General features: G+C 44.5%; 4 protein-coding genes and 1 long non-coding RNA gene across 8 annotated transcripts; 2 read left to right on the forward strand and 3 right to left on the reverse strand.

Annotated features, from left to right (window-relative positions):
- Positions 1 to 12,741: 12,741 nt before the first annotated feature.
- On the reverse strand, positions 12,742 to 20,094 carry LOC123399900 (argininosuccinate lyase, chloroplastic-like). The gene is made up of 10 exons (XM_045094285.1): positions 19,946 to 20,094; positions 19,660 to 19,845; positions 19,021 to 19,152; positions 17,944 to 18,117; positions 17,189 to 17,449; positions 15,065 to 15,175; positions 14,243 to 14,343; positions 13,648 to 13,885; positions 13,400 to 13,564; positions 12,742 to 13,086 (listed from the first exon to the last, which is right to left on the reverse strand). The coding sequence occupies exons 2-10, from the start codon at positions 19,843 to 19,845 to the stop codon at positions 12,967 to 12,969; spliced, it is 1,488 nt and encodes a 495-aa protein (XP_044950220.1). The 5' UTR covers positions 19,946 to 20,094; the 3' UTR covers positions 12,742 to 12,966.
- Positions 20,095 to 21,434: 1,340 nt separating this feature from the next.
- On the forward strand, positions 21,435 to 24,741 carry LOC123399903. The gene is made up of 2 exons (XR_006610448.1): positions 21,435 to 22,163; positions 23,069 to 24,741. It is a non-coding gene; the product is annotated as an uncharacterized LOC123399903 (long non-coding RNA).
- A 2,123-nt stretch (positions 24,742 to 26,864) lies between these two features.
- On the reverse strand, positions 26,865 to 29,125 carry LOC123399901 (proteasome subunit beta type-4-like). The gene is made up of 6 exons (XM_045094286.1): positions 28,901 to 29,125; positions 28,014 to 28,090; positions 27,806 to 27,935; positions 27,544 to 27,715; positions 27,267 to 27,452; positions 26,865 to 27,147 (listed from the first exon to the last, which is right to left on the reverse strand). The coding sequence occupies exons 1-6, from the start codon at positions 28,954 to 28,956 to the stop codon at positions 27,034 to 27,036; spliced, it is 735 nt and encodes a 244-aa protein (XP_044950221.1). The 5' UTR covers positions 28,957 to 29,125; the 3' UTR covers positions 26,865 to 27,033.
- A 23,105-nt stretch (positions 29,126 to 52,230) lies between these two features.
- Positions 52,231 to 54,621, reverse strand: LOC123399904. 2 transcript variants are annotated; one of them, XM_045094287.1, is made up of 7 exons: positions 54,427 to 54,621; positions 53,885 to 53,994; positions 53,427 to 53,576; positions 53,103 to 53,347; positions 52,736 to 52,846; positions 52,604 to 52,648; positions 52,231 to 52,530 (listed from the first exon to the last, which is right to left on the reverse strand). In XM_045094287.1, exons 1-7 carry the CDS (start codon positions 54,539 to 54,541, stop codon positions 52,365 to 52,367), a joined length of 942 nt encoding a protein of 313 aa, XP_044950222.1. In that variant the 5' UTR covers positions 54,542 to 54,621; the 3' UTR covers positions 52,231 to 52,364. The 2 variants fall into 2 exon arrangements, with proteins under 2 accessions (XP_044950222.1, XP_044950223.1); XM_045094288.1 differs by lacking the exon at positions 54,427 to 54,621 and adding an exon at positions 54,076 to 54,145.
- Positions 54,622 to 54,644: 23 nt separating this feature from the next.
- LOC123399905 (trigger factor-like) lies at positions 54,645 to 57,150 on the forward strand. Of its 3 annotated transcripts, none has more exons than XM_045094290.1 (8): positions 54,645 to 54,796; positions 55,411 to 55,517; positions 55,671 to 55,720; positions 55,805 to 55,887; positions 55,995 to 56,109; positions 56,497 to 56,510; positions 56,607 to 56,708; positions 56,795 to 57,150. In XM_045094290.1, the coding sequence occupies exons 1-8, from the start codon at positions 54,737 to 54,739 to the stop codon at positions 56,912 to 56,914; spliced, it is 651 nt and encodes a 216-aa protein (XP_044950225.1). In that variant the 5' UTR covers positions 54,645 to 54,736; the 3' UTR covers positions 56,915 to 57,150. The 3 variants fall into 3 exon arrangements, with proteins under 3 accessions (XP_044950225.1, XP_044950226.1, XP_044950227.1); XM_045094291.1 differs by having other exon boundaries at positions 56,001 to 56,109; XM_045094292.1 differs by having other exon boundaries at positions 55,677 to 55,720.
- The last annotated feature ends 14,054 nt before the right edge of the window (positions 57,151 to 71,204 follow it).

The following is a 71,204-nucleotide window of genomic DNA, read 5'->3' on the forward strand; positions in this document are numbered from 1 at the left end:
CATTGTGCGAGGGCGTGATGAGAATACGGTGGCCCTAGTGGCTTATTGGGGAGCATTGTGCCTCCACACCGCTCCAACGGAGACGTACTTCCTGTCAAAGGGAAGGAACTTCGGTAACACATCCTCGTCTTCATCGGTTCCACTTGTGTTTATCTCTTACCTTTACTTTGTATTTGTTTGTGTTGTAGAGTATCTCCTACGTGCTTCTTTACTCGTTGCTAAGTAGCATCATATAGGTTGTCCTCCTAGTGCCATGTTAGTGAACCTTTATGATTGCTACTTCATATTTATTTAGAAAAGCTAAAAATTGGTAGTTGCCTATTCACCCCCCCCCCCTCTAGTCAACTATATCGATCCTTTCAGCCCCAAACTTTAAGAAACGACAACTTAGGTTTCTTGCCAAACCATAGTTCATACAGTGTCGTCTCAACGGATTTAGACGGTGTCCTATTTAAAGTGAATGTTGCAGTTTCTAATGTGTATCCCCAAAATGATAGCGGTAAGTCGATAAGAGACATTATAGATCGTACCATATCTAATAAAGTGTACGACGTTCAGACACTCCGTTGCGTTGCGGCAGGCCAGGCGGCGTCAGTTGTGAAACGATTCCACACTTCCTTAGGTGTGTGCCAAACTCGTGACTCAAATATTCTCCTCCACTATCATATCGTAGACACTTAATTTTTCTGTCACGTTGATTCTCGACCTCACTCTGAAATTCCTTGAACTTTTCAAACGTCTCAGATTTGTGATTCATTAAGTAGATATACCCATACCTACTCAAATCATCGGTGAGAGTGAGAACATAACGATAGCCACCGCGAGCTTCAACGTTCATCGGACCACACACATCAGTATGTATTATTTCCAATAAGTCGGTCACTCTCTCCATTATTCCTGAGAATGGAGTCTTAGTCATCTTGCCCATGAGGCACGGTTCACATGTGTCAAATGATTCAAAGTCAAGAGACTCTAATAGTCCATCAGTATGGAGCTTCTTCATGCGCTTAACACCGATATGACCAAGGCGGCAGTGGCACAAGTATGTGGGACTATCATTGTCAACTTTACATCTTTTGGTATTCACACTATGAATATGTGTAACATCACGATCGAGATTCATCAAGAATAAACCATTCACCAGCGGAGCATGACCATAAAACATATCACTCATATAAATAGAACAACCATTATTCTCTGACTTAAATGAGTAGCCGTCTCGCATTAAGCAAGATACAATATTCATGCTCAAAGCTAGTACTAAATAAAAATTATTAAGGTTTAAAACTAACCCTGACAGTAGATGTAGAGGTAGCGTGCCGACGACGATCACATCGACCTTGGAGCCATTCCCGACACGCATCGTCACCTCGTCCTTGGCCAGTCTCCGCTTATTCCGCAGTTCCTGCTTTGAGTTGCAAATGTGAGCAACAACACCAGTATCAAATACCCAGGAGCTACTACAAGCGCTGGTATGGTACACATCAATAACATGTATATCACATATACCTTTAACGTTGTCGACCTTCTTGTCTGCTAAGTATTTGGGGCAGTTCCGCTTCGAGTGACCTTTTTCCTTGCAATAGAAGCACTCAGTCTCAGGCTTGGGTCCATTCTTTTTCTTCTTCCCGGCATCTAGCTTACCGGGCGCGGCAACGGCTTTGCCATCTTTCTTTAAGTTCTTCTTACCCTTGCCCTTCTTGAAACTAGTGGACTTGTTGACCATCAACACTTGATGCTCTTTCTTGATTTCTACTTCTGCAGACTTGAGCATCGAGTACAACTCGGGAATGGTCTTCTCCATCCCTTGCATGTTGTAGTTCAACACAAAACCTTTGTAGCTTGGTGGGAGAGACTGGAGGATTCTGTCAATTATAGCATCATCCGGAAGTTCGACTCCAAGTGAAGTCAGACGATCGTGTAACCCAAACATTTTGACTATGTGCTCACTGACAGAACTGTTCTCCTCCATATTACAGCTAAAGAACTTGTCGGAGACTTCATATCTCTCAACACGGGCATGAGATTGAAAAACTAGTTTCACCTCTTGGAACATCTCATATGCACCGTGTTGCTCAAAACGCCTTTGGAGCCCCGTTTCCAAACTGTATAACATGCCACACCTAACCAGAGAGTAGTCATCACTCCACGTTTGCTAGACGTTCAGAATGTCCTGGGCTTCTGTAGGAGCGGGAGGGTCACCTAGCGATGCATCAAGGACATAATCCTTTTTAGATGCTTCAAGGATGAGCTTCAAGTTGCGAACCCAGTCCGCATAGTTGCTACCATCATCTTTCAGCTTGTTTTTCTCTAGGAATGCGTTGAAATTGAGGTTGACGTTGGCCATCTACAATATTATAAAGACAACTTTTAGACTAAGTTCATGACAATTAAGTTCATTTAATCAAATTAAGTATGAACTCCCACTTAAATCGACATCCCTCTAGTCATCCAAGTGATACATGATCCATGTTGACTAACCCGTGTCCGATCATCACGTGAGACGGACTAGTCACCATGGTGAGCAACTTCATGCTGATCGTATTCAACCATACGACTCATGTTCGACCTTTCGGTCTCTTGTATTCGAGGTCATGTCTGTACAAGCTAAGCTCGTCGAGTCAACCTAGGTGTTTCGCGTGTGTAAATCTGGCTTACACCCGTTGTATGCGAACGTTAGAATCTATCACACCCGATCATCACGTGGTGCTTCGAGAAAACGATCCTTTGCAACGGTGAACACTTAGGGGAATATGTTCTCGAAATTTTAAGAGGGATCATCTTATTATGCTACCGTCGTTCTAAGCAATAAGATGAAAAACATGATAAACATCACAATGCAATCATATAGTGACATCATATGGCCATTATCATCTTTGCTCTTTCGATCTCCATCTTCAGGCATCACATGTTCATCATTGTCACCGGCGTGACACCATGATCTCCGTCATCATGATCTCCATCATCGTGTCTCCGTGAAGTCGTCACACCAACTACTACTATCACTACTACTATAGCTAACCGTTAGCAATGAAGTAAAAGTAGTAAGCATATGGTGTTGCATCTCATACAATAAATTAAGACAACTCCTATGGCTCCTGCCAGTTGTCATACTCATCGACATGCAAGTCGTGAAACCTATTAAAATAACATGATCATCTTATACATCATACATGCAACATCACAACTTTGGCCATATCACATCACATGTCAAACCCTACAAAAACAAGTTAGACGTCCTCTAATTGTTGTTGCAAGTTTTACGTGGCTGATTTGGGTTTCTAGCAAGAACGCTTTCTTACCTACGTGACAGCCACAACGATGATATGCCAAAGCTATTTACCCTTCATAAGGATCCTTTTCATCAAATCCAATCCGACTAGAGTAGGAGAGACAGACACCCGCTAGCCACCTTTATGCACGGTGTGCATGTCTGTCGGTGGAACCAGTCTCACGTAAGCGTACGTGTAATGTCGGTCCGGGTCGCTTCATCCCACAATACCGCCGCAAAAGAATAAGACTAGTAGCGGCAAGCAATTGACAAATCATCGCCCACAACCTTTTGTGTTCTACTCGTGCATATAATCTACGCATAGAAAACCTGGCTCGGATGCCACTGTTGGGTAACGTAGCATAAATTCAAAATTTTCCTACGCCATATTCAGATCTTCCTATGGAGAGACCAGCAATGAGAGAGGGGTGAGTGCATCTTCATACCTTTGAAGATCGCTAAGCGGAAGCGTTGCTAGAACACGGTTGATGGAGTCGTACTCGCGGCGATTCAGATTGCGGTGTGATTCCGATCTAGTGCCGAACCACGACACCTCCGCGTTCAACACACGTGCAGCCCGGTGACGTCTCCCGCACCTTGATCCAGCAAGAAGGAGGGAGAGGTTGGGGAAGATCTCTGGCAGCACCACGACGTGGTGTCGATGGAGAGACGAGGTCTCCCGGCAGGGCTTCGCCAAGCACCGTGGGAGAGGAGGAAGAAGGGGGGCAGGGCTGCGCCGAGGGAGATGGAAAACTGTGTCAAACAGCCCCAAAACCCCCACTATATATAGGAGGAGAGGAGAGGGGTGCCACCCCTATGTTTCCCACCTTAGGTGGTGCAGCATCCCCCCCCCCCCCAGATGAGAGGTGCGGCGGCCAGGGCAGGGGGAGGGGGTGGCGCACCCCTAGGTGGGCCTTAGGCCCACCAGCGCCTAGGGTTTCCCCCCTCTCCACCTCCTGCGCCTTGGGCCTCCTTGTGGGAGGCGCACCAGCCCACTTTGGGAAGGTTGCCCTCCCTCTTTTGGCCCATGCTACGTCTTGGGGCTGGTGGCCCCTCCCGGTGGAGCCCCGGGACCATTTCCGGTGGTCCCGGTGGTCCCGATACATTACCGATGACGCCCGAAATATTTCCGGTGTCCAAAACCATCCATCCTATATATCAATTTTTACCTTCGGACCATTCCGGAGCTCCTTGTGACGTTCGAGATCTCATCCGGGACTCCGAACAACTTTCGGTAACCTCGTATTACAATTCCCTATAACCCTAGCGTCATCGAACCTTAAGTGTGTAGACCCTACGGGTTCGGGAGACAAGCAGACATGACCGAGACACCTCTCCGGCCAATAACCATCAGCGGGGTATGGATACCCATGGTGGCTCCCACTTGCTCCACGATGATCTCATCGGATGAACCACGATGTCAAGGATTCAATCAATCCCGTATAAAATTCCCTTTGTGTGTCGGTATAGAACTTGCCCGAGATTCGATCGTCGGTATACCTATACCTTGTTCAATCTCGTTACTGGTAAGTCTCTTTACTCATTCCGTAGCACATCATCGTGTGACTAACTCCTTAGTCACATTGAGCTCATGATGATGTTCTACCGAGTGGGCCCAGAGATACCTCTCCGTCACGCGGAGTGACAAATCCCGATCTCGATTTGTACCAACCCAACAGACACTTTCGGAGGTACCTGTTGTGCACCTTTATAGTCACCCAGTTATGTTATGACGTTTGATACACCCAAAGCACTCCTACGGTATCTGGGAGTTGCACAATCTCACGGTCGAAGGAAAAGACACTTGACATTAGAAAAGCTTTAACATACGAACAATACGATCTAGTGCCATGCTTAGGATTGGGTCTTGTCCATCACATCATTCTCCCAATGATGTGATCCCGTTATCAATGACATCTAATGCCTATGACCAGGAAACCATGATCATCTATTGACTAACGAGCTAGCCAACTAGAGGCTTGCTAGGGACACATTGTGATCTATTTATTCACACATGTATTACTGTTTCGTGTTAATACAATTATAGCATGAACAATAGACGATTATCATGAACAAGGAAATATGATAATAACCATTTTATTATTGCCTCTAGGGCATATTTCCAACACACGGTGGGGTTATGATTGACGTAGGTAGGTGTTCAGGATCACTTAGTGATCATCTATTCATCGATCGCTAGTATAGACCACCTTCAACTCATGTTCTACGTAAGCTAGCCACCATATAAAGCTTAGGATGCTGCAACCTAAATACTCCACCTTTTCCAACCTAATAACTTGACTAGTTCTGGCACCGAGGTCATAGATTGCTGAGTCCCCGTGGCTCACAGATTCTGTCACAACACCTACAGGTTCAGGTACCCCCGAGACAGGTGATCCCGACGGCACGCAGGTGGCGTGGCAGTACGATGAGGAGAGAGACCGCCTGTACGTGAACTATCCACAAGATTGAGGCGTGGTCGTGATCATGGGCCAACAGGCAGGGTAGCATACTCATTTCTCCTGTTTTGTAGTCCGTAGCGGAACTACCTTGTTTGTATGCGTGATGTACTCTGATATATTAATGAGATGACAGTTGAATCCCTTATTTTCATTCCTCTATTATTTATGTATGTGCTATGTTACCATGTTTGCGAAACGCTTAGATGCGCTTCTTTCCAATTCGGGGCCTCGATCCCCAGATCGGAAAGGACTGCATCTTAGTCGTTACAATCTACGACCATTTGAGACCAATTGGTCATAAGATGTTCAGAGGGGTCCTAACCCTAAAAACTAACGACCATTTTCATCAGAAAGGTCGTAACTTCCTTACTAGAAATGGTCGTAAAGCGGATAGCCCTGGTCCGCTGCCTAATTTGTAGCTAATTACGACCAACATAGATTGTCATAGCTATGACTAGGTGCCACATCATCAGTTTTGTCTACGTGTCATGTCCATGTGTCATTTTTTGCCCTAGTTTGTGAAGCAACCTACTATTCCGTCATTCCAAAAATTCTACCAAAATTCTCATAAATACTTTGGATCATATATTCCTCAAATATGTAAAAACCCTTCCTTCCATAGTTCGAAAATAGTTCAACAATATTCATTTTCCTATTCTGTTCCGAATAGCACTTTGTGAAGAAAGTGCTATTTCTATTTTTTTGATTGCCCTCAAATTTTTTGGGCACTCTTGCCTATCCGAATTATTTCCTCGTGAAAACTTTCGTATCCATTTGCCTAGTAAATCTTTCTCAAAAAATTTCCAAAGTTTGTGTTCAGCTAACATCTTTGTGAAGGAAGTACTAGCTGGAAATATTCTAATGAGTTGAATTTTTGCCACATCTTCTATATGCCCAAACCATAGCTCTCCACATAAATTGAGTCCCATCTAACAATTGATGTGAGCTCGTCATCCAATCTTTGTTTCTGGTAATATTTTCAGTTTATAAAGCAACTACATTTTATATTGCTTTATAGTTGATGAAAATTTACCATGGCATGAAACTGACCATAGAACCTCCCTCCACCAAACTTTAGCTCATTTAGTTTAGCCAGTTTCCCTCAATATTTTTCGCAATGTTCTGTTCAGTACAGAGCATTGTGAAGGAAGTACAATTTTTATTTATCCAAACTTTATGAAATTTTTACAGTGACTTAATGTGCCCAAATTATCATCATCCTCCAAGTTGCAGCTCAACCCAATCATCTATGCGAGCCCAGTTTCAATTACCATTTTCTATCCAGATTGGCACATTGTGAAGGAAGTGTCACTTTGGCATGTCCAAATGGTATAAATGTTTTACAGTGCCTTCATATGTACAAACTAACATCATCCACTAAATTTCAGCTCAATCCATTTGTTCATTTGATCCCAACTTCAACATCCATATTTCTGCACGGTGTGGTACTTTGCAAAGCAAGTTCCACCTAGGTTCATCCATTTGAGCTAAAGAACATCCAAGAGAGTCTCCTTAGTAGATGATCATCCTCAGCCAAAATTGAGGCCCATTGTTTATGTGCATTTCCTGCACCGCTAATCAAACACTTGGCTGGTAATTCATGTTTGAACTTAGTTCAGTCTCCTCGTGAGATTCTTCTATTGTATTCTTCTTCCTAACACCAACAGAGGGAGTGTCCAACACACCAGACACGCCTAGTCCACCCAGAACGTGTGGCAACACCACGGTCAGGCAGTGACCACGCAGCTCGCATGCCAGTTTACATGCTCTGGAGTTGGGGTCCTCGACCACCATCGAAACCTCGATGTCTCGCCACCACACCATGTATTTATGATTAAATATATACTTATGTACCTATAAATGATTTTTGGGAAAATAAAGAGCAAACTATAATGCATCTGCAGTTCAAATTTAACCCGCTTCCAATTGAATCGACATAAATTTGTCTTTTTTACGAGAGCTGGATAAAAGCTTTTAACACCCAATCATTTTGTCAATTATACATTAAATATGGCCTAGTATTTTATAAAAATTATTTGGTCCAATTTTGCAACAAATATATGGTAGGTCCTTCACAAAAAAAACTCATTTTGGGTACTCGAAAAATGGAAAATGAATTTCCCGTCCAAAGAAAATGAAAACTTCCTTAGTCAACATTGTTTGCCATTCCAATACGCACCCTTTTGCACAATATGAGATTATTTTAACAAACTATGTCATGAATGTGGACATAAGATTGATCATTTGGTTTGAAAGTCATGGATCTTCACACATGATAGCTCATTTCTAAGAACATTTTTTAAAAATAATTGTCATATTACAAGTTTATTATTTTACCTGGTAACTTTGTCACATATAATGACACAATGTGAAGGTTTTCCATTTTTTTTCATGCCCATTTCAAAATACAGTCAAAAAGGTGGGTATGACCGTTCCTAGCTAGTGGTTGATTCTTGAATTTTTTTTTGTGTTTCTCTAATAAAATAGATACTTGTGTACCTATAAATGATTTTTGAGAAAAATAAAGAGCAAACTATAATGCAGCTGCAGTTCAAATTTAACTCGCTTCCAACTGAATCGACATAAATTTGTCTTTTCCACGAGAGGTGAATAAAAGATTCTAGGACCAACCATTTTGTCAATTGTACATTAAATATGTCCTAGTATTTTATAAAAAATATTTGGTCCAACTTTGCAACAAATATATGGTAGGTCATTCACAAAAAAAAACTCATTTTGGGTACACGAAAAATGGAAAATGAATTTTCCGTCCAAAGAAAATGAAAACTTCCTTAGTAAGCATTCTTTGCCATTCCAATACGCACCCTTTTGCACAATATGAGATCATTTGAACAAACTATGCCATGAATGTTGACATAAGATTGATCATTTGGCTTGAAAGCCATCAATCTTCACACATGATAGTTCATTTCTAAAAACATTTTTTAAAAATAATTACCATATTACAAGTTTATTATTTTACCTGGTAACTTTGTCATATATAATGACACAATGGGAAGGTTTTCCATTCTTTTGATTTTTTTGAATTTTTCATGTCCATTTCAAAACGCGGTCAAAACGGCGGGCATGACCGTTCGTAGCTAGTGATTGGATATTGGAAAAAAAAATTGTGTTTCTCTGATTAAATAGACACTTGTGTACCTATAAATGATTTTTGGCAAAAATAAAGAGCAAACTATAAGGCAGTTGCAGTTCAAATTTGACCCGCTTTGAGCTGAATGAGTGAAAATTTGTCTTTTTCACTAGAGGTGGATAAAAACTTTTAACACCCAACCATTTAATCAATTGTACATGAAATACATCCTAGTATTTTAGAAAATTATTTTGGTCCAATTTTGCAACAAATATTTGGTAGGCCCTTCACAAAAAACTTATCTTGGACACTCGATAAATGGAAAATGAATTTTTTTGTCCAAAGAAAATGAAAACTTTCTTAGGAAACATTGTTTGTCATTTAAATATGCACCCTTGTGTATAATATTATATCATTTAAACAAACTATGTCATGAATGTGGCCACAAGATTGATCATTTGACTTAAAAGTCATGAACCTTCACAGATGATAGCTCATTTTTGAGAAGAGTTTTTAAAAATAATTGTCGTGTTACAAGTTTTTTATTTTTCCTCGTAAATTGGTCACATATAATGACATAATGCGAAGGTTTACCAATGTTTTGATGTTTTTTGAATTTTTCATGCATGTTTCAAAACGCGGTCAAAACACTCGGCATGACCGCTCGTAGCTAGGGGTGGAATCTTGCAAAGTTTTTCATGTTTCTATGATTAAATAGATACTTATATACCTAAAAATATTTTTGGAAAAAATAAAGAGCAAGCTATGATGCAGGTGTAGTTCAAATTTGACCCACTTCCAACTGAATCGACGAAATTTTGTCTAAATGGCCAAAAATACCTAGAAAGATCGGAAATGCATACAACTCGGTGATCATCCATAAAATGTGGTCTAAGTTGAGTGAAAAATTTAGTGATGCCATTTTGCACAATATTTTTAATAGCTGGTTAACAAAATCTCCTTATTTTTAACACTTGGAAACTAGTATTTTAAATTGCAGATGTTCCGAATCAATGAGAACTCTTCCTACGGATCACCCCACTATATCCAATCTGAGCCATCCATACTCGATGGATCCAACGTCTCTCACTCCACTCCGAGGAAGCCAACCCAAACCCTAGCAGCCCGTGGCTCACTCTCCTGTCCCGACCCTCTTTCTCCACAAAACACACGTCGTCGCCTCTCTCTCTCTCTCCCTCTCCCATATCATCGCCAGATCCAACCTAGCAGCAGCCAACCATCTCCGGCCACGCATCGGCAGCCTACCATCAGCCTTGCCATAAGTATGGCCGGAAGGTTTCAAAGTGATCTAGGAGTGGAACACTAGACATGAGTCAAGAACATCCTTAAGTACCTCAAGAGGACTAAGGATATGTTTCTCGCTTATCCAGGTGATCAAGAGCTCATCGTAAAGGGTTACGTTGATGCTAGCTTTGACACAGATCTCAATGACTCTAAATCTCAATCCGGATATGTATTTATTCATCAATGCTTGAGTAGTCAGCTGGTGTAGTTCCAAGCAAAGCGTGGTAGCACATTCTACATCTGAAGCAGAGTATATAGCTTCTTAGGAAGCAGCAAAGGAAGGTGTCTGGATGAAGTAGTTCATGATGGATCTTGGAGTTATGCCCAGTGCACTGGATCCAATGACCCTCTTTTCTGACAACACTGGTGCCATTTCTCTAGCCATGTTACCCAGGTTTCACAAGAGGACGAGACACATAAAGCATCGCTTCAATTCCATCCGCGATTATATCAAGGAGGAGGGCATACACATTTGCAAAGTACATGCGGATCTGAATGTTGCACAACTGTTGACTAAACCTCTCTCACGAGCAAAACATGGTCAACACCAGAACTCTATGGGTGTTAGATTCATTACCTTGTGATACTAGATTATTGACTCTAGAGCAAGTGAGAGAGTGTTGGAAATATGCCTTAGAGGCAATAATAAAGTGGTTATTATCATATTTCCTTGTTCATGATAATCATTTATTATCCATGATATAATTGTATTGATTGGAAACTCAGATACATGTGTGGATACATATGCAACACTGTGCTCCTAGTAAGCCTCTACTAGACTAGCTCGTTGATCGAAGATGGTTAAGATTTCCTAGCCATAGACATGAGTTGTCATTTGATAACGGGATCGCATCCTTAGGAGAATGGTGTGATGGACAAGACCCAACATAAGCATAGCATGTCATCGTTAACTTTATTGGTATTGCTTTTTGCATGTCAAGTATCTATTCCTAAGACCATGACATCATGCAACTCCCTGACACCGAGGATTACCTTGTGTGTATCAAACGTCACAACATAACTGGGTGATTATAAATATGCTCTACAGGTATCTCCGAGGGTGTCTGTTGGGTTGGCATGGATCGAGACTGGGATTTCTCACTCCGTATGATGGAGAGGTATCTCTGGGCTCACTCAGTAATACGGTATCACAAGAAGCTTGCAAGCAATGTGACTAAGGAGTTAGTCATGGGATCTCGTATTACGAAATGAGTAAAGAGACTTTCCGATAACGAGATTGAACTAGGTATGGGGATACCGACGATGAAATCTCGGGCAAGTAACATACCGCTGGACAAAGGGAACTGCATGCGGGATTGATTGAATCATTGGCATCGTGGTTTGAACGATAAAGATCTTCATGGAATATGTAGGAACCAATATGGGAATCCAAGTCCCGCTATTGGTTATTGACCGTAGAGGTGTCTTAGTCATGTCTGCGTAGTTCTCGAACCCGCATGGTCCGCGTGCTTAAAGTTTAATGATGAGATAGTATTGCTGAGTTGCCTATGTTGATAACCGAAGGTTATGCGGAGTCTCGAATGAGATCCCGGACATGACGTCGAGCTTCGGAATGGTCCGGAGGTAAAGATTGATATATGCAAAGTTAGTATTCGAGTTCCGGAAAAATTTCGGGACTTACCAGTTTTGTGACGGAGTTGTCGGAATTGTTTCGGGGGCCCACCAGCCCCGGAGGGCCCCATGGGCTGAGAGAGGTGGCGCACTAGCCCTTGGTGGACTACCTGCCCCTTTCACCAAAGGCCCATGCAGCCAAGGGCTTGGGATGGCCCAAGGGTGGCCGCCACCGTCTCTCCTTGGGGGGCCAAGGCAGCCCCTTGGCCACCGCCATAACCCTAGGGGAAACCCTAGGGCGGCCACACCTCCACCCTCCCCCTATATATATGAGAGGAAGGAAGGCAACCAACACACAAGTTCTTGGCGGCGCCCTCTCTCTCTCTCTCTCTCGTAGTTCTTCTCCTCCGTCGCGTCACGGTAGCGCTTGACGAAGCCCTGCCGAGATCGCACCATCATCACCGTCACCACGTCGTCATGCTGCCAAGAACTCAACTACTACTCCACCTACGCTTGCTGGATCGAGGTAGTGGAGAAGTCGTCGAGCCGTATGTGTGCTAAATGCGAAGGTGTCGTTCGTTCTGCGTGAGATCGAGGCGGGTCGTGATTGGATCGCTAAGAAGTTTGACTACATCAACCACATTTCTTAACACTTCCGCTTAGCGATCTACAAAGGTATGTAGATGCACCCCCCCCCCCCACCCCCTCCTCCTCTCGTAGCTATACACCTCCATAGATAGATCTTGGGTGCGTGTAGGAAATTCTTTGTTTCCCATGCAACGTTCCCCAATAGTACTTGTGATGTAAAAAAAATGGTGCGAATATGGTTGCTGATGTAGCTTGTTGATCATTGTTTTGATCGCTTTGGAGTTTTTTTTCTTTTTACTCCACCTAGGAGGCAGAGTTTCGGTCGGGTGTGATTATTTTTTGTGTGTGCGTTGATATTGGTTGTGTGCATATTAGTTTTGAGAGGCCGAGTGTGCGCTCATTGTTTTATATCCTCCTTGATGCTTCATTTTGAGCTGAGAAAACCACCCTTTATCAAAAATGTTTCTCTAACTTCCATTCTTTGCAAGGAAAGAACACCACTTACTTATCCAAATGTATTGGTACTAAATTAATTAATTCTTGCATTCCTTTGAAATAGCAATTCTTGATAGACTAGAAAATCCTGCCTATGAGTAGAATTCTATTTAGGACTTCTCAAATAATCAACAGACCATAACTATCTAACACTGAACTGCACTTGTATGTACGTTTAGCTAGCTTTTCTCCCCAGATTGATGAAGACGTCTAAGCCAGTCGAGGAGCTTCCCCGCTGTATGGTCACTGTGAAATTTGAAATCTTGCTTCGGAGCAGCACCAGCTCCTTGCTCCAGATCCTGTTCCGAAAAAAAGAAGTGCGAGAAATTATGTCAACGGTAAAAAGCAAACCGTGTTTAAATTGATAGTTTGATACGGAGCAAGTAGAACCAAAGCAATAATGAAATCCACGTTCATAATGTTAAGCACCTCACAAGAGAACGATGGTATTTAGCATATATTCAAGATTCTATCAATAAATATTTAACACCATGTTAGAGGTTTTTCAGTTAGATACCTTCAGAGCTCATTGTTCTTGTCTAGCTTGAAAAATATGAAAATGGCACATAACAAAGATGTTCTGTGACTTAAGTTTGGAACCGGTGTGTATACCTTGGCTGCACGGAATCCTGCAAGCTTTGGAGCACCAAGAAAATGCCTAGGTGGAAGGCTCTGGATCTTTTCGTGATTAAAACATGTGTGTTTTACAAACTCTCTAGCTGCTCTGATCATTTGTGGAACCACTTTATAGGCTTTCAAAAACCGCTTGCTGCTATCCTGCTCAATGAAATTCCTTCTATCAGTTGCAGGACCTAACAAGATACATATAAAAATCTGATAGCAAGTTTAAGAAACTATACCGCATCAGCATTGTAGATAGAGCCATAGCTTTTTCTGACATTATAAATATCTAGATCAATCTTGTGCCTCAACATAAGCAATAAACTTTCGTTCACTTCATCATTTTTTGTCAACAGCAGCATCCATGAATGCAGGTCACGTTCAAGATCTTTAACATCGTGCGCGATGTCACCAATGATCAGATTTCCAAATTCCAAAATAGAATTGCATATGTGATGCAAATCACCCTTAGATAAGCTGAAAAAAATCCAAAACAAAAGTTGAATTAAGCTAATATAATAGCTACAACATATCAGTTAAAAAATAATTTTAATGAGTCTTTAAAAGCTAATACATATAAGCTAAAACAAGTATAATTTCCGCATTACATACATTGATTTTAACTGAATGCATAAAAAAAATAGAAGGGAATGCTGAATTATTTATTTCAAAGACGAGGCCTCAATTTAGAGGATAAAGGAAAGATGATCAGTCAGTTACAGAGAAACGTTTTTGCAGCACAGGCAAGCGGTAGTATGCCCAACACTTTATCAGAAAGAGAGAAAGTGATGGATCCAAACAAATAATGCAAAAGCCAGGATTTTTTAATCAAACCTGTTCATAGAATCATTGGTGCAGCCAGAAGGGAAAGAAGTTTGTACTGTAGAGCCCATCTTGTTTTTGCAGCTAACAAGCCGAGAGACATCATTTTCTAGCTGTTCACACCAATTACAAGTTATCAGATAAAAATTCTTAACATGAGAGATATTGACATTCGATAATTTATGTACTCCCTCCGTCCCACAATATACGACGTTTCTGCAAGCTAAACAAGCTCGCAAAAACATCTTATATTGTTGGACGGTTTATTACATAGTTGTATGTAAATGCCACAAACTTAGTACTCCCTCCGATTCATATTAATTGTCACTGATTTAGTAAAGCTTTCTACTAAATCTGTGATACATGCAGCTTTATAGTATAATTTATTCTAATGTGAAACTGCAAGGTTCCTTTGCTAGATATATATAACATACTTAAAAGATGCAGAAGACTAGCTTACAAACATGGATATGTCTGCTAGAAGCTGGCAGTGGTACTAGCATAGTTAAAGGAGTTTTAGAATATTCCCTCTATTCCTAAATGTCACTCTGTGATGGTCGTTTTTTTCCATCGTCCCTTTTAGTAATTTCCTTGTCATTCACTACTATGACTATAACACACATGATCCCAAGGCAATAAGTGGGCTCATGAATGGGGTGAAATGCTCATTCCATGATGTTTCTTGGTTTAAGTGAAAACAGAGGGAACAAAAACATATTGTCGTATATGGCTTTGCATGGATGATAAAAGAGGAGAGCCATAAGATCATATAATATGTCCTAATCAAAGAATGTTGTCTAATACAATATGAGTGTATGTCCTTCTAGATGATACCTGTTCAACTTTTGATAATACCAGATCGCCAAGTAGAATACATTTTGCATTCCTAGCGATGCAAGGTAGGACCAATCCCTCGTTCCTTATCGCTAGCAAAACAAGCTCAACCTATAATAACATAGATAATGTAAAAGTTGGATCAAAAAACATTATTGTAATTAAAACCGAACAAAAACTGGCGCAACATTCTCGAAGGCTTAACTTTCTTCCGTTTCATCAACAAGGTAAACATCGGTAACGGGACCACGACCTCGTTCTGGTAAGAGATCTTTTGGGTTCCTAACGCTAATACCACCCTCGCTTAGCTTTTCCCTTCTTTATACTCCCATTCTGACAGACAATCTGCCTCAGTTGCCCGGGTGCTTGCTGACCCGGGGGCCTGAACCAGGATCTCCCTCCTAGACTTTCAAACGCGGCTAATTGCGAACTGACTAGTATGCACACTTTATTAGCTTCTGTAAACATGAATGAGCAGGTTGCGGACAAAAGAATAAGCATGCAAACCAACAGGCCTATCACCAAGACACCAACAGCACGGCATACAAGGCAATTTGGGCTTCAAGACCCACGGATCCTCTAGCTAATACTATCTGGAACAATTATGCCCCTAACAAATGCAGAATGTTCGTCTGGCTCGCCAACAAAGATCGCATCTACACCAATGAGTGTCGTATCTGCAGATCGATTGCAACATCGGATGCTTGCCCTCTGTGTGGGAGGTGCGAGAGCATTGACCACCTCCTGTTCAGTTGGCGCCTTCTCCGGCCTCTTTAGGAGCAAACTCACCATCTTTAAGTGGACAGGCCAAACAACCTCTCTCACCTTTGGCAAGGGACTTTGTTCAACGAAACCCGCTCTACATTGGTCATGGCTATTCTTTGGAACATTTGGAAGCGCTGAAACGCAAAAATGTTCCAGGATGTAACTAATGATAATCACTCCATTGCTATGCATGCAGCGGCGGACGACTTAATTCTTTGGTCGAACCGATGTCAAAACATTGAGAAGCATAATCTTCTTGCGACTGGGCCTCCATGTTGTTTCACCTGGCTGCGGTATTGTAGACTTTTCACTTTTGTCTTTTTTGTTTTTCCTCCCACGCACCCCCCTTGTAATTAACTCTAGGTACTACTTGTAGGTGATATTTTTGTGGTAATATAAGAGGGTGCTTGGATCCAAGAGACTAAAACTAGTCTTTTTAAGAGGCTAAAGTTCCAAGCACCCCTGACTAAAGAGAGGCTAAAACTAGTCTTGAGGCTAAAATCTTTTAGTCAGGGTTACCCCTACTAAAATGTGCATTAGTCCTCTCTCTCCTCATTTAACTCCTCCGGCAAGTTCTGGATTGGAGGGTTTGGAGGATAATAAATGCTCATTAACTTGATTTTAGTCTCTTTAGTATTTGAATCCAAGCATGGGTGAGACTAGTAAGTTTTAGTCTCATTACTTTTAGTCATGGGACTAAAACGTATCCAAGCACCCTCTAAGTTTAGGCCGGCGTAAGCCTGCCGTTGACGCGTAAAAAGACCAAAAACATGTTTCTTTTACAATTTAAACTATCAATAATATAAGAAGTAAAAAACTATCCGTAAGTCATGGGTAAGCCATATCTATTCTGATTTACTTCCTGTACAAGTGGCTAGTTTGCACTACACTGAATATGGCACTCACTCATCTATCGTGTCAGTGTCCCAGATACAATGGCTAACACTGTGAAACGGAGAATTTAGGACATTGTAAAAAAATGATGTGAAAAAAAAAGGTGAAATAGAAATTTAGCCCAACTTCACTTGTAGTTGTTGCTGGTTACTCAATATATTGTTCAGGCCGGCGTAAGCCCGCCGTTGCAGTGTCAGGAAAAGAAATGGAAAATGTAGTACATTGTGTAGAACGATGCGTATATTTTCAAAGGTACTCGTAAATGTTAAGAGGATAACAAACATGCATGTGACTTTCATCAATAACTGTTAGGTGGCAGCAAATTTTTCTCATGTCAAACAGGAGCCCCTTCAATGTGCATGTTGTAACCACTTACCTAAGTGTGCATATAGTTAAAGGCGTGATGTTATCTGATAAAACAACGCAACACAGTTTAGCAAGAATAGACCATGAGCATGAATCAACCTGGAGTTCGTTTATCTGGGCAATAAATTTATCAATGGAGTCATGACACCATATTTGGAGGAATGTAAGCATTTGAGCGTAACGGCTTATTACTGCATCCAGCCTTTTTGCAGGCCCTTCAACTATGTCAATGAGTGCTTCAACAATGTTAGACCGGATATCTTTATTGTTTCTCCAGTAAAATTTTCCCTCTTCAAAGTCCTTTTCTATCCTTTCAAGACCTTCTAAAATTTCATCTCGGGCATAAGAGGAAATAAAACCCTGCAAAAGGTTCCATATTGTCAATACAAACACAATTACATAACTATAATCACTGATTGCGCCAAAAAATAGTGGCACTGATAGCATAAAGAATGTAGTATTTGATCCAAAAGATTTAGTTTATACTCATGCCATAAAACAAGATAAAAGTTTGTAACATCCGCATGGTTCTGATATTGTCCCAGTGCACACTTGAATGTCTAAATATTCCAACTCAAAGTACGCAACCATAACTATCAACGGCTGTCAGTTTCACGTATCTTCCACAGTGATTTTTCAGTTCTGTTTTACTTTTACCTTCTTGGTCAGTTACCTAAGCAATAGATCACACCACTGAAATAAATTGCAACAAAGGTTTTCTGCTTAATAACTGTCTAACGAATCTGCGTCCACTTTTGTAAAAATCGAGTAAAAAAGTTGCACGTTTTCATGTCTACGGTGGTACATCCATGGATACTGCCAGGACTCTGGAGAGCAAGAGATAGAAGGAGTACCTCCTCCGTAATCATATTAGCATTCTCTTTGATGGACATTATGGCGTATCTGTAGTTCTCTCTATCCGATGAGATGTACTCAACCAGGCCATCTACAAGATCTCTCGAGCGCTTTTCATCAACCTCCAGGCGTCGCTTGTGCTGATATGTTAGCTCCGGCTTTGTTCTCCCTAGCTTGAAATGTTATGAACCAGTACTAGTCAGTTGACTTGTCACTTTAATGAAAACAAAATATGAAACGCCTGGTGTATGTTAGACCTGAGAAATATCAGACGAATTTGCCAGTTTCTTTTGCTAAGGGAGACAAAGAAGACTTATTTGGCATAATACCTCCTTGGCACAATAAATTAGCAAGCATATCCATGTTTAAAAAACATATAGGTTCTGATATCAGTAAACTAAATAGCAACCATGAATTTTTTTACAACTGTGAATTTGTGATAACTATACATGAAGCAACGAGGACATGTAGACAACTAATTGTGACTTTACAAGATATTGAATTATTGCTGCAGCTACTAAACATATATGCTATATGTGCAAATGATGATCAAATACAGGAAAACTAGCAAAACCCTTGTAACTTCAAGTCCTTGCTGCTAGCTAACACAATGCAGCAGTCCTAAAGGCACCAACCAACAAAGCAGAAGTGCATGCACAATCTGAGGAATTCGAACCCCTCAAGCTATCAAGTAGACAACTAGAAATATCAAAGAAGCTGCCAGCCTGGAACAGGTTTCCAAATGGTGTACACAGCCAGGAAAACAGATTACCGACGGTATGGCAAGATTTCATCTTCAGCATGTCTCAGTCAGACTGAATAAATATCCTTACCAATATGGCATAACTGAAAATGCTCCTTTATGTGTATATATAAATCAATGGTATATTAACATAAATGCTACTCCAGAAATGCCTAATCTTTTCTAATTTATGTACCTCGTAGATAAACCACACTTGACATGATGACACACTTTGGAGCAACAATCATTGCAGGTCTTTTCTTTGGACCATAGGCAAATGTAAGACTCAAAGTGAAAAGATACTTGGATAGATACATGGGATGATGGAAAGTACCACTGGATCCCGATAACGTGTCAAGTTGAGAAGATCGATGTAAACATCTGGACTGGTGGAACCAATTGTGTCGATCTGTAATGCATGATCATCATAGAGATAATCATCGTTTGGCAGAACCCACTTAGGCACCTTCAAGACAATGTTATAATTATGTTAAGAAATATGTTGTAACATTGAGTTTCAAAGATCTTATGGACCCTTGCAGAGAGAGATATGTATCCATATATCCACTAAGCACGATATATATATATATATATACCATGAGAAATCCCGAAAAGTAGTAGCAAAAGCTACCTCCTCCCCCCCTAAGAAATACTGTAATGCATATAGCCCGTTAATAGGTGTAATAAGTACAGAGAGATCATCTGACATATGAGCTGTGGTGTACAACTTTACGTCCAAAATAAGTGTCGTGATTTAGTATTAATTGTTTACTAACTTTACATTAAATCAGCGAGACTTACTTTGGGACCGAGGAAGTAAATGTCATGTACTACAGTTTAAGATGGGCGTGCTACTGTTCTGATTTTGTGACCAAGCCCTGATCCAAAACCATCCAAAGCTGGCGGAATCAATGCAAGATTGAAGAATTAAATCTCCCAAATTCTGCCACGCATCTGCGGTTTTACTCTTTACCTGGGCCTTCAGCTTCACCTGCCTTGTGTCGCAGCCCATGCTCCAGGCCATCGCCGGAACAGCACTGCTCCGCGACGGCACAAGGTGGTCGCATAAGCTGTTCTTTGGAGGAGGGTTCTGCCTGGAGAGGCCGGCCGCCGTGAAGCAGTACCCCCGCAGCGACCCCTTTGCGGTAAACGCCGCCATCTGCAATAAGGACGACAAATCGAAGGAGGGGTCACACGATTTGAGCAGGAATTTGGGATTCGGCGTGAACAGCAGCTCGGGAAGGGAATACGAACACGACCTCCGCACGGCAGCACGACGACGATTTGGGGGAGATCGAGTCGGAGAGAGCGACCTCGGCGGAAGTGGGGACGACGGCGAGCGGGCTCGGCACAAACCCTTATTTTCCCAAGTAGTGATCGATCCAAGATTTCCGGAATCGATTTTGGTACGATGGTTGGTGACTTGGTGTCCTGCATCGTCTTTACTCAAGTAACTATACGATGTGGGGTATGCATGAAATGTTTTTAAATATAAGTCTTTTTAAATGTTTCATTAGTGAAATACATAGGGATATACTTAGGGGTGGGCACTGTGAAACCGAAAACCGAAAAACCAAACCGAACCGAACCGATTTAACCGATTTGCATGTTTATTCGGTGTATTGTTTTTCGGTTCGGTGGCTATTTCTATTACTATTCGGTGTTTCGGTGCAACATCGGTTTGCTTCGGCCAGAAACCGTAATCACCGAATAAACCATATTATTTGTACAGTCAGGCGTCGGTGATTTGTAGGCCGCCAATCTGAAGTCTAACCATAGCGTGCCGTCGGACGTACACGGTTCTGCGTATGTGATTAGGTGTTGTCAGTTCTACAGCCCATTTGTCGGCCCAACACCTCTGTTGATTTACCTAATGTATACGGTATACCGCGTTCACATGCCCGTACCTAGCCATCTCCCAGTCCCATCCCTCCATCCTTTCATCAGGCGGCGCCGTCTCTTTCCAACCCTAGGTGCGCGATCAACTCTCGGCGAGCTGGCTCCGGCAAGTCGGCGCTTGACAGACAGCACACATGGTAAGCCATCCGCGCACAAGACTACGCTGACTTCTTCAAGTTATAATCTCCCAAACCTGAATACAAGCCAATAAGGTTAATTCAACCATCGTCAAGGATTCTACTTCCTAAATATGGTGCGGTTCCTTACTAACTTTACTACCTACTAGTTACAACTTATGAGGTTCAAAAATATACATCTTTTTCATGTAGTTGCAACTGAGGTGTGCTGACAAATTTATTGTACAAAATCCTCAGATGTTTGTTTCCGGCAAGCTTGTCGTATGGAGCCATGAAAGTAGTACTGTAGATCCGAGAGCTTGAAGCCATGTTCGTGTGATGAAGTCCCATTTTTTCACGTTTCTATCACCAGACATCTATTTCACAGCCTTTCATTTGATTTCCCTTCACTTGTGTGTGAGAAAATAAGAATTATGCTATTTTCTTTTGCTGCTACATAAGCGAGACTATTTTTTATACGTTCCTACGTGAGACTTTGTTCACTATTTGTTATACGTCCCAGCTTTGATAGGTTCATGTATTTCGGTTTTTCGGTTAACCAAATAAACCAAACCGATATATTTTGGTTAATATGGTTCGGTTGCTAATTTATGTATGATTATTTCGGTGGCCATTTCAACAAAACCGAAATTATAAAACACTGAATAAACCGAACCGTATTAACCACATTAGCCGAACGCCCAGCCCTAGATATACTCCCTCTGTCCCGAAATTAATGTCGAGCGTGTAGTTCATTGGTCATTTTGCGAAATCCCCCTCATATTTACAAAACTCTCTCAAACAAGCACCTCCGCCCGTGTCTTCTTCACCCAGCCTCGCCTGTGCATCGCCGGCCGGCGCCACCCAGCGATTTACCTCCCTGTTGCCTCCGCTGCTGGATCTGTTGCCACCGCCACCAGATCTGTTGCCGCCGCCGCCAATTACCTCCTCCGTCGCCACAGCCTAGATTTGCGCCGCCGGATCCCTTCCCGCTGAGGTTACCTGCCGGCGTCATCCTCGAGCTCCTGTCGGCGTCGGAACCTTCCTCCACTTCCTCCTCTGGCTCCCGTGCATCCTTCCCCAGCCGGAACCTGTGCTATTGCGGCTCCTCTGCTGGAGTTGCCGCTCTCCCTCTACTCCCCCGCCGTCCGCCGGAGGTGCTGCTGCTCCTCCCCACGGTCTCCTGTGTCTGAGCTGTTGCTGCTCCTCTGCTGGAGTTGCCGCTCTCCCTCTGCTCCCCCGCCACCCGCCGGAGCTGCTGCTCCTCCTCCCCATGGTCTCGTGTGTCTGAGCTGCTGCTGCTCCTCTGCTAGAGTTGCCGCTCTACCTCTGCTCCCCCGCCGCCCGCCGGAGCTGCTGCTTCTCCTCCCCACGGTCTCCTATGTCTGAGCTGCTGCTGCTGCTCTTCTGTTGGAGTTGCCGCTCCTCTGATGGAGCTAGTGCCGCTCTGCACCTGAAGAAGGTACCTGAAACTGCTGCTGCTGTTTACCTGAAACTATTGCAAATGAAAATGTTGGTGTTTACCTGGAACTGGTACCTGAAACTGCTGCTGTTTGAAAATGTATTGCTAATGAAAACTATGGAACTATGGAAGTGTTTGAAATTGCTACCTGAAACTATTGCAAATGAAAATGTTGGTGTTTACCTGGAACTGGTACCTGAAACTGCTGCTGTTTGAAAATGTATTGCTAATGAAAACTATGGAACTATGGAAGTGTTTGAAACTGCTACCTGAAACTATTGCAAATGAAAATGTTGGTGTTTACCTGGAACTGGTACCTGAAACTGCTGCTGTTTGAAAATGTATTGCTAATGAAAACTATGGAACTATGGAAGTGTTTGAAACTGCTACCTGAAACTATTGCAAATGAAAATGTTGTTGTTTACCTGGAACTGGTACCTGAAACTGCTGCTGTTTGAAAATGTATTGCTAATGAAAACTATGGAACTATGGAAGTGTTTGAAACTGCTACCTGAAACTATTGCAAATGAAAATGTTGGTGTTTACCTGGAACTGGTACCTGAAACTGCTGCTGTTTGAAAATGTATTGCTAATGAAAACTATGGAACTATGGAAGTGTTTGAAACTGCTACCTGAAACTGTTGCTGTTTGAAAATGCTGCTACCTGAAACTGCTACTTGAAACTATGGCGATCTTGTTTGTTTATGTGTGCTGATTCTGCCCTGCACCATTGTCCTGCCCTGCACCATCTTTTTCAGAGTTCAATGGCGATCTTGTTTGTTTATGTGTGCTGATTTGTCGATACATTTTTTAAGTTGCTCCACCGAGGTGCTTCATTTTATTTCACCCTACCTTTTCACAAAGTAAAGTAAATCTCATGCAAAAAATCTCTCTGCGAATTGTAGTTCTGAACTGGAGAGCATTGGTGCCGTCCTGAATTCGCTGTCGTTCGTCCCCGTGCCGTCCGGCCTCGCCACAAACAGCTTAGCTTTGTTGCTGCTTATACTGTTTGTTGGCTGCTCGCCATTGCTCTGCTTGCTACTGCTCGTGGGCTGCCTGTACTTAGAGAAAGAGAGAGCTTTTTTGCTATACAGTTTGCTTGTGTGCTTGTCCAGCTAGCTTGCACACACGTAGCTTTCCTAGGTGATTTGATCTACCAAGTTTAGATACCAAAATATGAGGCCAAGTCAAGTTTACTCTAATATTTGATCTGTCAAGAAAATCACAGAAAAATGCTCAACCTGCCGAATTTCTAAAATCCATAAAAAAAATCATTCCAGTTCTGTTTGGAGTAGTACTGCTATGGAGTTGGGATGGTTTAACTTGTACTGTAGACAGAGAAATGAGTATATTCCGTATTGTTGTTTAGAAATAAAAGATTATGTACCCTAAAAAACATGTATTCAAATATTTAAAAGCATATTTAACTTGTACTGGTGAATACGTACGTGCTTTAAGCTCATCCAACTTACTTTTGAAAATGAACAAATCCCTCTCAAAACATATTTTAATACATGATACTTATGCAGACATATCCACTTTAATTTTCTGGTACACAATAGTTAAAAAATAGAAACTGCTAATTTTATGGAAGTGTTTGAAACTGCTACCTGAAACTGTTGCTGTTTGAAAATGGTGCTATGGGTTCTACTTGAAACTATGGAACCTTTTTGACAGCAAAAGAACATGAGTATTATATTTAGAAACACATTTTAGAGTAGATTCATTTATTTTGCTCCGTATGTAGATCCCTAGTGAAATCTCTTAAAAGAGTTATATTTAGAAACGAATGAAGTAATTAGAAAAATATTATAAATCAACCGATTGATTTTGTCGTTGTGTAAACCGCCTCTCCTCATTGACGCATGTCGTTTGGAGCCAACCGTCCGCTTATCCCTCGTAGGGTTATCTCCACGCAGCTAGCATCTCGGTCGCAGCAGTTGCGTCGCGTTGCCCGTCGTGTGCTTCATCACCTTCGTAACGTCAAACAACGATGTCACGTGCGCTTGGCGTTGTTGTAGTGGAGCGCTTGTCGCTGGCTCCCGGTGCTGCGATGCAGCGCTCGCGCGGTGGCTTGGAGCTCGATGCGACAAGGGATCTTCATTGGCAGCTACAATGGAGCTTCATCGACGTCGCCCAGAACACCCTGTCGTCGTTGCAGCCGCATGTGCGCGGTAGTGTTGCATAGGGGTGGATTAACGAGCTACTCGGCTCGTTAAGCTCGTGCTCGTTAAGCTTGTGCTCATTAAGGCTCAACTCGTTAAGCTCGTTAGGATTAACGAGCTGAAAACCCTGCTCGGCTCGGCTCGTTTTAAACTCGTTAAGCTCGTGAGCACTCGCGAGCGCTCGTTAACAAATTTTGGTGTGTTACAGTCTATATGATAAATGTGTAGATGTGGTTTTCAAGAAGAAAAGATGGGGCCAACAAAAATAATTCACTAAGTGTGTTACTTCCTATATAGATTAGATTGAATAGATGGGATGAGGTGCTACGTAAATTTTGGCATGTAAGATTGAAATATGTTGTATTGTTACTAATGAGCTTAACGAGCTACTCGTGAAGCTTAACGAGCTGAAATCGATGATTGGCTCTGTTCATTAAGAAGCGAGCCACGAGCTTAACGAGCCGAACTATCGAGTGCTCATTAAGCTCGCGAGCTACGAGCTTTTGGTCCAGCCCTAGTGTTGCAGTGGAGCTATCGGTCGTCGGCCGATCACGGTGCCCGATGCTGCAACGATGTGTCACGAGCGTCTCCAATGGAGCTTCACTGACGACGGCCAGAGATGTGATGTAGTGCCCGGAGCTACAATGAAGCCTCACTGGCGTTGTAATGGAGCTTCACCGGCAAGCCCGGAGCTGCACTGCAGCGGGGTGGTGCTGCATTGAAGCTTCACCGGTGGCTGAATTGGAGCTTCACCAACGCCCTTGAGTTGCGATGCAGTCGGGTAAACGCTGCAGTGGAGCATCATCGACGCCATCGGCGGAGTGTTTCTGCGTGGATGCCTCCGGGTCACCTTCGAGGTTCCGAGCAGCAACTCCTGTTTGTCGCTCCCTACATGCGTACTGATGGGCTAGGCCTCATTAACCATTTTGCATTTCAGTTTTCATGGTTTTCGGAACCATACAAAAGGTTCTGGTCCGGTTGAGGTCTTGTTTTTTCCTTTTCATGTTGTTTACTTTCACTGGTATTCTTTAGTTTTTTTTCGGTTTATCAAAATGTTTCCTTATTAAAGGCTATTCATGTTTTTTAGAAAATGTTCACCAATTTTGGAAAAATGATCTCATTTTCGGCAATGTCAAAAAATCTCCATGATTTTAAAAACCATTTGCAATTTTAAAAAGTGTTCAGGAATTTCAAATATTAGTTAACCTTTCATGAAAGTATCCATAGTTTTAAAAATTGATCGAATTTATTTAAGTATTTTAATGTAGAAAATTGTTTCATTTTTTCAAAAATATTTGTACTTCTCAAAAAAGTTTGTGGTTTCAAAAGTCATTAACATTCTTTTCCAATAGTTCAAAAAATTATATTAATCTATCTAGAAAATATCCGTAATTTTAAAAATTATTCGATTTTTTTAACATGAATCGCATTTTTCATAAATATTATATACTTTTCAAAAAGTGTCTGAAATCTCTGTTTTTATAAAAGCCCTTAAAATGTAAAAATATAAAGGTTTCTGTGTTAAAACAAGCAACAAAAAACCAGTTTGAAAATTTTAAGAATATGTATCACAGTAAATCACCGAAAAATCATCTCACAATCGTTTTGTTTTACAGGTCAACTAGCGTCGCCTGTGCGTTTCGCCTCCAATTTGACGCAGCTAGCCTCAAATAGGAGCGTAAACAGAAGGTTTGCTTCAAGGCCACCCGAAGGGTCCAGGACATGTCTCAGGCTCACGAGTATACCTAGCCATGGGCAGCCCGGCCCTAACGGCCCGACCAAAAAAATCCCAGAACGGGCCGGGCCTAATCATGCCATTGGACCAGGCTCAGGCCAGGAAATTGAGCTTCACATCCGGGCCAGGGCGGGCTTGGGCCCATGGAAAACTAATTTTAAGCCACGGTCGGACCGGGGCCATCGGGCCTTGTCGGGCTCCGGCCAGGATTGGGCCCAATATTTAGGCTTGATGGCCGGGCCAGGTCGAGCTTGGGTTTTCAGCACCAGGCTTTTTTCGGCCCGGCCCAAAACCTAACACATGCACAGGTATACTCACGAGAGAGGACCACTCAGTCTCAAAAAAAAAAACGAGAGAGGACCACTCTGTTAATAGGGTGTGGTGTTTTGGCTTACTTTGGTTTGTTGATGATTCCACACCACTTTGTATCCCCTGTTTATAGTATACCACATAACTACTCTTACAACATAAAAGCAAGAAATTACCGATTGAAAATTGGCGTGCCATCTTCTTAAGTCTTTTTGCTTAGGGGGTCACTGACCAACTTTACGTTTAATCTCGAATAGAATATAGCCTGTCTAATCACTCAAAACAGTGTAAGTAACATCATGCAAACCCTCATTAGGGACAAGATGCACTTTCACAAAAGGACCAAGTGAACAAATTACTTTGAAGAAAAAATGAACATGTTTCGACTAAGAAAGAGGCAGCCGTAACATGTGGACGCGAGCACAAACTCGGAGCAGACACCATCGGTCCTCGGCTGGTACTAAGGATTAACGCAGAGTAAACGCAGCATCATACATGATCCACCTTAACATTCACAAGACTTGAAATGAAATTATAACATGCCATACAGAGCAAATGTAGAGTTCGAGTCATGTTCAGATCAAACGCTCACACAAGGGCTGAAACTGTTCCAGCAGCAGAGAATATGCTTCATTTCCTATCTCATGGCCGCAGCATAGGTCTACCATGTTCCTACAGCACCCTTGGACGGGTTCTCAAAGGCGGCAAAGCCCCAGTTGGTCTTGAGGGCATACGGCGGGTAGATGGTCGATCCCTCAGTCGTGATCTTGGCAATCTGTTGTCCAAAGCATAAATGTTATAACAACTCAGCAGCTACAGACTGAAGAAATCCGCCTAGTGTTCTTCTAGCTGCTTCTGAGCTAAGTGAGCTCACTAAGAATGACAAGTTCTAACCTGGAATTTGTTGATGGATGACCGGTCACGGTACAGCAGGACCAGCAGACATTTCTCAATCAGCTTGACAGCTTCTTCAAAAGTCATGTCCTCGCGCCATTCACCGCGAAGTATTGGGATTGCCATATGATTCCCAAATCCAGTGGCAATGTGGTTCTCCTCAAAGTGTGTACCAATCATGTTTACCTGAGACACCAGGAATTAGACACAACATAAGATCCTGACAAACAAGTAGCAGTGGAAAGAACAATACTATTCCTTTGAATGAATAATATACCATGCCAAGATATTTCTCATCACCCTTTGGGCCCTTTTTCACTCCACCAAGCACCAGTGAGTTCCACAGGGGGTCAAACTTATTGCGCCGGTTGTACATCACTCGTGTCAGGTAGGCGTGGATTTCCTTGGGGCCCAATGAGTTCCCATCATCCCACATATGATCATTCAGACTGAAAAGGAAGGGAGATGAGGATGTCACATGGATTTCACACAGCAGAGAGAAAGAATACACGGGCAAACGATTCAGTAAGATAACCTACGTCAATTCATCCAGATAGCGCAAAATCTCCTGGAAATCACTGAACTCCCCACTCCCTCCAATAAGACTATGCTTACCGACCTCCTTGATACGCTCCACGCTCTTGTACCGCAGAGTTGACCCATAGGAGGCTGCATAAGAAATCAGACAATGGGTCACATATCACAGGAAAAACTACACATGTGCGGAAGAAGAGACAGCTAACTAACCTCCAGTGTCACACGCCATGATCACACCATCCTTGTATTTCATTGCAATCACTGAGTTACCAGTCACATAGGGGTTCCTGTTGATGTAATACAGCATCGAGAGTTAACCATGGGCGTATACAAATAAATCTATTGAAAGATACAATAGCACCATGAAAGAAGTTGCAGTTGCACATTAGAGGAAAGCCTGGGCACTGAAGATATTTTGGGGGGGAATAGTAACACACACAAGATTGCTATAAGCATCCTCTTGGACAAATTACAAAAGACATTAAATTTACTGAAAGACACAATAGCATCACGATAAAGTTGTAGTTGCACATTGCAAGGAAAACCCAGGCACTGAAGGTATTTTGGAAAAAATAATAGCACATAGTCGTACAAGATTGCTATAACCTTCTTGGACAAACTGCAAAAGGCATTACATTTACTGAAGGACACAATAGCACCACCGATAAAGTTGCAGTTGCACATTACAGGAAAAACTCGGGAACTGAAGGTATTTTGAAAAAAAATCGATAACATGCACAAGATTGCTATAACTATGTTCTTGGAGAAATTACAAAAGGCATAATAACTGCTGGAATGGCTAATTATAAGCTGAGACAGAGGAGGGGCCTCTATATTAACAACATAAGATCATTCATTCTGTCATGGAAGTAAAAAAATAAATAAATCAGATAGGCAACACAACAGTCCACAAACAAACACATGCACAAGGCGCTATAACTGCCGGGTTGGGTGGGTCAGTCATGAGCTGAGGAAGGCTAAGCCAGAGGCTTGTAGATCAACGCCGGAGAATCCATCCATCCATGCTATAATCAACTGCATAAGAAATTTCGCGGAAGAGAAGGCATTCTAGATCGGAGGAATAGGGGTTTGCTTACAGCGTCCTCTGCGTCCCCTCGCCGCCTCCGGCCGCGTGGGAGTGAGATCCGTCCATGGATTCGGGAGGGAGGGAGGGCGGGGATTCGATCTGGGTTGGCTTCGCTCGCCTCGTCAGGGGAAGGCGCCGGCGGGGGTTCGGTCTGGTGGTCTGGCTTGGTGGTGCGGTCGCGCCTGCCTCTGTTCCCCTTCTGCGCGTGTTCCGTTTCTTTCTTGCAGAGCGGGTCGAAGCAGGCGGCTGGGTCGGGCTGGTGTACGTCTACTCTGTCCACAAAACGGGTTTTATTATTTACGTTTTACCGCTCAGGCAGAGCCTTCCGTCCTAAGAGCATCTCCAACAGCCGCGCTATACAAGCGCCGCGTCGTAAAAAAGACAGTTTTAGCGCACGCGCAACGCGGCGGCAGCTCCAGCGGGCGCGCAAAAACGGCGCGCGCGTCATTTTCAGTTCAGCGCGCTGGCCGAAACGCAACCCCGCGCCCATTATTTGCTCCGCCGGCTCCCGCGCGCGACTCTCCCGCGCTCGCTCCTGCTCTCTCCTGACTCTCCCGCGCTCGCTCCAGCTCTCTCCTGCGCTCGCTCCTGCACTCTCGCGACCGCGCCGCCGCCGCGGCTCGCGCCTCCGGCGACCGTTCAGCGCTTCCCCGGCCTATCCCCGCGCCGCCCGCGCCCGCCGGCGACCACTGAAGCGCTGAACGATATGTCTCCGCTGCGGCCGCCGCCCGCGCCCCTGGCGACCGTTCAGGCGCTTCCCAGCCTCCCCGCACCGCCGCGCTTCCGCCCCACCCCTCCTAGTCCGGCCGGCCCTCGTGCGCCTCCGACGTCCGAGGAACAGCGCCCGAGCGCTCGCTGCCGCGCCGCGCCCGCAAGGTGTTCGACAAAACACCTACAAGGTATGTATTGCTCCAAACTTTATGAATTTGGTGCATGTTTTGAATTGTAGTTTTTATAGTATAGTATTGAACATTGTAGATGAGTTCGTCGTATGATTCTTATGTGGTTTGTGCGTGATGCGCGCGCTGCATTTTTGGGCACTGCTGGAGCGGCGCGCGCGCGCTGCATTATAGCGCGGCTGTTGGAGGCAGCGCCTATCCCTGCGCTAAACCAGCCGGCGCGCGCGCTGTAAATACATTTTTTGGGCGCGGCGCGAAGCGCGGCTATTGGAGATGCTTTAAAAAGAGAGTGATGAGTCCTGAGTGTTCCATCTTTTTAAGAAAATACTAGAGGCAAAAGGCTTGCATCATTCATTGATTACGGAGTTTATTATGATTTAGGCCCTGTTTGGAACCATAATAGATTATAATAATCTGGATTATGAAGATAGATGATATAATCTGGTTTATTCAAATAATGTAGGTGAACATGTTTAAAGGTCGGATTATATAGACTGTAATTTAGGTTTTACATTGCATAATGACCTATCTGCCCTTTGTTTTTTGAAGAAAAAGGAAGGTGTCGGTGACATGAATGTAATTATCTCCAACTTTACAAGGGTAATGGGTCATTAGCAATCCATAATCTGATTTTAGCTGGGGTAGAGTAGATTGTGAGTTTTTAATAATCTGTCCATCTAGTTTTTATAATCTACACCATAATCTGTCTTGTTTGGAGACATAATAGATTATAAAAACTGGATTATATAATCTGAGTGGTTACAAACAGGGCCTTATTAGAGTACACAACATTAAAATTGACAAGGAAGCACGCTAAAAGAGAAATATTACAATTGCACAATTAATCTCACAACATGATAGTGCTCAAATACCTAGCCGTGGAGTGGCCCAAAGCTTGGCCTCATCTTCAATATGACGAATGATGTAGAATAGAGGCATAGATATATTCCTTAAGATCCTTGCGTTGCTCTCACTCTAAGTGACCCAGCGAGGGTCATAGTAAGGGAGGCGATATTCTTCCGGTTGTCGGTGTTGGGGCTTGACATATTGGTCCACCAATTATTGACATTATGCTTGGCCATCCGTCGAATAATATCTTGATTTTCAGACCAAGCCAATTCTTCACCAATCTCCGAACTCAAAAGGTGAAACAACACTTGTAGAAAAAGTGAGGAGCCATCTCATTGGCCCTCCTGCAAAGGGTGCGAAAGAACGTGGATGTCGCCTAGAGGGAGGATGAATAGACGCTTTAAAATAATTATGGTTAAGCTTGAACAAATATGGAATAAAACTTGCATTTTATTAGTTAAGCACAAAACCCGAAACAACTAGGCTCACCTATGTGCACCAAACAACTTATGTTAAGCAAGATATATAACAAGAAACAATATGACCATCACAAAGTAAAGTGCATAAATAAAGGGATTGCGTAAGAGATGACCGAGGCGTGCGGAGACGGCGATGTATATTGAAGTTCACACCTTTGCGGATGCTAATCTTCGTTTGGAGTGGTGTAGAGGTACAATGCTCCCCAAGAAGCCACTAGGGCCACCGTAATCTCCTCACGTCCTCACATAATGCAAGATGACATGATTCCATTAACGGACCCTTGAGGACGGTCACCGAACCTGTTGGAAATATGCCCTAGAGGCAATAATAAAATGGTTATTATCATATTTCCTTGTTCATGATAATCGTCTATTGTTCATGCTATAATTGTATTAACAGGAAACAATAATACATGTGTGAATAAATAGATCACAATGTGTCCCTAGCAAGCCTCTATTTGGCTAGCTCGTTAGTTAAATAGATGATCATGGTTTCCTGATCATGGGCAGTAGATGTCATTGATAACGGGATCACATCATTTGGGAGAATAATGTGATGGACAAGACCCAATCCTAAGCATAGCACTAGATCGTATTGTTCGTATGCTAAAGCTTTTCTAATGTCAAGTATCTTTTCCTTCGACCGTGAGATTGTGCAACTCCCGGATACCATAGGAGTGCTTTGGGTGTATCAAACGTCACAACGTAACTGGGTGACTATAAAGGTGCACTACGGGTACCTCCGAAAGTGTCTGTTGGGTTGGTACGAATCGAGATCGGGATTTGTCACTCCGTGTGACGGAAAGGTATCTCTGGGCCCACTCGGTAGAACATCATCATGAGCTCAATGTGACTAAGGAGTTAGTCACACGATGACGTGCTACGGAACGAGTAAAGAGACTTACCGGTAACGAGATTGAACAAGGTATAGGTATACCGACGATCAAATCTCGGGCAAGTTCTATACCGACAGACAAAGGGAATCGTATACGGGATTGATTGAATCCTTGACATCGTGGTTCATCCGATGAGATCATCGTGGAGCAAGTGGGAGCCACCATGGGTATCCAGACCCCGCTGATGGTTATTGGCCGGAGAGGTGTCTCGGTCATGTCTGCCTGTCTCCCGAACCTGTAGGGTCTACACACTTAAGGTTCGGTGACGCTAGGGTTATAGGGAATTGTTATACGAGGTTACCGAAAGTTTTTCGGAGTCCCGGATGAGATCCCGGACGTCACGAGGAGCTCCGGAATGGTCCGGAGGTAAAGATTGATATATAGGACGGATGGTTTCGGACACCGGAAGTGTTTCGGACATCACCGGTAACATATCGGGACCACCGGGACCACCGGAGTGTTGGAATTATGCCCTAGAGGCAATAATAAATATATAGTTATTATTATAATTCCTGTATCAAGATAATAGTTTATTATCCATGCTATAATTGTATTGAATGAAGACTCATTTACATGTGTGGATACATAGACAAAACACCGTCCCTAGCATGCCTCTAGTTGGCTAGCCAGTTGATCGATGATAGTCAGTGTCTTCTGATTATGAACAAGGTGTTGTTGCTTGATAACTGGATCACGTCATTGGGAGAATCACGTGATGGACTAGACCCAAACTAATAGACGTAGCATGTTGATCGTGTCATTTTGTTGCTACTGTTTTCTGCGTGTCAAGTATTTATTCCTATGACCATGAGATCATATAACTCACTGACACCGGAGGAATGCTTTGTGTGTATCAAACGTCGCAACGTAACTGGGTGACTATAAAGATGCTCTACAGGTATCTCCGAAGGTGTTAGTTGATTTAGTATGGATCAAGACTGGGATTTGTCACTCCGTGTGACGGAGAGGTATCTCGGAGCCCACTCGGTAATACAACATCACACACAAGCCTTGCAAGCAATGTAACTTAGTGTAAGTTGCGGGATCTTGTATTGCGGAATGAGTAAATAGACTTGCCGGTAAACGAGATTGAAATAGGTATGCGGATACTGACGATCGAATCTCGGGCAAGTAACATACCGAAGGACAAAGGGAATGACATACGGGATTATACGAATCCTTGGCACTAAGGTTCAAACGATAAGATCTTCGTAGAATATGTAGGATCCAATATGGGCATCCAGGTCCCGCTGTTGGATATTGACCGATGAGTCTCTCGGGTCATGTCTACATAGTTCTCGAACCCGCAGGGTCTGCACACTTAAGGTTCGACGTTGTTTTATGCGTATTTGAGTTATATGGTTGGTTACCGAATGTTGTTCGGAGTCCCGGATGGTCCGGAAACGAAGATTGATATATAGGATGACCTCATTTGATTACCGGAAGGTTTTCGGAGTTACCGGGAATGTACCGGGAATGACGAATGGGTTCCGGGAGTTCACCGGGGGGGGGCAACCCACCCCGGGGAAGCCCATAGGCTTTGGGGAGACACACCAGCCCTTAGTGGGCTGGTGGGACAGCCCCAAGGGGGCCTATGCGCCAAGAGAAGGAAATCAAAGGAAAAGAAAAAAAAAGAGGGAGGAAGTGGGAAGGGAGGGGGACTCCTCCCACCAAACCAAGTCCAACTCGGTTTGGGGGGGGGAGTCCTCCCCCCCTTGGCTCGGCCGACCCCTTGAGGGTCCCTTGGACCCCAAGGCAAGGTCCCCCTCCCTCCTCCTATATATATGGGGCTTTTAGGGCAGATTTGAGACGACTTTCTCACGACTGCCCGACCACATACCTCCATAGTTTTTCCTCTAGATCGCGTTTCTGCGAAGCTCGGGCGGAGCCTGCTGAGACGAGATCATCACCAACCTCCGGAGCACCGTCACGCTGCTGGAGAACTCTTCTACCTCTCCGTCTCTCTTGCTGGATCAAGAAGGCCGAGATCATCGTCGAGCTGTACGTGTGCTGAACGCGGAGGTGCCGTCCGTTCGGTACTAAATCGTGGGACTGATCGCGGGATTGTTCGCGGGGCGGATCGAGGGACGTGAGGACGTTCCACTACATCAACCGCGTTCTCTAACGCTTCTGCTGTACGATCTACAAGGATACGTAGATCACTCATCCCCTCTCGTAGATGGACATCACCATGATAGGTCTTCGTGCACGTAGGAAAATTTTTGTTTCCCATGCGACGTTCCCCAACAGTGGCATCATGAGCTAGGTTCATGCGTAGATGTCTTCTCGAGTAGAACACAAAAGGTTTTGTGGGCGGTGATGTGCGTTTTGCTGCCCTCCTTAGTCTTTTCTTGATTCCGCGGTATTGTTGGATTGAAGCGGCTTGGACCGACATTACTCGTACGCTTACGAGAGACTGGTTTCATCGTTACGAGTAACCCCCTTTGCTCAAAGATGACTGGCAAGTGACGGTTTCTCCAACTTTAGTTGAATCGGATTTGACCGAGGAGGTCCTTGGATGAGGTTAAATAGCAACTCATATATCTCCGTTGTGGTGTTTGCGTAAGTAAGATGCAATCCTACTAGATACCCTTGGTCACCACGTAAAACATGCAACAACAATATTAGAGGACGTCTAACTTGTTTTTGCAGGGTATGATTGTGATGTGATATGGCCAACGATGTGATGTGATATATTGGATGTATGAGATGATCATGTTGTAATAGAAATATCGACTTGCATGTCGATGGTACGACAACCGGTAGGAGCCATAGGGTTGTCTTTATACTAACGTTTGTGCTTGCAGATGCGTTTACTATTTTGCTAGGATGTAGCTTTAGTAGTAATAGCATAAGTAGCACGACAACCCCGATGGCAACACGTTGATGGATGATCATGGTGTGGCGCCGGTGACAAGAAGATCGTGCCGGTGCTTTGGTGATGGAGATCAAGAAGCACGTGATGATGGCCATATCATGTCACTTATGAATTGCATGTGATGTTAATCCTTTTTTTGCACCTTATTTTGCTTAGAACGACGGTAGCATTATGAGGTGATCTCTCACTAAAATTTCAAGACGAAATTGTGTTCTTCCCGACTGTGCACCGTTGCTACAGTTCGTCGTTTCGAGACACCACGTGATGATCGGGTGTGATAGACTCAATGTTCACATACAACGGGTGCAAAACAGTTGCGCACGCGGAACACTCGGGTTAAGCTTGACGAGCCTAGCATGTGCAGACATGGCCTCGGAACACATGAGACCGAAAGGTCGATCATGAATCATATAGTTGATATGATTAGCATAGGGATGCTTACCACTGAAACTATACTCAACTCACGTGATGATCGGACTTGGGATAGTGTAAGTGGATCATGAACCACTCAAATGACTAGAGAGATGTACTTTTTGAGTGGGAGTTTAGCATATAATTTGATTAAGTTGAACTCTAATTATCTTGAACATAGTCTAAAGTCCACTTTGAATATATTTGTGTTGTAGATCATGGCTCACGCAAGTGTCATCCTGAATTTTAATACGTTCCTAGAGAAAGCTAAGTTGAAAGATGATGGAAGCAACTTTGTAGACTGGGCTCGTAATCTTAAGCTAATCTTACAAGCTGGAAAGAAGTATTATGTCCTTAATGCTGCGCTAGGAGATGAACCACCCGCTACGGCTGATCAGGATGTTAAGAACGCTTGGTTAGCACGTAAGGAGGACTACTCGATAGTTCAATGTGCAGTCTTGTATGGCTTAGAACCGGGACTTCAACGTCGCTTTGAGCGTCATGGAGCATTTGAGATGTTCCAGGAGTTGAAGTTTATCTTTCAGAAGAATGCCCGGATCGAGAGGTATGAGACCTCCGATAAATTCTATGCTTGCAAGATGGAGGAAAACTCGTCTGTCAGTGAACATGTGCTCAAAATGTCTGGGTACTCAAACCGTCTAGCTGAACTGGGGATTGAACTCCCGCAAGAAGCTATCACTGACAGAATCCTTCAATCACTGCCGCCAAGCTATAAAGGCTTTGTGTTGAACTACAACATGCAAGGGATGAACAAGTCTCCCGGCGAGTTGTTTGCGATGCTGAAAGTCGCAGAGTCTGAACTCCGTAAAGAGCATCAAGTGTTGATGGTGAGCAAGACCACTAGTTTCAAGAGAAACGGCAAAGGCAACAAGGACAATTCGAAGAAGAGCGGCAAGCCTGTTGCCAATCCGCCGAAGAAACCCAAGGCTGGACCTAAGCCTGAAACAGAGTGCTTCTATTGCAAGGGTATGGGTCACTGGAAGCGCAATTGCCCCAAGTATCTGGCAGATAAGAAGGCGGGCAAAGAAAAATCAGGTATATTTGATATACATGTTATTGATGTGTACTTAACCGGCTCTCGTAGTAGTGCCTGGGTATTCGATACCGGTTCTGTTGCTCACATTTGCAACTCAAAGCAGGAACTGCGGAATAGACGAAGGCTGGCGAAAGACGAAGTGACGATGCGCGTAGGAAACGGTTCCAAGGTTGATGCAATCGCCGTCGGCACAGTGTCACTTCAACTACCATCGGGATTAGTGATGAACTTAAATCATTGTTATTTAGTGCCTGCGTTGAGCATGAACATTATATCTGGATCTTGTTTATTGCGAGACGGTTACTCTTTTAAGTCTGAGAATAATGGTTGTTCTATTTCTGTGAGTAACATATTTTATGGTCATGCACCGAATGTGAGAGGATTGTTCATATTGAATCTTGATAGTGATACGCATATACCATTGAGACCAAAAGAGTTAGAGTAAACAATGATAGCGCCATATTTTTGTGGCACTGCCGCTTGGGTCATATTGGTGTAAAGCGCATGAAGAAACTCCATGCTCATGGACTTTTGGAGTCACTTGACTTTGATTCACTTGACACGTGCGAACCATGCCTCATGGGCAAGATGACTAAGACTCCGTTCTCCGGAACAATGGAGCGTGCAAGTGACTTGTTGGAAATCATACATACCGATGTGTGTGGTCCAATGAGCGTGGAGGCACGCGGCGGATATCGTTATTTTCTCACCTTCAGTGACGATTTAAGTAGATATGGTTATGTCTACTTGATGAAGCACAAGTCTGAAACATTTGAAAAGTTCAAGCAATTTCAGAGTGAAGTGGAAAATCATCGTAACAAGAAGATCAAGTTCCTACGGTCTGATCGTGGGGGTGAATATGTGAGTTTCGAGTTTGGTACTCAACTTAAGACAATGTGGAATTGTTTCGCAGTTAACACCGCCTGGAACACCACAGCGTAATGGTGTGTCCGAACGTCGTAATCGTACTTTGTTAGAGATGGTGTGATCTATGATGTCTCTTACTGATTTGCCGTTATCATTTTGGGGTTATGCATTAGAAACAACTGCATTCACTTTAAATAGGGCACCACCGAAATCCGTTGAGACGACACCATACAAACTCTGGTATGGCAAAAGGCCAAAGTTGTCGTTTCTTAAAGTTTGGGGATGTGATGCTTATGTCAAAAAGCTTCAGCCTAAAAAGCTGGAACCCAAAGCGGAAAAGTGTGTCTTCATAGGTTACCCAAAAGAGACAGTTGGGTACACCTTCTATCTCAAATCCGAGGGCAAAGTGTTTGTTGCTAAGAACGGAACTTTTCTCAAGAAGGAGTTTCTCTCGAGAGAATTGAGTGGGAGGAAGATAGAACTTGACGAGGTTGTCGAACCTATCATCCCTCTGGATGGTGGCGCAGGGCAAGGGGAAACCTCTGTCGTTGCGACGCCGGTTGAGGAGGAAGTTAATGATGATGATCATGAAACTCCAGTTCAAGTTTCTGTTGAACCACGCAGGTCGACGAGATCACGCGCTGCTCCAGAGTGGTACGATAATCCCGTCTTATCAATCATGTTGTTAGACAACAATGAACCTGCAAATTATGAAGAAGCAATGGTGGGCCCAGATTCCAACAAATGGCTAGAAGCCATGAAATCCGAGATAGGATCCATGTATGAGAACAAAGTGTGGACTTTGGAGATACTACCTGAGGGCCGCAAGGCTATTCAGAACAAATGGATCTTTAAAAGGAAGACGGACGCTGACGGTAATGTGACCGTTTATAAAGCTCGACTTGTGGCAAAGGGTTTTTCACAAGTTCCAGGAGTTGACTACGATGAGACCTTCTCACCCGTAGCGATGCTTAAATCCGTCAGAATCATGTTAGCAATAGCTGCATTTTTCGATTATGAAATCTGGCAGATGGATGTCAAAACGGCGTTTCTTAACGGTTTCCTTAAGGAAGAGTTGTATATGATGCAACCCGAAGGTTTTGTCGATCCTAAAAATGCTGACAAGGTGTGCAAGCTCCAGCGATCCATTTATGGACTGGTGCAAGCATCTCGGAGTTGGAACAAACGATTTGATGAGGTGATCAAAGCATTTGGGTTTATACAAGTGGTTGGAGAATCTTGTATTTACAAGAAAGTGAGGGGGAACTCTGTGGCGTTTCTGATATTATATGTGGATGACATATTACTGATTGGAAACAACGTAGAGCTTTTGGAAAGCATAAAAGGTTACTTGAATAAAAGTTTCTCTATGAAGGACCTAGGAGAAGCTGCTTACATTCTAGGCATTAAGATCTATAGGGATAGATCAAAGCGCCTGATAGGACTTTCACAAAGCACATACCTTGATAAAGTTTTGAAGAGGTTCAAAATGGAACAGTCCAAGAAAGGGTTCTTGCCAGTGTTACAAGGTACGAGATTGAGTAAGACTCAGTGCCCAGCAACTGATGAAGATAGAGAGCATATGCGCTCCGTCCCCTATGCTTCAGCCATAGGCTCTATCATGTATGCAATGCTGTGCACTAGACCGGATGTTAGCCTGGCCATAAGTATGGCAGGTAGGTTCGAGAGTAATCCAGGAGTGGATCACTGGACGGCGGTCAAGAATATCCTGAAGTACCTGAAAAGGACTAAGGAGATGTTTCTCGTGTATGGAGGTGACGAAGAGCTCGCCGTAAAAGGTTACGTCGATGCAAGCTTTGACACAGATCCGGACGACTCTAAATCGCAAACCGGATACGTATTTATTCTTAATGGGGGTGCAGTAAGCTGGTGCAGTTCCAAGCAAAGCGTCGTAGCAGATTCTACATGTGAAGCGGAGTACATGGCTGCCTCGGAGGCGGCTAAGGAGGGTGTCTGGATGAAGCAGTTCATGACGGATCTTGGAGTGGTGCCAAGTGCACTGGATCCAATAACCTTGTTCTGTGACAACACTGGTGCCATTGCCTTAGCAAAGGAACAAGGGTTTCACAAGAAGACCAGACACATCAAACGACGCTTCAACCTCATCCGCGACTACGTCGAGGAGGAGGACGTAAATATATGCAAAGTGCACACGGATCTGAATGTAGCAGACCCGCTGACTAAACCTCTTCCACGGCCAAAACATGATCGACACCAGAACTGTATGGGTGTTAGATTATTACAATGTAATTCACATGGTGATGTGAGGGCTAGATTATTGACTCTAGTGCAAGTGGGAGACTGTTGGAATTATGCCCTAGAGGCAATAATAAATGTATAGTTACTATTATAATTCCTGTATCAAGATAATAGTTTATTATCCATGCTATAATTGTATTGAATGAAGACTCATTTACATGTGTGGATACATAGACAAAACACCGTCCCTAGCATGCCTCTAGTTGGCTAGCCAGTTGATCGATGATAGTCAGTGTCTTCTGATTATGAACAAGGTGTTGTTGCTTGATAACTGGATCACGTCACTGGGAGAATCACGTGATGGACTAGACCCAAACTAATAGACGTAGCATGTTGATCGTGTCATTTTGTTGCTACTGTTTTCTGCGTGTCAAGTATTTATTCCTATGACCATGAGATCATATAACTCACTGACACCGGAGGAATGCTTTGTGTGTATCAAACGTCGCAACGTAACTGGGTGACTATAAAGATGCTCTACAGGTATCTCTGAAGGTGTTAGTTGATTTAGTATGGATCAAGACCGGGATTTGTCACTCCGTGTGACGGAGAGGTATCTCGGGGCCCACTCGGTAATACAACATCACACACAAGCCTTGCAAGCAATGTAACTTAGTGTAAGTTGTGGGATCTTGTATTGCGGAACGAGTAAAGAGACTTGTCAGTAAACGAGATTGAAATAGGTATGCGGATACTGACGATCGAATCTCGGGCAAGTAACATACCGAAGGACAAAGGGAATGACATACGGGATTATACGAATCCTTGGCACTGAGGTTCAAACGATAAGATCTTCGTAGAATATGTAGGATTCAATATGGGCATCCAGGTCCCGCTGTTGGATATTGACCGAGGAGTCTCTCGGGTCATGTCTACATAGTTCTCGAACCCGCAGGGTCTGCACACTTAAGGTTCGACGTTGTTTTATGCGTATTTGAGTTATATGGTTGGTTACCGAATGTTTTTCGGAGTCCCGGATGAGATCACGGACGTCACGAGGGTTTCCGGAATGGTCCGGAAACGAAGATTGATATATAGGATGACCTCATTTGATTACCGGAAGGTTTTCGGAGTTACCGGGAATGTACCGGGAATGACGAATGGGTTCCGGGAGTTCACCGGGGGGGCAACCCACCCCGGGGAAGCCCATAGGCTTTGGGGAGACACACCAGCCCTTAGTGGGCTGGTGGGACAGCCCCAAGGGGGCCTATGCGCCAAGAGAAGGAAATCAAAGGAAAAGAAAAAAAAAGAGGGAGGAAGTGGGAAGGGAGGGGGACTCCTCCCACCAAACCAAGTCCAACTCGGTTTGGGGGGGGGGGAGTCCTCCCCCCCTTGGCTCGGCCGACCCCTTGAGGGTCCCTTGGACCCCAAGGCAAGGTCCCCCTCCCTCCTCCTATATATATGGGGCTTTTAGGGCAGATTTGAGACGACTTTCTCACGGCTGCCCGACCACATACCTCCATAGTTTTTCCTCTAGATCGCGTTTCTGCGGAGCTCGGGCGGAGCCCTGCTGAGACGAGATCATCACCAACCTCCGGAGCGCCGTCACGCTGCCGGAGAACTCTTCTACCTCTCCGTCTCTCTTGCTGGATCAAGAAGGCCGAGATCATCGTCGAGCTGTACGTGTGCTGAACGCGGAGGTGCCGTCCGTTCGGTACTAAATCGTGGGACTGATCGCGGGATTGTTCGCGGGGCGGATCGAGGGACGTGAGGACGTTCCACTACATCAACCGCGTTCTCTAATGCTTCTGCTGTACGATCTACAAGGGTACGTAGATCACTCATCCCCTCTCGTAGATGGACATCACCATGATAGGTCTTCGTGCACGTAGGAAATTTTTTGTTTCCCATGCGACGTTCCCCAACACGGAGGTGGCCCTGGGGGTCCACCGAAGGGGGGGGGGAACGACTCCGGGAGGTAAGGTGGGCCAAGTGGGGAAGGGAACCAGCCCCTAGGTGGGCTGGTGTGCCTCCCCACTCAGCCCAATGCGTGGGGGAGAGAAAAGGGGGGCAAACCCTAAGCCAGGTGGGCCTAAGGGCCCACCAGGGGTGCGCCACACCCCTCCTCCCCCTATATATAGTGGGCACTTTTGGCCATTGGAGATCAAACTTTTGCCTCTCTCTCGGCGCAGCCCTGCCCTTCTTCCTCCTCCTCTCTGCCGTGCTTGGCGAAGCCCTGCCGGGAGACCTCGTCTCTCCATCGACACCACGCCGTCGTGCTGCTGGAGTTCTTCCCCAACCTCTCCCTCCTCCTTGCTGGATCAAGGTGCGGGAGACGTCACCGGGCTGCACTTGTGTTGAACACGGAGGTGCCGTAGTTCGGCACTAGATCGGAATCGCTGCGAGTACGACTCCGTCAACCGCGTTCTAGCAACGCTTCCGCTTAGCGATCTTCAAAGGTATGAAGATGCTCTTACCCCTCTCTTGTTGCTGGTCTCTCCATAGGAAGATCTGAATATGCGTAGGAAAATTTTGAATTTATGCTACGTTACCCAACAGTGGCATCCGAGCCAGGTTTTCTATGCGTAGATTCTATGCACGAGTAGAACACAAAAGTTGTGGGCGATGATTTGTCAACTTGCTTGCCGCTACTAGTCTTATTCTTTTCCGGCGGTATTGTGGGATGAAGCGGCCCGGACCGACTTTACACGTACGCTTACATGAGACTGGTTCCACCGACAGACATGCACACCGTGCATAAAGGTGGCTAGCGGGTGTCTGTCTCTCCTACTCTAGTCGGATTGGATTTGATGAAAAGGGTCCTTATGAAGGGTAAATAGCTTTGGCATATCATCGTTGTGGTTGTCACGTAGGTAAGAAGGCATTCTTGCTAGAAACCCAAATCAGCCACGCAAAACTTGCAACAACAATTAGAGGACGTCTAACTTGTTTTTGCAGGGTTTGACATGTGATGTGATATGGCCAAAGTTGTGATGTTGCATGTATGATGTATGAGATGATCATGTTATTGTAATAGGTTTCACGACTTGCATGTCGATGAGTATGACAACCGGCAGGAGCCATAGGAGTTGTCTTAATTTATTGTATGAGATGCAACGCCATGTGCTTACTACTTTTACTTCATTGCTAACGGTTAGCTATAGTAGTAGTGATAGTAGTAGTTGGAGTGACGACTTCGCGGAGGCACGATGATGGAGATCATGATGATGGAGATCATGGTGTCACGCCGGTGACGATGATGATCATGCGATGCCAAAAGATGGAGATCGAAAGAGCAAAGATGATAATGGCCATATCATGTCACTATATGATTGCATTGTGATGTTTATCATGTTTTTCATCTTATTGCTTAGAATGACGGTAGCATAATAAGATGATCCCTCTTAAAATTTCGAGAACGTATTCCCCTAGGTGTGCACCCTTGCGAAGGATCGTTGTCTCGAAGCACCACGTGATGATCGGGTGTGATAGATTCTAACGTTCGCATACAACGGGTGTAAGCCAGATTTACACACGCGAAACACCTAGGTTGACTCGACGAGCTTAGCATGTACAGACATGACCTCGAATACAAGAGACCGAAAGGTTGAACATGAGTCGTATGGTTGAATACGATCAGCATGAAGTTGCTCACCATGGTGACTAGTCCGTCTCACGTGATGATCGGACACGGGTTAGTCAACATGGATCATGTATCACTTAGATGACTAGAGGGATGTCGATTTAAGTGGGAGTTCATACTTAATTTGATTAAATGAACTTAATTGTCATGAACTTAGTATAAAATTTATCTTTATAAATATTGTAGATGGCCAACGTCAACCTCAATTTCAACGCATTCCTAGAGAAAAACAAGCTGAAAGATGATGGTAGCAACTATGCGGACTGGGTTTCCAACTTGAAGCTCATCCTTGAAGCAGCTAAAAAGGTTTATGTCCTTGATGCGCCGCTAGGTGACCCTCCCGCTCTCGCAGCAGCCCAGGACATTCTGAACGTCTGGCAAACGCGGAGTGATGACTACTCTCTGGTTAGGTGTGGAATGTTATACAGTTTAGAAACGGGGCTCCAAAGGCATTTTGAGCAACACGGAGCATATGAGATGTTCCAGGAGCTGAAGCTAGTTTTTCAAGCTCATACCCGTGTCGAGAGATATGAAGTCTCCGACAATTTCTTTAGCTGTAAGATGGAGGAGAACAGTTCTGTCAGTGAGCACATACTCAAAATGTCTGGGTTACACGGTCGTCTGACTTCACTTGGAGTCGAACTTCCGGATGATGCTATAATCGACAGAATCCTCCAGTCTCTCCCACCAAGCTACAAAGGCTTTGTGCTTAACTACAACATGCAAGGGATGGAAAAGACCGTTCTCGAGTTGTACTCGATGCTCAAGTCTGCAGAAGTAGAAATCAAGAAAGAGCATCAAGTGTTGATGGTCAACAAGACCACTAGTTTCAAGAAAGGCAAGGGTAAGAAGAACTTCAAGAAAGACGGCAAAGCTGTTGCCGCGCCCGGTAAGCCAGATGCCGGGAAGAAGAAAAAGAATGGACCCAAGCCTGAGACTGAGTGCTTCTATTGCAAGGGAAAAGGTTACTGGAAGCGAACTGTCCCAAATACTTAGCGGACAAGAAGGCCGGCAACATTAAAGGTATATGTGATATGCATGTTATTGATGTGTACCTTACCAGCGCTCGTAGTAGCTCCTGGGTATTTGATACCGGTGCTATTGCTCACATTTGCAACTCAAAGCAGGAACTGCGGAATAAGCGGAGACTGGCCAAGGACGAGGTGACGATGCGCGTGGGGAACGGTTCCAAAGTCGATGTGATCGTCGTCGGCACGCTACCTCTACATCTACCGTCGGGATTAGTTTTAAACCTTAATAGTTGTTATTTAGTATCAGCTTTGAGCATGAATATTGTATCAGGGTCTTGCTTAATGCGAGACGGCTACTCATTTAAGTCAGAGAATAATGGTTGTTCTATTTATATGAGTGATATGTTTTATGGTCATGCTCTGCTGGTGAATGGTTTATTCTTGATGGATCTCGATCGTGATGTTACGCATATTCATAGTGTGAGTACCAAAAGATGTAAAGTTGATAATGATAGTCCCACATACTTGTGGCACTGCCGCCTTGGTCATATCAGCGTTAAGCGCATGAAGAAGCTCCATACTGATGGACTATTAGAGTCTCTTGATTTTGAATCATTTGACACATGCGAACCGTGCCTCATGGGCAAGATGACTAAGACTCCATTCTCAGGAATAATGGAGAGATCAACCGACTTATTGGAAATAATACATACTGATGTGTGTGGTCCAATGAACGTTGAAGCTCGCGGTGGCTATCATTATGTTCTCACTCTCACCGATGATTTGAGTAGGTATGGGTATATCTACTTAATGAAGCACAAATCTGAGACGTTTGAAAAGTTCAAGGAATTTCAGAGTGAGGTTGAGAATCAACGTGACAGAAAAATTAAATGTCTGCGATCTGATCGTGGAGGAGAATATTTGAGTCACGAGTTTGGCACACACCTAAGGAAGTGTGAAATCGTTTCACAACTCACGCCGCCTGGCACACCGCAACGCAACAGAGTGTCTGAACGTCGTAATCGCACTTTATTAGATATGGTACGATCTATGATGTCTCTTACCGACTTACCGCTATCATTTTGGGGATACGAATTAGAAACTGCAGCATTCACTTTAAATAGGGCACCGTCTAAATCCGTTGAGACGACACCATATGAACTATGGTTTGGCAAGAAACCTAAGTTGTCGTTTCTTAAAGTTTGGGGCTGCGATGCTTATGTGAAGAAACTTCAACCAGAAAAGCTCGAACCCAAAGCGGAGAAACGCGTATTCATAGGATACCCTAAGGAAACTATTGGGTATACCTTCTATCTTAGATCCGAAGGTAAGACCTTTGTTGCCAAGAACGGATCCTTTCTAGAGAAAGAGTTCCTCTCGAAAGAAGTAAGTGGGAGGAAGGTAGAACTTGATGAGGTTATTACACCCCCTCTCGAACATGATAGTAGCGCAACGCGGGAAGTTGTCCCTGTGGCGCCCACACCAACTGAAGAGGAAGTTAATGATGATGATCATGAAGCTTCGGATCAAGTTACTACTGAACCGCAAGGTCCACAAGGGCACCCTCCGCACCAGAATGGTACGGCAACCCTGTGATGGAAATCATGTTGTTAGACAACGGTGAACCTTCGAACTATGAAGAAGCGATGGCGGGCCCGGATTCCAACAAATGGCTTGAGGCTATGAAATCCGAGATAGGATCCATGTATGAGAACAAAGTATGGACTTTGGTGGACTTGCCCGATGACCGGCGAGCCATAGAAAATAAATGGATCTTCAAGAAGAAGATTGATGCAAACGGTAATGTAACCGTTTACAAAGCTCGACTTGTCGCAAAGGGTTTTCGACAAATTCAAGGAGTTGACTACGAAGAGACTTTCTCTCCCGTAGCGAAGCTGAAATCAGTCCGAATCATGTTAGCAATTGCCGCCTTTTATGATTATGAAATTTGGCAAATGGACGTCAAAACAACGTTCCTTAACGGGAACCTTAAGGAAGAGTTGTATATGATGCAACCAGAAGGTTTTGTCGACCCTAAGGGTGCTAACAAAGTGTGCAAGCTCCAGCGCTCCATCTATGGGCTGGTGCAAGCATCTCGGAGCTGGAACATTCGCTTTAATGAGGTGATTAAAGCGTTTGGGTTCATACAGGTTTACGGAGAAGCCTGTCTGTACAAGAAAGTGAGTGGGAGCTCTGTAGCTTTCCTCATACTGTATGTGGATGACATATTATTGATGGGGAATAATATAGAGATGTTGGAGAGCATAAAGGCCTATTTGAACAAAAGTTTTTCAATGAAGGACCTTGGAGAAGCTGCATACATATTAGGCATCAAGATCTATAGAGATAGATCAAGACACCTCATAGGTCTTTCGCAAAGTACATACCTTGACAAGATATTGAAGAAGTTCAATATGGAAAACTCAAAGAAAGGGTTCTTGCCAGTTTTGCAAGGTGTGAGATTGAGTAAGACTGAGTCGCTGACCACGACAGCAGATAGAGAGAAGATGAGTTATGTCCCCTACGCATCAGCCGTGGGCTCTCTAATGTATGCCATGCTGTGTACCAGACCTGATATAAACCTTGCCATAAGCTTGGTAGGGAGGTACCAAAGTGATCTCGGTATGGAACACTGGACAACGGTCAAGAATATCCTTAAGTACCTGAAAAGGACTAAGGAAATGTTTCTCGTTTATGGAGGTGACGAAGAGCTCGTCGTAAAGGGTTACGTCGATGCTAGCTTCGACACAGATCCGGATGACTCTAAGTCACAGACCGGATACGTATATGTGTTGTGGGGCAGTGAGCTGGTGCAGCAGCAAGCAAGAAGTCGTGGCAGCATCTACATGTGAAGCAGAGTACATAGCTGCTTCAGAAGCAGCTCATGAAGGAATTTGGATGAAGGAGCTCATCACCGACCTTGGAGTGGTTCCAAGCGCGTCGGGTCCAATGACACTCTTCTGTGATAACACTGGGGCCATTGCCATAGCCAAGGAGCCCAGGTTTCACCAGAAGACGATGCACATCAAATGCCGCCACAACTCCATCCAGGACCATGTCCAGAGTGGAGTGATAGATATTTGTAAAGTACACATAGATCTGAATATTGCAGACCCGTTGACTAAACCTCTTCCACGAGCAAAACATGATCAACACCATAATGCTATGGGTGTTCGATACATCACAATGTAACTGGATTATTGACTCTAGTGCAAGTGGGAGACTGTTGGAAATATGCCCTGGAGGCAATAATAAAATGGTTATTATCATATTTCCTTGTTCATGATAATCGTCTATTGTTCATGCTATAATTGTATTAACAGGAAACAATAATACATGTGTGAATAAATAGATCACAATGTGTCCCTAGCAAGCCTCTAGTTGGCTAGCTCGTTAGTCAAATAGATGATCATGGTTTCCTGATCATGGGCATTAGATGTCATTGATAACGGGATCACATCATTGGGAGAATGATGTGATGGACAAGACCCAATCCTAAGCATAGTACTAGATCGTATTGTTCGTATGCTAAAGCTTTTCTAATGTCAAGTATCTTTTCCTTCGACCGTGAGATTGTGCAACTCCCGGATACCGTAGGAGTGCTTTGGGTGTATCAAACGTCACAACGTAACTGGGTGACTATAAAGGTGCAGTACGGGTACCTCCGAAAGTGTCTGTTGGGTTGGTACGAATCGAGATCGGGATTTGTCACTCCGTGTGACGGAGAGGTATCTCTGGGCCCACTCGGTAGAACATCATCATGAGCTCAATGTGACTAAGGAGTTAGTCACATGATGACGTGCTACGGAACGAGTAAAGAGACTTACCGGTAACGAGATTGAACAAGGTATAGGTATACCGACGATCGAATCTCGGGCAAGTTCTATACCGACAGACAAAGGGAATCGTATACGAGATTGATTGAATCCTTGACATCGTGGTTCATCCGATGAGATCATCATGGAGCAAGTGGGAGCCACCATGGGTATCCAAACCCCGCTGATGGTTATTGGCCGGAGAGGTATCTCGGTCATGTCTGCCTGTCTCACGAACCCGTAGGGTCTACACACTTAAGGTTCGGTGACGCTAGGGTTATAGGGAATTGCTATACGAGGTTACCGAAAGTTGTTCGGAGTCCCGGATGAGATCCCGGACGTCACGAGGAGCTCCGGAATGGTCCGTAGGTAAAGATTGATATATAGGACGGATGGTTTCGGACACCGGAAGTGTTTCGGGCATCACCGGTAACGTATCGGGACGACCGGGACCACCGGAGGTGGCCCCGGGGGTCCACCGAAGGGGGGGCGACGACCCCGGGAGGTAAGGTGGGCCAAGTGGGGAAGGGAACCAGCCCCTAGGTGGGCTGGTGTGCCTCCCCACTCAGCCCAATGCGTGGGGGAGAGAAAGGGGGGGCAAACCCTAAGCTAGGTGGGCCTAAGGCCCACGAGGGGTGCGCCACACCCCTCCTCCCCCCCTTGGCCGCCGCACCAGCCCCCATCTAGGGCTGCCCCCCCCAGGAGAGGGAAAACCTCAAGGGGGCGCAGCCCCTCCGTCCCCCTATATATAGTGGGCACTTTTGGCCATTGGAGATCAGACTTTTGCCTCTCTCTCGGCGCAGCCCTCCCCTTCTTCCTCCTCCTCTGTGCTGGTGCTTGGCGAAGCCCTGCCGGGAGACCTCGTCTCTCCATCGACACCACGCCGTCGTGCTGCTGGAGTTCTTCCCCCAACCTCTCCCTCCTCCTTGCTGGATCAAGGTGCGGGAGACGCCACCGGGCTGCACGTGTGTTGAACGCGGAGGTGCCGTAGTTCGGCACTAGATCGGAATCGCTGCGAGTACGACTCCATCAACCGCGTTCTAGCAATGCTTCCGCTTAGCGATCTTCAAAGGTATGAAGATGCTCTTACCCCTCTCTCGTTGCTGGTCTCTCCATAGGAAGATCTGAATATGCGTAGGAACATTTTGAATTTATGCTACGTTACCCAACAGAACCCGTACACATGTCAATCCTTGAGGGCGGTCATCAAACTCGTACACTTTGGCAACCCTTGTGGCAGTCACCGGAACCCGTACAAATTGCTATGGGGAAATCTTCACAATCTAATTGGAGACTCCAACGCTTTGTCGAGAGCTTTACACCATAATGATTGAGATCCGAGGCACCACCAACCATCTAGCGCGCCAAAGCACCCAAGAGGAACAAGCTCTAGGGTACCAAACACCCTAAGAGTAATAAGCTTCTCAACTTTCACTTCCACGTATCACCGTAGAGAACTCAAACAGATGCAACTAATGCAATGGAAAGGACACACGAAGTGGCCAAGTACCTCACTCCCAAATCCCACCACAAGAACAAAAGCTATGGAGGAATATGAGAGGAAGAACAAGAAGCTCACAAAGAATGCCAAGATCTCGATCCAAGGGGTTCCTCTCACATAGAGGATAAAGTGATTGGTAGAAATATAGATCTAGATCTCCTCTCTCTTTTCCTTCAATAACTAGCAAGAATCATAGGAGGGATTGAGAGTTAGCAAGCTCAAAGAAGGTCAACGATGGGGGCAAACACAAGCTCAAAAGATAAGGTCCATTGGGAAAGAAGACCCCCTTTTATAGGACAGAAAAAAATCCAACCATTACCCCCTCAGCCCGCACACAAGCGGTACTACCGCTTGGGTGGCTGAGCCATCCGCACATGGCAATGGCACAAGCCCACGAGGCGGTCGTGCCACCAGAGCGGTACTACCGCTTGGGTTGCAACGTAGCAGCTCTACAAACAAAGAGGTGGTAGGAGCGGAGGTAGTTCCGCCTAAGTGGTACTACCACTTGTGGGAGCGGTACTACCACTGATAAGAGGTAGTACCACGCCCTACAACCGCTCGTAGTTTGTTGAGGGTTCGAGGCCGAGAAAGAAGGGCAGTAGTGGCACTGTAGTAACAGGCGATACTATCGCTTGAGAGCGGTGCTGCTACATCGTACTACACACGAGAAACCGCTCAGTCTGACACGAAAAGTTGAGACACCGGAGCCAACGATACATGGGCAATGGTACTACCGCCCGTGAGCGGTACTGCCGCTTCCTAGAGCGGTACTACCGCAGATAAGAGATAGTAGCGTTGCCTTGCACCTTCCGGACGAGAACAAAGGCAATGTATGAATGCAGGAACACCGGAACTACCATAACTTCTGCAAATGAGCTCTAAATTGAGCAAACTCAAGCTGGTTGGATTCAGGACGACAAGTGCTATCCAACAACGACATGTTATAATAAGAGTCAATATAAAAATGCCAATGATATAGAGATGTGAAACCTCTATGAATGAAGAACCGACAAAAACTCCAACATCGAAAACATCATGGAAGATGCATATGGACTCTGTTTTCGATGAACTCGAACTTGTCAGGAAGATGACCATAAGCTCGAGAATCCACATAAAGAAAAACCAACCAAGAACCAAGAAAGATGATGATGCCAAGAATGAATTGGTTTGATCTCTCAACGAACGATACGATCAAGTACTCACTTGAGAGCCCCCCTTGATAGTACGTCAATCGATCCTATAACCCGGTCTCCCAACTAACACCTGAGACTGGTAAAATAGAAAACCTATCAAGGACAAACCTTTGCCTTGTGCATAGTCCACTAGAGCTATATGATGACGATCTTGTCCTCCTTAAGATGTACCGCCTTTCTTGATTGCGTCGGCTCAATGAAGACTAGTAGATTGCTCCCCCATACTCCACTATGGGTGATCCACTCTTCGGCACATCTTCAGAAATTCATTGTCACCACAATGGATGTCAAGCTTCAAGCATGATCTCTTCGTGATGCTCCACTTGAACTTGCACACCGCAAATTTGATGATGATCACCACTTGATGTCATCCTCCATGGATTTTATGAGATATTCATCTTCACGCAATCCCATAAAAACATACCTAACCCCATATAGAATTCTCATGCAATCCCATGGACACAATCCCATGTTTACTAAGTGTAATGAACAATGCTTACCATACCATGGGATCACTTGATCCCTCTCAATACATCATGTACGCTTTGTGTGTTTATCAACTCGATTCACTCTTTGAATTAGTCTTGATCAACTTTACGACTTATCTTCTGTCTTCATAAAGATGATGTATTGAAGGTAAACATGAATGTTCGCACAATCTTCTTCTTCAAGACATGCTTGCAATAGACTCAACTCTCACATGATCAATCTTTAGATAAAACCTTGAATACCAACTTGATCACCATATAAACTCCTTGAAACCAACAGATGGACTTCAAGAAGTGCCTATGGACAAAACCTTCGAATATAACTCAAGACAATCATTAGCCCATAGGGATTGTCATCAATTGCCAAAACCACACATGGAGAAATATGCTCTAATAGTGTGCACGGGACGCAATTTGGCCATCTTCCGTGTAAGCGGTCCACCGTTTAGATTATATTTTGGAGCGCTAGCCAACCGAAGAACTTGACCTTTGGAGGGCCGCAACCACCTAGACTTTTCAATCAGTCTTGTTAATGGTAGCGAGTGTAACGCCCAAAAGTGGGGCCTTAAAAGCAGAAGCCGTCAAATAAATCGCTAGATGCCATGAGCTTCCACGTGACGACATCCTTGATCTCACCGCGGAGCTGGGTGTGCTTGAGGTGGAACCATAGGTTTACAAACTGGACGATGTGGTCCATGACGAGTCCAATGGAAGAGTCGATCTTTTACATACAAGCGTTGTCTGTAAAGCTTCCCTAACCATCTACTTCCTTTTTGAGGCGCGAAGATGAGGGCGCGGTGTCCTTTGGTTCCTTTCCTTGCACCCACGGCGAGTCCCAAAATGACGCCTTTCCTCTGTGTTCCTAAGATGATGGAGGTGGAAGGCATAGAAGAGGTCCATCTTGAATCAGATGAATTTCATGAATCCTGAGAATGTAGAACAATCTTCCGATAAATAGAGTTTTTATTGACTGAAATCGCCGCATCAAGGATTTAGCATAAGGTCAGCTTGAAAAGGGGGAAACGACCTCATGCCGTAAATTCTTACAGTAATTTCTGTAGTTCAGAGCCAGCAATACAAACAGACGAATGATACATCCATCAGATGAACTGAACACATGACACACACCATGATGATGAGATGATGCATCAATGGACCAATCATACAAACATATCAATGATAAACCTCATTCAGACTCTTCAGTTCTCTAATCGAACAACACATCAACAACATACAGTCATCAGCTTGCATTGAACATGCCAGCTTAGCAGACTTCGTGTGGTAAAACTGACTGGTGGTAATCTGAACTACAGAACAATGACCCCCGACTGGCTTTGGAAGACCTCGATCTCCAACCGCACTGCTGCCCAGATGTGGCTGCATCGTTCGAGCTTCCTGTTCATGCGAACTAGAAATGACTTGGCCCACGGTTCTTCGTCCCGTTTCACGCTAATGCCACACGGAACTGAAAAACTGGCATGCCATGTCACTGTTAGTTTGTAAGTGAAACATCCTCGCAAAAAAATCTGTAAAAATTATAGTTTACCTCAACAGTTCCTCTTCTGATTGTTTGGCATCGGACTGGCGATTTCTACGGTAAGATATTACCAGTATAAGAGCTACAAGAAAACTCTTTCTGGAGAAATGACAACTGGTATGTTCATGAATGAAGACAAACCTGACCACATATATCCTATATATATGAAGAGAGTGCTTGGAGAGATTCTGTGTGGCCGCCTCACCACTTTCGTTGCGAAACAAATATGTCACAGGATAACCCAAAAGCCACCTACAAATGTTGCAAGTGAAACAATGAACTGGAAGAGGTCAATTGAAATGGCTAACTTAGGCAACATAGCAAACATAAGAGTGTGTAAGACATTTCCTTCTGTTGTCAGAAGAATTAGCAAAAGAAAAGGTACCATGTTCTATAATGAGACATGCCATACTTTTAGTTTACAAGTGTCCACGTAACGGGTTAAGTGGGCTAGCATTCCATGGTTTTGAGTTTCGGTACCCTCTAGGAAGTGAGAAGCAGAAATTACCCATTCAGAGAAGGCAGTGCAATTCGGGTACCCTCTAGGAAGGCACTCAGATCAACAACCAGTGAGGTAGTGTCGGGAATGCTGATGCCAGCGCACTCCACATCAGTTGCTCTCTCTGTAAGTCTTGACTTCTGATTTGTTGTTCCAGGCTCTACACCTGCTTCAAGAGGGAATGCAGCTGAAAAACAATCTTGGATCGATAAAAGCTCCACCATGGTTTCATTCTCTTCTGTGTTTACAAGCAGCTGAACCAGGAGATCAGTCAGTAATATAAAACAGGGCAATAGACCAAAAAGTAGAAGTGTGATCTGAGAAGGTAAAGACTTCGCAACAGCTTTTCTCTAGGTCCACAAAAGCTAGCTGGTGCTGTGACCTCGCATGTGGTGACGCATGTTCAGCAAGTAGTTGTACGTGAATCAAGTAGAGCATATCTTTCATAACCACCACCCTTAGTGGATTCAACATGCTTGCTTCCTGCAGATCAAACAGAACATTAGAATTTCTGATTAGACGCACATTATAACATGGTCATATATGGCTATACTCGAAAGACTAGTACATGAACTTATGGCTGCATAAGCCATGCCTCTTCTCCATGGGACAAGGGCTTAATACTGAATCATGAAAGCAGTCGCATCCAATGCTCGCTAATACAAAATTCAATAATGACAAGATTCGTAGCTTCCAAATCAGACTTTCTACTTTGCAAGGGAGAGGTGTTATGGATGGATATTCAGTAGCAATGAAGGAGATAATTCAACACATCAAAATCGGGCAATCACCTGCCGAGCATGGTGCAGCAGGCTGCAGAGATTCTCCTGTAGCTGAGGCATCGTGCCGCCGTAGTCCATCAGTATCACAGGCCGCAACCCGGTGCAGAGGAACGTGATATCTGCCAACAGTTCATCAGTACCAGTTTAGTAAGTTTGCTCCTCAGTGCACTAGTGTCAAATGCAACTCGATATATACATACATAAGTATAGTCCTTCTGCACAATTATTCCTTAGGTCCCCGATCAATCTGCCCATGTACAGGTATCAAATTCTGAACCTACCGGAGCTAACTGCGGCATGTGTGAGCTATTATATGCTATCGAACTCTGAAACTATCTGAACCTAGCTCGACTTAAACCAAACCGGGTCATGTGGTGGATGTTGACTTACACAACTGCATAAATTTGCCACCGAATCATGCAACTCTTACCTTAGCGAAGAATCAATAGTATCACAGCAAAGAAACGAGGCGGCCTCGCGGCATTTCCTATACAGTTTCCATCAGGGAGAAGCAGAACAGAGAAACGAGAAGCGTTTTCGTGGGCACCAACCGTTGAGGAGGCGCCGCTTGGAATGGGGCCGGATGCGCCACCGGATGCGGGAAGCGCAGCCCTCTACCACCCGCAGCATCTCCTCGTACGCCCCCGCCTCCACCGCCACCTCCATCGCCGCCGCCGCCGCCGCCGCCAGCGGCGAGACAGAATCTGAGAGTAGTGCTAGTGAAACAGACACAGAGCGTTCTGTCCGACCGATTGGGAATGGACGGTCGGGATCGACGGGTGAGTTAGATAACTGCGTCCTCCAGTCCTGTGGTTTCTTGCTTGGAACTTGGAAGCGGAAGCTCTCTTGGACTGGATAGCAATGGAGTTATCCATTTCCATGGGAGGCTCTGCCGCAGGAACGAGCCTCGTGAATCTCAAGGTACACCCGCTCCCCCACCCCTCCCTGCCCCCTCTCTCCGGTGCTACCTTCTTGAGGGGTGGTTTATGTATCCTTGCCTAGGGTTTAACGCGTGATGTGAATTATTATGTTGGGAAAGTTGGTACTTTTTTACTTGCGCAGTTCGTTGCAATTGAAGAGAATGGGTAGCATTAGGTTGATGTATTTGCCATTCCAAGAGATGGCCGGCTTAAAAAAAACCGGATCTTAATTTTGCCTCAAACTTGTGAAGAATTTTGGGTTCAGTGATTAGAACCCACGAGAGAATTCGCACGAGAGAGAAGACATTCAGAGGTCTTAGTCTTTGTTTTCTTCAATTCTCAGCCCTGGCATTAAGAGGGTTAAACAAACCCACCTGCGGGTGCTGTTGTTTAACTCAGCACAATGTAAGGTAGAAAAGTGTATGTTATGTTCAGACATGCAAGCACACTAATGGATAAATATAGGACACTTTGCATGAAATTCCGCTCAAGGAAGGGGAGAAAACAATCTGGATGGAGGCATCCATTACCTCGCTGTTCATTCCTTAGTGCTATGTCCAATGCTTTAGCTTACTCATGAGAAATCGCAGTCAAAATTTGTGGATTGTCTTGCAGATGGTGAATCACAAATGCACCAGGGGCCTTGGACGTCAACTTCAGTTTTTGCATGACGTACCTTCTTCGGTGTGCCTGATGATACTTCACAACAAATGTTCAAAACGGTAGGTTGCTGTTGCTTACTCGGATCATTGACAGTCTTGAAATGATTATTCCTTTCATGTTCGATCGTACTGAGGGAGTAATACCTACTGCTTATTGCTTAGCACTAATGGATCGCTTCACTGTTCATAGTTGCTTATGAATTTATTTCCCAGAATCAGCCATAAAGTTTGCAGAGCGCTTCAGGAATTATCTCCAGTACAATGTACACCTTTATCCTCTTATCCTGTTATATCCAAACAGTGCACCAAAAATCATTACCTTCTGGGCTAATAATCTGTGCTATCAGGTACAGAAAATCCCACGCAGGCGCCAATAGCCTTTAAAGATTTTCATGTGTCTGTGCTTACTGAAGAAGATGGAGTGATAGAGGTTGGTTGGCATTTTGCTCTCAGTAATAGAGTGGTCTGAAAATAAAATCCAGCTCCTTTGCAGAAATCATCTTAATCTCTTTACCTTTCCATTTTCTTTGTTACAAGACACAGATACGAGTAACTATTAGCAGTAAAATGACGGATTCTGTCTTTGAGAAAGTCTTATCAAAGCATATTGCCGCAGCACAACCACTTCCAGGATTTCGGCGACTGAAAGGAGGTAGCAAGCCTTTTATTTCCTATCTATCTCAGTTCAGATAGAGCCTACTGCAACCGTTGCAACTCTGTTTCTGTTATTTGATCTTGTATCTTCCAAAACTCAGGAGTTCATCTCATGAGTTCAATACTTAGCATCTGAAGACTACTCAGAACAAATGGCTTCTTGGTGTGTCATACGTCTCAATGGACCATTAGCAGAGCTATTTGCGTTAATCCATATAGAAGTTGTTTAATTCTATTAACCATAGATTGCACTTCTCTTCTTTATTTAGCTTTGCATCTTTGTAGCGCTTTTGAATTGTTACCGCTTAGATAGCTCCTTCAATTTTTGATATGAAACTAACGCTGGTCACTTTCCACGACATTGGTGCTACTTGAAATGCTTCAGGGAAAACTCCAAATGTAAGTTATTGTGACAAACAAAAACTTGTTCCTCACATCTGCACATGCTAGCTGGATAGTGTTTTGAGGTGCTCCATGAATCTTGTCGTGGCTCAGGTACCAAAAGAAGTCGCTCTGCACTTGATTGGACCATCAAAAGTGAAGAAAACAGCCATCAAGAAAATCATCAATGGCGCAGTCGCTGAATATGTTGAGAAGGTAACATAACAACTACTATCCATAGTTTTCCCACTGTAGATGTGAATTGGTTGGCCATTTACCTGTATTGCATTGACATGCTGCAGGAGAACCTCGACGCATCGAAGAACCTGAAGGTTCTGCAAAGCTACGAGGAGCTCGAGGCCGCGTTCGAGCCTGGAAAAGAATTCTGCTTTGACGCTGCTGTCCATCTAACAGGAAGCTGACGCAATGAAAAAGTTCCATGATGCAATTAGAGAGATGACTTCTGCTGGGAGGGGGACTCCTGGGCAGCTGCCCCTTGACCTTGAGCTTCCAGATCTGCTAGTCTGCTGCACACAGCCCTGTTGTTATCTTGATGATCATGGATGCTACTGCTAGTCTGTTTTTTGGTTGATGCAGAGAGCAAATTTTGTTGACTGGTTGTTGACATGTCAGAATTATACTTTATGTTTTTTAGAAAGTGAGGATTTCCTCCGGCCTCTGCATCAAAAAGATGCATGCACCCCCTTTATTAAAAAGAGCAATAAAATAGTCTGCGGTTTCAAACAAGCTCATTGAGAGCTGCAAAATAATCCATAATAATAATTAAAAAATATGTCACAACCGCCGAAGATAGGACTAGATGCCTAACCACCTATCCTATTACCGGACAGTCATCCAAACCGGTTGTACATATCCCGAGCTACCATCTTCTATCGGATAGACCCAGTAATCAAAGGCTCTCTGGTTTTTGCAAGAGTGAGTAATGATCATGTACGGATCAACGCAGTTGCCCTGTAAATTACCTGCAAAAAATTTATATGTGGTTCTATGTTAAAAACCATGTCATTCCCGCAATTCCATATAGCCCAAAGTAAAAGTACATACTCCTATACCTCGCACTATTTATCTCAACTCCATTTAGCCATGTCTCAAAAAATGTGCCAATACTATTTGAAGGTATGATATTAAAGGCTATATAAATGGATCGCCATAAAATTTGTGCTAGAGGATATTGGAGAAAGAGGTGTTTGATAGTCTCGTCATGATAACAAAAGCTACATAATTTACTACCCTCCCAATTACGCTTGGCCAAATTATCCTTAGTAAGCCTTTTATTTTCCCTAGCCATCTCAGTTCAGACCTTCAGATAGAGCCTACTGCAACTGTTGCAACTCTGTTTCTGTTATTCGATCTTGTATCTTCCAAAACTCAGGAGTTCATCCCATGAGTTCAATACTTAGGGCGCGTTCGGACTCACTCCGCTCCGCGACTCCGCGCTGGAGCGGAGTGGCATGCAGTGATAAATCCGGGAGTTGTTAAAATGCCGCTCCACGCGCTCCGCTCCATGGAGAGATGCCGAACAGGCGCTTAGCATCTGAAGACTACTTAGAACAAATGGCTTCTTGATGGGTCATACACTCATCTTATGTCTCAATGGACCATTAGCAGAGCTATTTGCGTTAATCCATATAGAAGATTTTTAATTCTATTAATTGTAGATTGCACTTCTCTTCTTTGTTTAGCTTTGCATCTTTGTAGCATTTTTGAATTGTTACAGCTTAGATAGCTCCTTAAATTTTTGATATGGAACTAACGCTGGTCACTTTCCTCGACATTGGTGCTACTTGAAATGATTCAGGGAAAACTCCAAATGTAAGTTCTCCCAACCAAAAACTAGTTCCTCTGCTTCTGAACATCTCCACATGCTAGCTGGATTGTGTTTTGACCCGCTCCATGAATCTTGTCATGGATCAGGTACCAAAAGAAGTCGCTCTGCACTTGATTGGACCATCAAAAGTGAAGAAAGCAGCCATCAGGAAAATCATCAATCGCGCAGTCGTTGAATATGTTGAAAGGGTAACAACTACTATCCATGGGTTTCCTACTTTAATCGTGCATTCGTTTACCTCTGTTGCATTGACATGCTACAGGAGAACCTTGACGCGTCAAAGAACCTGAATGTTCTGCAAAGCTACGAGGAGCTCGAGGCCGTGTTCGAACCTGGAAAAGAGTTCTGCTTCGACGCCGCTGTCCATCTAACAGGAAGCTAACCGGTGGGAGACGGCAGCACGGGCTATTTTTAACCGATTTGGATGACGGCTAACTAATAGGCCAGGTCTTTAGTCATCGTAGCCTGTATTTGTTTAGCCGGACGTGACAGTTTATTTCCTTTTATTTCTACAGGCTCTATCTGTGAGCTTTTGTTGAAGATTGTACTTTTGTGAAACTTTGCTTTAATTAATAAATGGCTGCATGCATCATCATGATGCATAGGCCGGGGGAGATCCCCTTTTAAAAAAAAGTATAACAGAAAGCTGAAGCAGTGAAGGCCGTTTTAGAGCATCTCTAGCAGACCTTGTAAAAGAGGCGCACCTGTATTACTCTAGCGAGCCTGTTTTTCTTGTCAGAACAGACTCCGTATCCCGAGCTCGGCCCATAAAAAGTTTACCGTGGCCCGGAAAAAGACCCTCTCCATCGCTATTTATGCAGTTTCACCGCTCGGATACAGGTCAAACCCTATTCGCCTCCTCCGCCGCAATCCCCCCCCCCCTAATTTCTCGTCGTCGGCGAGCCTAAAAAAATCCCTAGCGACCCTTTCCGACTCATGGATGGCTATGGAAGTGGTGGGATGACACCGCATCTCCAACACCGCACGCGGGCAGGGGGCGCAGAAGTGGCTCAACTATGGGAGACGGCCCCGCTGGCGTTCGAACGCCGCGAGCTCGTGGTCCGCCGCCGCGCCTCCTCCGGCTCCTCTGCCGCGGGGAGCTCGACCTCGACTCCGACAAGGACTGAGCTCCTCTGGCTCCTCCGCCACGTCCTCGCCGCCACACCTGTCGATTTGGTTAGTCTAGGCTTGGGTATGCTCATTGTTCAAGAAATCGGTAACTGGTAGCTGCTCGGTCGGCATGGGAGTAGCGATCAATCGGTGAATCGGCCTATTAACTGGATTAATCGATCGACCATTAATCGATAGATTAAACAGAAACTTGCCAACTTATATCTGAATTTTTTATGTATCATACCATAATTCCATGCACCTAGCTATGTAATATATCAAAATATTCTATTGTAGGCATATAAAAAATAGATAAGAGGTAAAATTAATAATCGTTATACATCTAAATATATAAAATCTCAAAATTCAAATTGAGCAATTAAACATTTAAACTTATCCATATACTCCCTCCGTTCCTTTATATAAGGTGTATTTGTTTTTTGATAAAATTCCACAATGTAAGATGCATTTCTTCTAATTCTTTGTAATTCCATCATTATCCCTTAAAAAAAAGGAAAGTGTCCCTCCTTTGATTGCATGCATCTCTTATTATAAAAAGAAGAAGGAAAGAATCTCTCTCATGATTGTGTGTATCTCTTACTTTCCTAGCCTAAATGATTTTATTGCCTCTAATCAATGATTTGGCCAAGGTTAATTTCGTCTTAACATGTGTATAGTTATGCGCCTTGGTCACCGTGGCGGAAATAATACACCTTACATAAAGGAATGAAGGGAGTACTTGCTAACATACATCACATAATATAGTACATAACAACCAAAACCAACAGTTCCATCCATCCATCTACAAAATTGTAATTCATAATCTACTAATATATGAATGTTGGATTCTTCAGTAAGGTATGGGGGAAAGATGGTAGTACCTTGACTGCAGGTGACGTCATTGAGGAAGAGATTGGGGAGCATCCCATGGAAGAGGATGGAGATTGCCCAAGGGGGGTGGGTGATCCGTGCAATCTCTGGCATTAACTAGACGAATGCTTATAACAACAAACCTTCTCCTGCAACGACACCAGAAGAATGCTGATAGCACTCCCCGGTAATGAAACTGGAAGAATGTTGTTGATGGCCCACCAGCGCGTGGGTTCGCAACAGTTTTCGAGGGTAGAGTATTCGACCCAATTTGTTGATAAGCCCGTGAGGAGGTGAGAGTATACCCTCAAGTATTAGCAGCTGAATTTGTCGGATTCAACCACACCTGAAAGATTAGTATCTGCAAGCACAGTAGTAACAACAAAGTAGTATGATAACAACGATGTCAGAAACGATCTGTTGACAACAGACTATTCCTAACGATTGTATCAATGGCGCTTCCGTTGCCGCGATGATGGAAGTTGTCAATTCCCGTCAACGGTCTGGTGAATCAACAGTGTAGCAGGTAGTAGCAGTGTAACGAGCAATAACAGTCGCAAGGAACAGCAGTAGTGACAGCAGTAGCAAGTAGCAACAGTAGCAAGCAACAGTAGTAGCAACAGTAGCAGCAGCAGAGCAAGACAAGTAACAACAGTAGCAACAGTAGCAGCAGCAGAGCAAGACAAGTAAAAGCAGTAGCAATAGTAGTAGCAGCAACAGAGGAAGACAAGTAACAACAGTAGCAACAGTAGGAAAAACTCGTAGGCAATGGGTCGGTGATTTGTTTGGATGATATTCATCATGCAACAACTATAACACGGAGAGATAAGTGGCTAGCTCCCGTTCATCAATGTGATGTAGGCATGCATTCCGTGTGTCGTCATACATGCTTAGGGAAAAGAACTTGCATGACATCTATTGTCCACCCCTCCCGTGGCAGCGGGGTCCAAAAGGAAACTACGTGATATTAAGGTTCTCCTTTTAATAAAGAACCGGACCAACGCATTAGCACTTGGTGAACACATGAACTCCTCAAACTATGGTCATCACCGGGAGTGGTTCCGGTTATTGTCACTCCGGGGTTGCCGGATCATAACACATAGTAGGTAACTACAACTTGCAAGATCGGATCTAAAACACACATATATTGGTGACAACATAATAATTTCAGATCTAAAATCATGACACTCGGGCCCTAGTGACAAGCATTAAGCATGGCAAAGTAGTAGCAACATCAAATCTCAGAACATAATGGATACTAGGGATCAATCCCCATCAAAACTAACTCGATTACATGATAGATCTCATCCTACTCATCACCGCCCAACGAGCCTACGAATAGATTACTCACGAACGGTGAAGAACTTCATGGAATTGGAGAGGGAAGAAGGTTGATGATGACGATGGCGACGATTTCCCCTCTCCGGAGCCCAAGACGGACTCCAGATCTGCCCTCCAGATGAAGAACAGGTGGTGGCGGCGCCTCCGTATCGAAAATGCGACGAAAACTTCTCTTTTTTATTTTTTCTGGGATGAAAGACAAGTTATAGAGCTGGAGTTGGGGGCGGCAGGTGCCTGTGGGCCCCACAAGCCTGCCCACCGCCACCAGGGGGGTGGTGACGGAGCAGGGGCTTGTGGCCCACTAGCCCACCCCCTGAGGTGGAACTTGGCGCATATATTTTTGATATTTTCCAAAAGTGCTCCCTGTAAATTTTCAGGACGTTTGGAGAACTTTGATTTATGCACAAAAATAACACCAAGGCAATTCTGCTGAAAACAGCGTCAGTCCAGGTTAGTTCCACTCAAATCATGCAAATTATAGTCCAAAACAAGGGCAAAAGAGTTTGGAAAAGTAGATACGATGGAGACGTATCAACTCCCCCAAGCTTAAAACCTTGCTTGTCCTCAAGCAACTCAGTTGACAAACTGAGAGAGAAAGAAAAACTTTGACAAACTCTGTTTGATCTTGTTGTTGCAACTATGTCTAACTCATAACCAGAATTTCAGCAAGATCACAAGTTAACCACATAGGTAAATGACACAAAGGTCTCATGGTAAACTAATATCAATGGCATAATCAGCTAACGAGCAAATAATAATGAGTTTCAAATACCAACACTTCAATCAAAACAAGCATGAATCAATATGAATAGGTGGTATCTTGCTAGCTCTTTCCGAGACCGCAAAACATAAATGCAGAGCACTTTCAAAGATCAAGGGCTGACTAAACATTGTAATTCATAGCAACGAAGATCCAGTCATATTCATACTCAATATCAATCAAAAGCAAAGCATAAAAATGACAGTGGTGCTCTCTAATTGGTGCTTATATAAGAGGAGGATGACTCGACATGAAAATAAATAGACAGGCCCTTCGCAGAGGGAAGCATTGATTTGCAGAGGTGCCAGAGCTCAAGCTTTGAAAACAGAGATAATAATTTTGGGTGGCATGCTTTCATTGTCAACGCAATGACCAAGAGTTCTCAATATCTTCCATGCTACTCATGCTATAGGTGGTTCCCAAACAGAAAGGTAAAGTTTTAACTCCCCCCCACCAATCAATCACACTCCACGGCTAGCCGAATCCTCGGGTACCGTCCATACTAACATCAATCCGGGGGGAGTCTTGTTTTACAGTTATGTTTTCGATTTAAGCGTGGAACTGGGCATCCCAAATACCGGCCCCTTTCTCGTGAATGACTGTGAATAAACACATGTCGAGGATAACACTCCTAGCATGGAAGATACCAATAGCCCTCTGTCACCACATGAGCGGTCCCGGCATGCAAAACAGATTATTTCTTGAAGGTTTAGAGAATGGCACATGCAAATTTACTTGGAACGGCAGGTAGATACCGCAAATAGGTAGGTATGGTGGACTCTCATGGAAAAACTTTTGGGTTTATGGAAGTGGATGCACAAGCAGTATTCCCGCTTAGTACAAGTGAAGGCTAGCAAACGACTGGGAAGCGACCAACTAGAGAGCGACAACAGTCATCAAGATGCAATGAGTTTGACTAACATTGAATGCAAGCATGAACAAGATATAAATCATCATGAACACGAACATCATAGAGGCTATGTTGATTTTGTTTCAACTACATGCATGAACATGCGCCAAGTCAAGCCACTTGAAACATTCAAAGGAGAATACCATCCTATCATACTACATCACAGTCATCTCAAAATCTATGTTGGCAATCAAGACAAACCATTATAAGCTCTCAGCTAAATAAGCATGGAATCAGAAACTATGATCTCTAAGTTGTCATTGCAAACATGGTTCTCTCACAACAAAGCTAAATCTGGGTCGACAAGCTAGTCATATTTACAAAAACAAAATAGATAGAGTTCATACCAGCTTTTCAATCTCAGTCACTTCATCATATACCATCATTGTTGCCTTTCATTTGCACGATCGAACGATGTGAACAATAATAAGCGCATTGGACTAAGCTGAATCTGCAGGCAAACACAAAGGAGAAGACAAAATAATATGGCTCTTTGAAAGCTAAACAGGTAAGCATGTAAGAACCACTAAACATTGAAACCAATATCTTCTACCTTGACACAAAGAAAAAGAAAGCTATTTACACGGGAAAGCTCCCAACAAGCAAAAGAAGAAAGAAAAATCTTTTTGGGTTTTCTCAAAAGGACACAAAACAAGAAAACAAGAAAATGAAAAGAAACTAGCATGGATAATACAGTGGCAAAGTGTAAACACCGGCTAACAGAGTGAAAGCATAAGCATGAATGTAAAGTCGGTGAGAACGCGTACTCCCCCAAGCTTAGGCTTTTGGCCTAGCTTGTTCTACTCCCATGGATGATCCTGGCGAAACCCAAAGTCATAATGGGTGTTATACGGGAGTGCTGCAGCCACTGCCTGAATAGCTGCCTCACGAAGTCGAGCAGAAGTCGCCTCCCTCTTATACTCCTCTGCCTCTCCTATGGTTATGTAGTATCTTTGTTTAACCTGAAAATCAACGAAAGCAGGAGCAGGAAGGGTAATATGGAAAACACGCTGTCGGTTAAATATCAAGCGGTATAGGAGGGATCCATGATCTCTCTCAAGGAACTGGTAGCGTGTTAGAGCAACACGATCAAGGTATGCTGTACGGAGAGGAGGGTCTTCTGGACGGATGGATACTCCAAGAAAATTTGCTAAGCGTGTAGCATAAACTCCACCAAAGAAATCCCCCTCACTGGCATCTTTATTCACCCTCCTTGCTATAATAGCTCCCATATTGAAGCTCCTGTCACCTGTTACTGCGCTTTTAAGGATACTAAGGTCGGAAGCGCATAGGTGACAATGTGCACCCTTGCCGTTAACGCACCTACCTATGAAGAGGGCAAGGTAGTGCAAGGCAGGGAAATGGATGCTTCCTATGGTGGCTTGCGTGATATCTTTGGGTTTCTCCAACAGTTATACTGGAGACAAAGTCTCTGACCGAAGACTTAGGAGGATCATTAACACTACCTCCATCGGGTATCTTGCAGATCCTATTGAAATCCTCCAGACCCACGGTATAGGATTTATCATACAGATCAAGCAGTATGGATGATTCACGGCCAACTAAAAATTTAAATCTACGCACGAAAGAGGCAGTGAGCATAGCATACTGTTCACATTTATCTGAGAGGAATTCTTCTAACCCGCCATTGCGGACAAGTGGATCAAACTCATCCTTGAAGCCTGTCGATCATGAACTCATCGGAAGGCCATTCACATGGTTGCACCGGTGCGTCCCTTAGTTGAAAAGGTTCGGGCTCCCGAAAGGAGAGATGAGGACCCTTCTTACTTGAGGAACCACCATGAAACTTCCTCCTAAACATAATTTCCTTTTGCTGAAATTTTTGAAGTTCAAGAGAAAAGTGAATGAGGACCAACCATACCTTTATAGACACCGACAGAGAGAAGGACAAGCTGACTCAGACCCTAGGGAATGTTGAGCACCCTGGACGAACACAAGGCACACCAGGATCCGTTCCGTGGAAGGTTGGGTTTCACGATGCAGCCAGTTACAGAAGCCGAGAGAGAAAGAGGAAAGCGGAGCTGAGCGACATGCACAAGATCAATGCAAAACTACAAATTCTAGAGGAAGTTGAGAGCCAGCGAGCTGCCCACCAACCATCTCAGCGACACGAAACTATCCTAGAAGTTACCCCGCCATCTCAGCGGAGAAGCAGTGTGGCTTCCATGGAGCTCGTTCAGCCTGACTTCACGGCTCCTAGCTACCCCATGGATACTATCACGGAGTCTCAACCTTGCGATCTTTTGACGAAATGCCGGAACCTCACTTTTCAAGGCTGCTATCGTCTTTGTTGCACCTCCTCAATCCAACGGAACTTTTCACTGCCTTCCGATTCCACGTGGCTTTGCTGTTGTGATGGTGGATGAAGTAAAGGAGGGATTTGAGGAGCTCGAGCTTGACCACCCTATAGGTGAAGGGGAGAATAAGCTGGTTCATGCTGCGAGGAGTACATGTCTATGCCCGAAGGAGTACATCAAGCTTCCAAACTGGAAGCCTCCTCCCCCTCCTCCTCCGGCGAGTGATCAGGGAACTCCTCATCCTCCTCCGGCGAGTGATCACGACACTCCTCATCCTCCTCCGGCGAGTGATCAGGGCACTCCGGCTCCTCCGACGCATGAGGGCACTCCGCCCCCTTCTTCGGCTCCTCCTCCGGCGCGTGAGGGCACTCCACCTCCTTCTTCGACTCCTCCGGCGAGTTGGAGCAGTCCGCCTCCTTCTTCGACTCCTCCTCCGGCGCGTCGGAGCACTTCGCCTCCTTCTTCGGCTCCTCCTCCAGCGTGTCGGAGCAGTCCTCCTCCTTCGGCTCCTCCTCAGGCGCGTCATAGCAGTCCTCCCCCTTCGGCTCCTCCTCAGGCACGTCGGAGCAGTCCTCCTCCTTCAGCTCCTCCTCAGGCGCGTCGGAGCAGTCCGCCTCCTCCGCAATGGCGGAAGACAGACGTCGTCGCCGCTCCGCCAAAAATTACACACGTAATAAAGATGTCGCCTCTTCCTCCTTCTCTCAAGCGGAAGACAGACTCCGCCGCTGCTCTGGCGGCTAGAAGTGATGCAAGGTTAGCAAAATGAAGAAGTGGTAAAACAATTCCCCAGCTCGGCCAACAGAAGAAGCAATTGTGTCCCCCGCTCAAGGTGTCTAGCGATATCGTCGTCGCTAATGATCTGGGGTTGCTGCCCGGTACCAATCCTGGTGATTACATGAAGGATTCAGTAATTTTTGATATAGCTATAACAAATAAAGAAAAATATGAATACATGCACGAGAAGCCTCTCGTCAAACCTGGTCATCCTCCTCTAACACCGAGGATGCACGAATTGCATGAGTGGTACATGAACATCTGCAAGGAGTCTGGGAAAGAAGCTATCTATATGGCAGTGAAAAAATATCACGATTTCATTTGAACTCCAATGATGCCTTTTCAATTTGAGGAGTTATTTCAGTTATACAATCAACTGACCCTCGACAAACAATTCCTGACTTCCTACTGTTTGTAGGTATTACTTCTATAGTTAAATCTCTAGCTCGTCTCGTTCATTGCATGTATATATAATTATCCTCACTATATATATTATGGAGATTGAAGATCGTCGAATTAAAAAAAGCAGGAATCTTCGATATTGGGTTCATTAGCCCAGAAGCCGTAAATGTATTGTCGGTACGAAATGAAACCAAAGAGACCGAGGTTAGCTTGCTAAACTCGTTGCTTGCAAATCAAAACAAAAGGGAAATACTCTTTACTTACAACTTCAAGTGAGTGTTGCTGTCTTCTCTGTATACTCGGTTTCGCTTACTCGAGGTTAAGTAAATGTAATTGATGAGTTATATATGCGTGCGGAGTTACCACTTTATTCTGCTATCCATTAAGCTTGACGGGGCAAAAGTAACTGTCTTAGACTCGAGACGTAAAGATCCCGAGGATTATGCGGACATGACTGCAATGCTCAAGAAGTAAGTTCAGTCAATACCGGGACCATACTGGCATGCAACTTTCGTTAATTTCCTGATATCAACTAATCATTTTCTTTGCCTGGCAGGGTTTAGAAGAAGTTCACCTCAAAGTTTCCCGGTCTAAACAAAGAGTTGCAATTTACGCACCCCCAGTAAGTAGTACTAGCTAGTTTCGCGCATCTCTAATTGATTCAATTTTTCATCAATATATCACTAGCATGCTTGCTTATCAGTTTGATTGAACTCTATTCTCGTAAAGTGCTTGTACCAGGTAGCTGGGGCTGAAAAATGTGCATACTACGTATGCGAGTTCATTCGCCTCTCTGACAAACAATTTGAAGTACATAAATAATATTCACAAATTTATTTTATATGTTACCATCAATTATGTTGAGTTTTATTCATATATATGCATGTATTGACCCCTTTTTTAAATTAGATCTGGAAGAAGCGGGATGAACCCCTATCAGATGATGGCATACGAGCAATTCAAGAGGAATTGACGGGATTCTTTATTGACCACATCATACCTAAAGATGGAGAATACCATGTGAGCTATTTGTAATTGGATCTTAGGTAGATGATGTTAGGCATTGTAAAAGATGTTATATTGTAAAAGATGTTAGGGATTGTAAATGGTTTTCTTCATTTTCTTATTAGCTAGCGTCATGTTCTCTCTATATGTATTCTATATGTATAGTAGCTAGCGTCGACCAAGCACGGAGAAATAGACAACACTTTTCTCTATTAGCTAGCTAACACAATATGAAACCACTAAATTAACCCTCCAACCCCCCTCCCCCCATTTAAAAAAAACAGCTCTGCCCAGATGCTGATGCGTGGATGCCATGTTGCCCGGGCTCCCCGCAGCGGCCACATGGAGACCCTTCGGTCCCGGTTGGTAAGCGAACCGGGACTAAAGATTTTGGGCTTTAGTCCCGACCCTTTAGTCCCGGTTCAAGAACCGGGGCTAATGGACCTCTGAAACCGGGATAAATGGATCATTTTCTACTAGTGATGGTAGAATTTATATAGTATTAGTTCCATTGTATTTTGCTTGGATACAACATGAATTATTTTGCCCCAAAACTTTAACGTTAGTATTATGTTAGACCATTATGTTGTTCAAAAAGTTTCAAAATATTTGACTATATTTTATTTTATTTTTCCAATTCTAGGGCATGTCCTCCCATGCTCCATCATGTATTTTCGGAAGAAAAAACATTGGAAGTAATTGAAGATTTTGGATGGTCCACATATCGCCAACATTTTATTTTGCCGTACTACCTCATGTGCATGCATGGATAATGGTGCAGCAACTTCGTGTGCCTATGTTGATGCTATTGCACACATGTTCAGGATTTTTTAAATTCTTTTTGAAGTAGTATTGTTTTTCTTTGTGTCATGATAACAAAAAAATCAGAGGTAAATTTGACCACTAAAATGCAAAAGAATTATTTAGCAAATGAAAATCAACGAAAAATTGACATGATGCAAATAATATAAAATGTTACATTTGACATAAAATTGATATGTTGTTGATCCCCCGTTGGCGACAAACCCTAGCCACCATCATGGGTTTCTACTACGGCACATGCTCGAGCTCGAGCAAGAACAAGGACAAGGTCCCCGCCCTCCCTTCACGTGCGCTCCCCTCGTCATCATCTTCCCGCACGCCTCGACAGCGGATAAGCGTTCCAGTGCATCAGGCAAGGTGGCATTGGGAGCACCGCATCCCTCTCCTCTACCCCGACGCTGCCACATGGCTTGCACTTGGATTCACACAGGATCCCAGTGCAGGTGGTGCCGCGGTCGGGCGGGCGCATGCGGAGGAGGTTCGGCGCCGACGACATCAGCTGACGCGTGAGCAGCGGCTAAACCCCGCATAAGCTTCAGCTTCTCCTGATTGGGAGGTCTGGTTTGTGTTTGAGCACGAGGAGCAACGTTGGTGCGGCATCCGTGATGCACGGGCAGGCACCTCGCCGCCCCTTGTCGTGCGCGACGAGGACCAGTAGGCGGAGGCCGCCTACGAGGAGGCGCTCGCGGCTGCCCTCCGTGAAAGCTAGGAGGAAGAGCGGCGCAAGGAGGAGGAGGAGGAGGCGGCTTACTAGGCGCGGTTGGCAGAGGTCATGGCGCTCTTCGCTACCGGCGACTGCGTCATGCCACCACCGGCCTCGCAGTACCCCGCTAAGGCCGAGCCAGGGCCGACCACCGTAAAGAGCGAGCAGTAGATTTGGGACGAGATGGGGTGCGAGTGGGTGAGCGCGCCACACGTCTGGTTGATGGCGACGCCGGAGCAGGAGCCGGCTTACATGAAGCACTGACGAAAATGTCGGCTGGTGGAGGAGCGCCTCGAGGGCCAGTGGTCAAGCAGCTGGAGCGTGACGCCGAAGCCGAGGAGGGGGAACGCCATGCTGAAGCCCAGCCAACGACGATGCAACCACCGGCAAACAACGTCGCTACCGTGTGGAAGACGGCCTTCCCCTGGGTTGGCCGGGCGCTGACGCTTGTCGACCTCAACGGCCCCGAGGACAAGGACGAGGACAACTAGGGTACCGTGCCACCTCGTTTTTAGTTTAATTAATATTTTTTACTTAATGCAATATGGATTCTTGGGACTATCGCTAGCTATTAAGGCCGGCATTAATGTTTAATTAATTTTTTTCTATTTTCAAAATGTTTATCGTGTATATTTTCATGCCGCCTTAAAAATGTCTCATGGTAGCGTTGGGACCCATTTCGAAAAGCGAAGACGGATGTTCGTCGGGCCGGTCCAAATGGACAAAATGCGGATAAAACACACATCCGTTTGGATCGCGCGGTTGGAGTTGCTCTAATATCGCGATAACCAGTGCATAGAAGAAGAGTCCCGATATTCACCACTCGTGTGTCATATTACTCATTCGTCCACACATTGTGTGTGATGTATGCAGGAGGCAGCGCACACGAATCGTGTGTTGGCCAACATTAGAACTGTTCACAAGTGTGGACGCAGCTACTTTGTGCCACACGCCCAACAAGTACTATTCATCCTGACCCCGCGTGTGTCATGAAGCAAAATCTACCCACACATATGACACAAGTACCTTAGCTACCTGTGGGATGACACTTTAGTTACCCCGAAGATGGCAATTTCAGCAGCGCGCGATGTAGTTCTATTCGACGCGCGTAAGTGGTTTTTAACGCGCACGTGATTTTTACGCGCCCTTTGAAACTATCGATTCGGTCGCGCGCGATAAAAAACCGTTTTTAGACGTACGGTTTATTTAGGGTCTGTGTTGGAGATGCTCATATAAAGGGTATAAATATCGGCCGTCCGGCGATGAAGACATGAGAGGCTAGTTAGGTTTCGTTGTTTTTCTTTCAAGAGGATCCGGCAAACCAATAACCAGGGCATCCCATAGCAGAATGTGTCTAGTGGACCGAAACAATCATGGGTAACACAGAGTACTAGCCGGCCGATCCAAGGGATGTGCAGGGTAGAATGATCTAGAGCCACATATGTCGCGAACGTTAGCCACCATGGATGGAGAGACCGATGAGCGGTAAAAACGAAACATGGAAGACGTCAGCCACCATGGATGAAGAGACAGATGAGCGGTAAAAACGAAACGGGAATGACATCAGCCACCATGGATGGAGAGACACATGAGCGCTAAAAACAAAACAGGAAAGACGTCAGCCACCATGGATGGAGAGACAGATGAGCGGTAAAAACGAAGCAGTGAAGACATCAGCCACCATGGATGGAGAGACAGATGAGCGGTAAAAACGAAACAGGAAAGACGTGAGCCACCATGGATGGAGAGACAGATAAGCGGTAAAAACGAAACAGGGAAGACGTCAGCCACCATGGATGGAGAGACAAATGAGCGGTAAAAACGAAACAGGGAAGGCAAACCCAACCC

This window comes from Hordeum vulgare, chromosome 5H (genome assembly GCF_904849725.1).
Source record: "Hordeum vulgare subsp. vulgare chromosome 5H, MorexV3_pseudomolecules_assembly, whole genome shotgun sequence".
Classification (NCBI taxonomy): domain Eukaryota; kingdom Viridiplantae; phylum Streptophyta; class Magnoliopsida; order Poales; family Poaceae; genus Hordeum; species Hordeum vulgare.

Bases quoted from the DNA above. Each gene is read 5' to 3' on its own strand.
- LOC123399904 (XM_045094287.1), bottom strand. From the start codon at position 54,541: ATGGAGGTGGCGGTGGAGGCGGGGGCGTACGAGGAGATGCTGCGGGTG. The intron at 53,995-54,426 runs GTTGGTGCCCAC...AACTGTTGGCAG, and splicing joins CAAGCGGCGCCTCCTCAACG to ATATCACGTTCCTCTGCACC. The intron at 53,348-53,426 runs GTCTTTACCTTC...CTCCTGGTTCAG, and splicing joins TAGAGAAAAGCTGTTGCGAA to CTGCTTGTAAACACAGAAGA.
- LOC123399900 (XM_045094285.1), bottom strand. From the start codon at position 19,845: ATGGCGGCGTTTACCGCAAAGGGGTCGCTGCGGGGGTACTGCTTCACG. The intron at 18,118-19,020 runs GTACTTTCCATC...TAACATTTCAAG, and splicing joins CACGTTATCGGGATCCAGTG to CTAGGGAGAACAAAGCCGGA. The intron at 17,450-17,943 runs GTACTCCTTCTA...AACCTTTTGCAG, and splicing joins CTAATATGATTACGGAGGAG to GGTTTTATTTCCTCTTATGC.
- LOC123399901 (XM_045094286.1), bottom strand. From the start codon at position 28,956: ATGGACGGATCTCACTCCCACGCGGCCGGAGGCGGCGAGGGGACGCAG. The intron at 27,716-27,805 runs GTAGGTTATCTT...CTTCCTTTTCAG, and splicing joins CGCTATCTGGATGAATTGAC to TCTGAATGATCATATGTGGG. The intron at 27,453-27,543 runs GTATATTATTCA...CTGGTGTCTCAG, and splicing joins ATGAGAAATATCTTGGCATG to GTAAACATGATTGGTACACA.
- LOC123399905 (XM_045094290.1), top strand. From the start codon at position 54,737: ATGGAGTTATCCATTTCCATGGGAGGCTCTGCCGCAGGAACGAGCCTC. The intron at 55,721-55,804 runs GTACACCTTTAT...CTGTGCTATCAG, and splicing joins GGAATTATCTCCAGTACAAT to GTACAGAAAATCCCACGCAG. The intron at 55,888-55,994 runs GTTGGTTGGCAT...CTTTGTTACAAG, and splicing joins AAGAAGATGGAGTGATAGAG to ACACAGATACGAGTAACTAT.